The sequence below is a fragment of the Staurois parvus genome, unplaced genomic scaffold (assembly GCF_062004578.1).
Source record: "Staurois parvus isolate SC_StPar_1 unplaced genomic scaffold, SC_StPar_1.0 ptg000682l, whole genome shotgun sequence".
Lineage (NCBI taxonomy): Eukaryota > Metazoa > Chordata > Amphibia > Anura > Ranidae > Staurois > Staurois parvus.
The window spans coordinates 2,705,872-2,770,218 of NW_028318478.1; the positions used below are offsets into that span (position 1 = coordinate 2,705,872).

Consider the following 64,347-nt stretch of genomic DNA (forward strand, 5'->3'; position numbering starts at 1 on the left):
GTAGGTGGGTGATACGGGCGGAGACTGAAGGAATGAGGTGAGGGGTGGAGAGGTAAATTTGCGTGTCATCGGCGTAGAGGTGATAGTTGAAGCCATGGGAGTCTATCAGTTTGCTGAGGGAGGAGGTGTAAATGGAGAAAAGAAGGGGCCCGAGAACAGAGCCTTGGGGGACCCTAACAGAGAGGGGGAGAGAGGGGGAGGTGGTAGCGTTATAGGTAATGCTGAAGGAGTATTTGGATAGATAGGAGGAAAGCCAGGAGAGAGTGGAGTCTCTGATGCCAAGGGAGTGTAGTTTATTCAGGAGGAGGGGGTGGTCAACTGTGTTGAAGGCTGCGGAGAGGTCGAGGAGTAGGAGGACTGAGTAGTGGTCATTATCTTTGGCGGTCAGCAGGTCGTTAGTGATTTTGAGTAGGGCGGTTTCGGTGGAGTGTAGGGGACAGAAGCCAGACTGTAGAGGATCGAGAAGGTTGTTGTCAGTGAGGTGGGAGCTTAGGTGATTGTAGACTAAGTGCTCAAGGAGCTTGGATGTGCATGGCAGCAGGGAGATGGATCTAAGGTTGTTCAGGTCTGTGGGGTCCAGGGTTTTTTTTTTGAGTATGGGGGTGATGTGCGTGTGCTTTAGGGGGGAGGGGAATACGCCAGTAAAGAGGGAGAGATTGAAGATGTGGGTGAGGGAGCGTAGGATGGAGGAGGAGGGTGACCGGAGGAGTTGTGTGGGGACAGGGCCAAGGGGGCAAGTGGTGAGGCGGGCTTCTGAGAAGACCTCAGTGACCTCCTCAGTGGTAGCAGGGCTGAAGGAGCGGAGTGTTGGGGGGGTTATAGTTTGCGGGATGTTAGGTTTGGTGGGGGGCAGAGCGGTTGCGAGGTCAGAGGAGGGGAGAGTTGATGGGGTAATGGTGGGAGGGAGGCTAAGTGGGGAGGTAGATTGAGTATTGGCAATGTCTTTACAGATTGCATCAATCTTGTTTTGGAAGTGATTGGCAATCTCGTGGGCGGTGAGTGAGGTACTCGGTGGGGGTGGGAGGGGGAGAGAGTAGGGAGCTGAAAGTGGAGAAAAGCCGGCGAGGACACGAGGAGAGGGTTTTGGTTTTGCGCCATAATCGCTCCAGCGCACAACTGCGTCGTTTGAGATTTTTAGTGTGGTCCTTCTGCCAGGGTTGAAGCGGTCGAGGTCTAATGCTACGTGTGGTTAGGGGTGCTAAGGAGTCTAGGGCAGCTGACAGCGAGTCGTTGTACGCAGTAGTGGCCAGGTTAGGGCATGACAGTGGAAGGATACTGTCGTACAGACAGTCAGCTGTCGAGTGGAGAGGGGCTGGGTTCAGGTTGCGGAGGTTGCGGCTGGTGATGGTTTGACGTTTTGGGGGGGGTAGTTAGAGGATGGGGAGATGGAGAACGTAATGAGGTTGTGGTCAGAGAGAGGGAAAGGGGTGTTAGTGAAGTTGTGGAGGGTGCAGAAATGAGAGAAAACAAAGTCCAGGGTGTTCCCGACAGTGTGGGTGGAGGACTGTGTGCACTGTGTGAGTGCGAAAGAAGAGGTTAAGTGGAGGAGTTGGGATGTAGCCGGGTTGTTGACGTTGATAGGGATATTGAAGTCACCAAGGATGATGGTGGGTAGCTCAGAGAAGAGGAAGAAGGGTAGCTTTACTTGAGTTGCATTCGGGGCAGCAGGTGTAACCACGCGGCACTCAGTAGTCAGTGTAACTCTGATACATCCCTCTCAGTAACAGATTGAAATCCTGCTGGACACATAGTCAGGGTCTCAAGCATATCCTATCTTAATTCTTCCAATTCCATACCATTTTGTTGGTGTGAAGGCCTCCGTAGCGATGGTCTGCTCCTGCTTGCCAGAGGATACCTCACCCAACCAATGTATCACGCCTCGACTTGTTGCTTGTGACTTACAGTGTGAACTTGGTTACCATTAGTCATGGCCTTGTTCTTCCTTAATGTGCTTGCTTGATGCTATAATGTCTTGTACTTCATACTTTTCAAGTGCTTAAGCAGGTCCAGGTTCTTTGCATACGCCAGCCCTTTATGTACCCCTTTGAATAACTTTAAACCCGGCTTAAGGAAAAGTTCAGTACTCTTTATTAGCATTCTTCAGTGCAACTATGACAGCAGGAAATAGTGCAAACAGTTCCTTACATTGCCCAGACAATTTTATGGCCCAGGCATACATTGAGAGCATCAGGTCAACATGTTAAAGACCATAGCTGATGGCATGGTCTATATCTGGTGGCATCCCAGGATGCTTGTGACTAGTGGTCCTTCTCTGAATACAGATACAGCAGCAACACAGAAGCTCACGGAACACATGGGAAACCCACTCCATGGCTTCCTCTGGGGTTCTCGGACCTCAGCCTTCCCCCAATTTATACCAAAGATGAGCCAGCTGAAACTCAGAAATCTAGAGAACCGTTGCAAAGACTTTTAATCCTTAATTAACCTAGCCTTGGTGGGTACCTAACTAGCTAAGCAGTTTTCAACATGCTTACAATACTTTAGGCAACTTCCTTCAATTATTCTAATTTTTGCAGAATTCACATAGTCTGGTGACAAGGCAACAAAACAGCTATGATTCTGCTATTGACAGTGTCACCACTAAGGAAGTCATTCAGTGCAAAGCTGTATGAAAAGCTTGCATGTGTCTATATATGTACAAAGAAATGTTTCTGCTAGCTGCAAAGTAGAAGGCAGAGACTTGAAACACTAGATCCCTGTCTTCAACCCCGAATCAGGACTGCTGTATACGCAAGCAATGAGGTATAAGACATTGAGTAACTTGGATTTCATGAATTGTTTTGAGGCACTTTCTCAAAATAATGTAATATTATGGGAGGTTTCTCTACCCAACCCTGTGAGCCCCCATACACACCCTAGTGTTTTGTAGAATGTTTCCCTATGGGCTACAGCCAATATACGGAATCCCATTGTATTTCTTGTTCCTGTTCACATGTCATTGCTCAGTCATTTGTACACTGTATGCTATTTTTTAAGCTTATCCGGCATTTTTGACCCCAAGGACTTCAATAGAAGCATCAAAATTATATAAGTGCAGCGCTGTGATATATATATATATATATATATATATATATCAATCCATTTATAACATCAATTACTCAGTGTATCACATACATCCAGATATTGTGTAGGTAAGCGCTAGGTATTATGAAGTATATAAATTAGAATAGTCAAATTAATGCTCTGAAAATAGTTGTTAGCAATCTGGATGATCTCAAACTCAACTTCAAAGGTATAAGTGCAGTGTTATAAATGCATGTAACATAAATACCATATAATAATAAAGTGCAGAGAAGTGCATCAAAAGTGCAACTAAGTGCAACAATATGCGTCCGTGACAACTGTAACAATAATTCAACTGGCAATAAAACCTAATAATGTCCTTTATGGAAAGATAATTATTCCAAGTGCCAAAGTGCAAACATGTAGTTACTCATGACGTGCAGATGTGTAGAAATTCATGAATTCATTAACGTTTCACTGACCATGTCTAGAATATTCATTACTGGTTTTCAGACTCTGGGTATAAAACAATTATTCCTAAATACAAGTTGAACTGTGAGTGTGCCTGGGTTATGGGAGCACCCAATATACAACCCAACTATGTTTACACAATAATATTGATCACATGGATTGGAAAGTTAGCATGACTGAACTGCGCTGCGTTACACAACTCTATCTATTGTTATTTGAAACAGTAAAAGAGTCCCTTTAAATTATAAACATATTGGAAAAATAATCTCTTTATGTGGAAATGTATCTTCTGCATGCTGGGTTGGTGATACTGAGTGGAGCACTGAGCAAAGATCTTGACATGTTAGCAGAAAAAGCAATGCAAATGACGGAGCAACCTTCAAACACTTTCATTTTGCATATTTTATTTATTTGTATCTACAATTTGCAACAATTCGAAAACAACGTTAATGAATAAGACTGAACATATTAATATGATAAGCAGTAGAGAAATAACACGTAAGCCAGTATTTGTAAGGCCTTTCATGTTGCAATAAAGGACTCTGGGCTCTGGACAAATCTTCAGTGGAGGACACCAAGCCACCACTAGACAAAGTCCACTGAGGTCGCCATTGAGTCGATACCACACATGTTAACATTGCGCTGTATCTTTCCATAACCTTTTTCTCCCCAAACTTCTGCCCAGCTAGAAAAGACAAAAAAAGAGAAAAATTTATCTTTTAACTTAAAGTAATAGTTAAGCTATAAAGCTATATGTCTATACTTACCTGCTCTGTGCAATGGTTTTGCCATGAAAAGCCCCAATCCTCTTTTTGGGTTCTCCACTGGTGTTTCAGGCCCCTCCTCTTTGAAGAGTGCCCCATGGAAAGCCTCTTTCAATGGGGGCACCCCTGTGAGATTGCTCCTGAGCTGCCCTATCTGCGCCTATTGACACAGAGCAGGTGACTTGGCCCTGCCCCCTGCTCCCTTGTCACAGAATTTGATTGACAGCAGCCTGTGCCAATGGCTCCTACTGCTAGCAATCTTCCCAATCTTCCCAATGAGAAGACAGACAGCAGTGAGGACCTCTGTTCTTGTGCACATCGCTGGATCAGTTTGGACTCAGGTAAGAGAAAGGGCTAGGGCTGGGGGATCCTGCAGCACAGAAGGTTTTTAACCTTCATGCATAGAATGCGTGAAGGTAATAACCTTAATGTGGTTGTGAAGGAGAAAGGTTTCTTTCCTTCATGCATTCTATGTGCAGCATCCCCCCCAACCCCCTCAATACTCACCTGAGTCTCATCGCAATCCAATTATGTGAATGACAGTCTTGGCTGTCCCGGGTCTCCGCCTCTTCATTGTCTGAGAGAGCAAGCAGAAGCTATTGGCTCCTGCTGCTGTCAATCACAGCCAGTCAGCCAATGATGAGAGAGGAGGCAGGGCCAAGCTGCAGCTCCGTGTGTGAATGGACACACAGAGCAGCGGGTACCCCCATAGCAAACTGATTGCTGTGGGGGCACCAAACAGAAAGGGGGAGCCAGAAGAGCCTGTGGGGGAACCAAGAAGAGGAGGATCTAGGCTGATCTGTGCAAAACCACTGCACACAGCAGGTAATAATGTTTGTTTTTTTTTGCTTTGTTTTGTAAAATAAAAGAATTAGAATTGCTTTAAGGCTTTAGAAGCACTTTAACTTACAGACTAAACAAAATTAGACACTGAAGGACATACAGTAGGTGTGTATTCCTACGTCAGTATGTAATAATGTGGGCGATTAGCTAATACATAAGGCTGGCCATATACTATACAATTTTCTGTCCAATTTCTCCACAATTTCCTTTAGATTTATCTTAAACTATTTAGTGCAAGGGCCTGCCTAATTTGATACAATTGAAAGTGTTGTTTAGGTTTGACCTCATATTATATGGTTTTGGTAAATCTAAAGCATATTTCTAAAGACAATTGTATAATGTATGGCCAGCCTAAGTCTAGGTTCCTTACAAATGTAACATTGTAAACTAGAAGAGTAGTAATAATTATATCCTTTGAAATATTCATTATGTTGAATGGAAAGTGTTGAAGCTATACTTTACCCACATGGTATGTTTATGAACGCCATGGTGAACAAGTGGTTACATTGAGTTCAGAGTTGCTGCTGCAGTTGTGAGCTTGACACTGGCTTTAGGAGCCAGCAAGAGGCTTTCTGGTAAAAGTGATTGGGCAGTTCCAGGGTGCAATGTGTATAATATTGTGTCTGTTTGCAGTAAAATGTATTTTAGTGCACCATTTTATAAAAATGGCCCCAGTAGACAAGTGGTTAAAGAGTGGGTCCAACCAAACAGCTCTTTTGGCCATACCTCCCCTGTGGGCCATAGGAGTGCACTTAGTTCTGCACTCCTGTGACCCAGATTCAGCCAATAGTGGGCTAAAGTCTGAAAGTTATTTTTGATAATCCAGTATAACCCTGGTTGAAAATTTTCCTTCCTGTCTGCTGGTCGTCTCTTTCCACAACTTCCTGAATTCCCTACATGCTTTGCAGCTTCTCCTCTGCTATTTACTTTCAACTTCTAAGAACTACACATTCCATGGTACCTTGATGCCTGCAGTAGTGATTCATGGACTGACTCTGGCTCCTGAAACTCTTCCTCTTAGCGCCTCTGTAGTACAGAATGCAGGCTCTGTGAAATGTGTGACCCAGCAGTGCCTACCCACAGGGCATAAAGGACACATGTCACAGAATTCAAGGAAGTAAATATGTGGATTTCTTCACTAACCACTTGCTCTCCTGGGGATGTACCCCCCTTCCTGACCAGGCCATTTTTTGCATTACGGCGCTCCGTTAATTTAACTGACAATTGCGCGGTCATGTAACGCTGCACCCAAATGACATTTATGTCCTTTTTTTCCCCACAAATTGAGCTTTCTTTTGGTGGTATTTGATCGTCTATGTGTTTTTTATTCTTTGTGCTATAAAAAGAGACTGACAAAAACAATATTTTTGACTTTTTGCTATTAAACATGTCCAGTAAAAAAATTTAAAAATCAAATTTTTTCATAAATTTACGCCAAAATGTATTCTGCGACATGTCTTTGCTAAAAAAAAATCCCAATATGTGTAAATTAATTGGTTTACGTGAAAGTTATAGTATTTCCAAATGGGATTTTTAAAAACATTTTTTACTAGTAATGGCGGCGATCAACAACTTATAGCGGGACTGTGGGACTGCGACGGACATTCTAACACTGGGGGGAATTGACATCAATACAGTGATCAATAATGGCACTGGGCAGGAAGGGGTTAACATGAGATGTGATCAAGGGATTAACTGTGTGCTGGGAGTGTTTTACTGGGGGGCGGTGTGTTGGTTTCACTGTAATCACTTTAATGCACAGCACAGCCATCCAGAGCAGTGTGCCCGAGCCAACAGGGAGGAGGACTGTTAGTAAACAAAACAGTCCTCCTCTCTATCAGTGACCATTGGAAATCACCGGGCACCGGCGAGTAATTACCAGCCGGGGCCGTGAATAGCAGCGCGGGTAGAGTGCCTGATTTTATATACCTGGTATATATATACGTGATTTTGCTCACCCGTGCCTCCCTGTAGCAGTATTTCTGCTATAGGGTGGCCGGGAAGCTGTTAAGTAAGTTTACAAACTTTATGATCATTCCGATTAGTAGAAGTAGGCTTGAAATAATTGAAATACAATGTGGAAATGAGTATATGATTTTGCATTTTGATACTCTTTAAGTGAGAAGGAGTATACTGATGTTCATAACATATTCATACATACAGTATAATAACATGATTAACATATTCTATCACCTACAAAGAAACAGATGCCAGAAGCTTTTTGCTTTTACTAGTATTTGGTCTCCCATGAATGGTAAAAATAGGCAGATCTGTGGGGCATTTACATACCTATTAGATTAAAAAAATCTGGTCATCGTGAACATTTAAAGCATGAATACACTGCATCTTTGCACCACAAAGCAAAAATGCTATTTAAGTCATTTTTATTATTCAAAGCAACCCCCCCATGCATCCATGTCTCCATGTTTTTTTTTTTGCTGAGAAGAAATCCCTTTGAAAAACATCCCCTAGCATTTCTGGCAGTGGCCATCTTGAGTAAGGTCAGATAATTCCTGTTTCCTTCACTTCCTGGAATCCATCTTCCCTTAGTTCAGGTACACAAGCAGGAGGGTATGCTTAGCTGAGAAAACCCCTCTTCACCCTCCAGAAGACTCCTGGAATGTATGACATTATTTGCCTGGGCAAGAAATCAGGGAGTAAGGCTCCGTTCACATATATGAACTTTGCGTTTTATGCTTTCTCCAGTGCTTTCTGCCGTTTGTTTTGCGTTTTTCACATGTGTTTTTGATGCATTTTTACCGCTTTTTTCAGCTTTTTTTTTTTTTATTTTTAAAGTGGAATTTGTTTTTGGTTGGCAGAATAAAAATGCAAAACGCAGCAAAAACACACTATAATGCATTTCAGCAGATTCTTCATTGAACTCTATTATAGCAAAAACTCTGCTTTTTTGCTTTTCCAAAAGTCCCTGACCCTTTCCAAAAACGCAGCAGCTCAAAAAAGCATAGATGTGAACATGTTCCATAGGAAACCATGTTAAATAGACTTCAGTGCGTTTCTGCAAAAAGCACTAAAAAACACATTGGTTTGAACGGGTCTTACTGGAGAAACAGAAAAGAAATAGTTTAAAATAAGTAAATATGTGATATGTTCCTATTTATTAATGCTAGCAGCATAAGGATTGAAAATAGTCAGTGTTGATTGAAAGAGTGAAGCTCTGCTTAAAGTTAGGAAACATACCTGTTTTTTATTATCCAGTAGTCTAAGTCCTCACCCGACTTTTCATCATATTCTGTGCCATATCCTACTATAATGACTGCATGAGATGGAGTTTCAGTACAGCTTCCAGTAAAAATACCTGATATAAATGTAAGGAGTAAGAGAAAAATCAGTGATTCCACTCTATTCTTAATTAAAGCATTCTTAAAACAACAGAACAAAGGCAGGCATTGGGTTCTAGCTTTATTCCTACAGAAGTGTTCTGTGCAATGACATGTACACCAAGTGCTCAGCACAAGTCTCTTCAAGGCTCTGCAGGACTATTCTTTACTAAAGCATGAATAGACTTTAACCACTTGCCCTCCTGAGGATTCCCCCCCCCGTTCCTGACCTGGCTATTTTTTGTGTTATGGCACTGCATTACTTTAACTGACAATTGCACAGTCATGCAATGCTGCACCCAAATGAAATGTATGTCTTTTTTTCCCACGCATTGAGCTTTCTTTCGGTGGTATTTGATCGCCTATTTGCGCTATAAAAAAAAAGACCGACAATTTTAAGAAAAAAACAATAATTTTTACTTCTTGCTATTAACCTCTTGCCGCCCGGGCCAATGGCCATTTGGCGGCTTGCAAAATCCCTCCGCCCATATGGCGTCCTCCCGGGCATGCGCAGTTTGCGCGCCTGCAGAGCCGCGCAGCGGTGCAATCTGTCACCGGCTGTGTACCTCGGTCATGGCCGATGACAGATCTGAGTACCGGCCCTGTTGCCGGTACCATGTGACCTGCTGTGACCAATCACAGCAGGTAACATGACAGTTGTATACAATGGATGGCTTTATTCACGCCATCCAATGTATACTAGTGTGTCTAGCTGTGAATGGTCACAGCGATCACATGCATAAGCTGGGCCAATCACAGCCCAGCTGTGTCATGTGATTAGCCGTGGCCAAATCACAGCTAAGCACAAAAAAAAAAAACCCTGAATGAATCAATGTCATTCAGGTAAATGCTTGCTTATAGCAAAGTAATTCTTTGCTATCTCCTAGATTGTAAGCTCGAAAGAGCGGGGCCCTTGAACCCCTCGTGTATCACATTGTATTGGTATTGTTCTGTCACATGTTCTGTCCCCTTTGTAATGTACAGCGCTGAGCGAACTATTGGCGCTTTATAAATACTGTATAATAATAATAATAAGCAATTTGTGTGCCCAAGCCAACAGGGAGGAGGACTATTAGAAAACAAAACAGTTTGGTAAAAAAAAAGCACTGACACTGTCCAATGGCACTGGGCAGGAAAAGGTTAACATGAGGGTCTATAAAAGGGTTAACTGTGTGCTGGGAGTGTTTTACTATGGGGTGGTGTCCGTGCGCTTCACTGTAAGCACACTGCTTTGGATAGCTGTGCTGTGCACAGCCATTAAGCAGTGTGCATGAGCCGACAGGGAGGAGAACTGTATTGTTTACATACAGTTCTCCCTGTAAGAGATTCTCAGCAATCACCAGGCGCCGGTGAGTGATCATCAGCTGGGACCTGGTGATTGACAGCCGCGGGCGCAAAAGGCTGTATGGGTAGGGTACAGTGGATATAAAAAGTCTACACACCCCTGTTAAAATGTCAGGTTTCTGTGATGTAAAAAAATGAGACAAAGATAAATAATTTAAGAACGTTTTCCACTTCTAATGTGACCTATAAACTGTGCAACTCAATTGAAAAACAAACTGAAATCTTTGGGGGGGGGGACAAATAAACATAAAAAACTAAAATAATGTGGTTGGGTTTGAGTTAGAGGGGTCAAATTTATGTCATATTTATGTCAGGGTTGAGGTCAGTTCCCTGAAATCTGCTCTAGAAACTTGGAGAAGGTTCTAGAAGTAGTGGGTGGGGGTGAGGAGGGGCTGGCCTGCACACTTAGAGGACTCTGGCCAATCCCCAAGCAGGAGGCTTGGCGTGGGGCCAGGGCATCCTTTAAGTGTGGGACAGCCTGCTCAGCAGCAGGATAGTTTAGGTGGACGATGGACTGAGAGGCTGAGATGCAGGAGCCTAGGAGGGGGCCCAGTGGGAAGAGGCCTACCTTCAGAATGCTGTTGTCAGGAACGATCTCTGAAGGAGGAACTGCAGGACTGCTGGGGGCCTTAATCTTAAGAGAGACCGCCAATAATCTGAATGATGCCACAGATCAAGCGAGTGAGTCCCATACTCAAGCCATTCAAGTTGTCACTGACATTCCTCAACCCAGCCATTCTCTATCTAGGTACAGATACTGTTCACAAGTCTATCCATTAAATACATGTGCCTCTACTATGGGGGCTTTTAAAATTTGTAGAGATAGGAACTACAGAATACTGGGGTGCCATGACGAGGCACTGTGGCTTACATATGTATTTGCAAATGTGTACTAACTAAACTCCCGTTTTTAACGCATACTGCTAGACAGGTAATTTGGTTTGTTTGCTGGCTGACAAGTGTGAACTGGAAATTCTTCTTTTTGTTTTTGTTTTTTGTTGTTTGACATGTGTCACCCATCCACGTGCTCCTTGCTGTGAAGGCCAGTTATAGACTGGGGCAGTGGCCGTGTTTTGTACTGACACTGTTCACAAGTTGCACAGGTTGAGGCCTATTAGTAAACACATCATCAGCATAATCCAGTCACAAGAGCCTGCTGCAGTGTCCGCCTTCTGCAGGCCAAGCCACTCCGCTGTTTCCCTTGCAATAGGCCCACATTCATAAAGGGACACTTTTCACTGTTGCCATTTGCTACTGTGGCCTAAAGAGGAATTAACCCTGACTACCAAGTGCTTCTGCCTACCCCTTGAATCCCCAGTTTAAAATCTGCATCTCATCTTGTATGTTAAAGGGGTGCTGGACAAATGGAATACCACTTAAAGTGTTACTAACCCACAACAGTAAAACCAGTCTGTATATGCAGTAAAGCATGCTTGTTATACTTGCTGCGGGACCTAAGGGGTTACTCCTCTATATTGTGTAAAAAGGCCATTTGATCCTGTTTTCTCTGCCTCTCCTCTTGTTCAGATGTCCACCTGATAAGACACACTGAACCCGTAACCACATGCACATGCTCAGTTTAGTGTGTATTGCTAGAGAGGGTTTTTTTTGCTTGGGAGAGTGCATGTGATCAGCATAGGGCCAATCAGCACTGTCCAGACAGAGGGTCAGGGGTTTCACATTCTCCTAGAGCAGAAAGAAAACCCCTCCTACAAGCTTTAACCAGTGCTCAGCTGAAGTCACAAGACTGCTCTAACTGCTGATGAGAAAAGGTATTTAGCAGTTTATATTTACTTATTTATGTTTTGTGTACTGTGGGAGACCAGATATAGTGAATGCAGGGTCCTGGGTTTAGAAACACTTTAAGTTTTTTTAAATATTGTCAATTATGAATAGTACTTTAGCAAATATATCCATTGTATTTTAAAAATGATTATCCACCCTTTCACATTACCAAACTAAAACATGTCCTTGTACAATGTACCCAATCAGATAACTTTATTATAATTCTAGTTGTGACAGCGCCTCTTGTAGATCACTGACCATTTCCTTTTTACGGTGATGCTATCATAACCATATCATTGCACGCAGTTCTATGAGAAACTGCCAAAAGGGCTGATTGTGCTGGATGGTATGAAGCATTACTCAAAGATAATCTTACAATATTATCAGTTTTGCTCTATCTCATGAAGGTTTCTGATTCTTTATAATGCAATGGCCGTTACTATGTATTTCTCATGGTAAACTATTTTTCTTTCTTATGAACAACCATTGGTAATGCGGTTCAATGCAGGGTCCTGGGTTTGGTAACACTTTAAAGGGGTAGTCCCTGTTCTTTGCATCAATCCTTTAACCACTTCAAGTCTGGACACTTTCACCCCTTCCAGTCCAGGCCAATTTTCAGTTTTCAGCACTATTACAATTTGAGTGACAATTATTCAGTCATGCAACACTGTACCCATATGAAATTTTTATCCTTTTTTTGAGACAGATAGAGCTTTCTTTTCATGATATTGGATCAACACTGGGTTTTTTAATTTTTTGCTATATAAATAAAAATATACAAATAATATATACATTTTTTAATAAAAATCATTTTTGCTTAGTTTTTGTTATAAAATTTAGCAAATAGACAATTTTTCTTCATAAATTTAGGCCAAAATGTATTCTGCTACATTTTTGGGGTAAAAATAAAAAAAAAACAGTTTATAATATTTAGTTTGTGTGAAAGCTATAAAGTCTACAAACTATGGGATATATATTTGAAAATTGATCAGTTGAGATCCTAAAATGTCGGACGCTGGTATGGCATATGACAGTGTTCAGGACGCTGGTATGGGGTATGGCAGTGATCAGGACGCTGGTATGGGGTATGGCAGTGATCAGGACATTAGCGTGAGGTATGGTGGTGATCAGAACGCTGGTATGGTAGGAGCCAGGACGCCGTTATGGGGTATGGAGTTGATCATGGAGTTGGCCCAGCATCAGTGAGAATAAACACTACCTCGGTGTTGGTGGTCAGTAGGAGAAGGAGTAGTGTCCTATCATTAATGTAAGTGGCAGGAATTATGCCTCACTGTTGGTGTTGGTGTCTGTGAGAGGAATAGTGCCTCATATCATTAGGAGGAATAGTGCCCCAAGGGCTGGGTAAAGACTAGCAAAATGCTGCATCCGGCCCTTGGGCCACAGTTTAGGGACCACTTCTAAAAATAGAACAAATTAAAGAGAAGTTCCAGCTCCCCCTCCCAAAAATTAAAATTCAGCAGCTACAAATACTGTAGCTGCAGACTTTTAATTTTAGGGCACTTACCTGTCCATGGATCCAGTATGAATTCTTCAATTTGCTGTCAGGTACTGGCACCGCCATCTTGACTAAGGGAAACTGGCATTGAAGCCTTGCGGCTTCACAGCTGGTTTCCTACTGCTCGTGCATGAATTGTGCTGCACTTTTTGAGTGGGCAGCAGTCTTCTGAGACCTGTGAAATGTCCCAGAGGACTGTGGGGGGAAGGAGGGGGCTGAACTTCTGGCTCAGTTCTCCATGGCGAACTGAGTCGGTAGTGACTGCGGATACCTGTCAAAACCAGGTACCCACTCCCTTCTCCCCCGCAAAAGATGCCAAATGTGGGGGAGGCAGATAAGCAGAGGTTCCACTTTTCGGTGGATTCCGCTTTAACAATCATGACCCAAGTTCCTACATTCATGCACATAGGTATGCATTATTACTATTATTATACAGGATTTATATAGCGCCAACAGTTTGCGCAGTGCTTTACAAAATGAAGGTAGACATCACAGTTACAATACAATTTGGTACAAGAGGAAACAGAGGGCATGGATGCATTCACATCTGTGATAAATAGAATGCATGTGCTTAGTGACAAACTGTTGGCAGCCATAGTGGGTTTGAGTAGGACCTAAAATTTGTATAGTATCTACCAAGGTGTAATTATGCCTGTCTTCCATAAAAATCTTCCATAAACATGCATGATTTAGTCAACTAATGCAGTTATGTTTGTGCTAACGGAAGAAAATGAAGGCATAGAACAAGGACTTCTCTGGGCTTAGCTCATGTATAACAATAGTGATCAGCCAGAAAACTCCATCCTGTCTCACTGCTTTAGCCAGAGGGTGTCTGCAGAGGTTGTAAACATATATATATATATATATATATACAATATTCAATCATAAGTCCTCATGCACACTTGACGTTTTTACAGCGGCTGTTTTTTGGGTTTTGACGCTTTATTCTACAGCTAGTAAACTCCCCAGCATGTTATCCTATGTGTCCATGCACACATACACTGTAATCAATGTTTTAATGATGAAAAACCAGGCAAAACGCGGTAAGACGTTAGACTTTTTTGTGCCAAAAAAATATTTTTTCCGGTGAAAAAAATGCAAAAAAAACGCTAAAAACCACAAATGCGGAAAAACGCGGGAAAATGCTGCTAAACGTGAATGCAAAAACGCTAAAAAAACAAAAACGTTAGCTGTGTAACATGACTTTACACAGCTAACGTCACCAGCGTTATAAAAATGTGCAGTGTTCATGAGGAATAAGAGACCAGATCAGATCATATTCCTTTTATGTTTTTGACCTTGCTGTGTAGAGAGGATTACACATTCTGTTCTGAAGTATATTCTTTATTTTTGTGAATTGTGGCTTACCGGTTTTGTATAGCATAAAATCTTCACTTGCATCAATTCCAACTGAGATAGGGCCATCTAGTGCCAAAGATGAAGCCATGTTTTTTTCTTCAAGCAGAGTATAGAATTTGCTCACGTTAAATTGGATTGCATTGTCATCTTTTAACATGCAGGCGGATTGCTAAATTGGATGACATGGAAAATATAGGAAACAAAGTCATAATGTTTTGTGATCTCATTCCAAACATTTACAGGAAGAAAAAGTTTTTAACCTTGGAATGAATCCCACTTCCCTATGTCACAATGTACCTTTGTAAAGTCCTTTTACCAAAATACTTTTTTATTTCCACTCTGCCCTCTCTGTGTTTTGTGAATTTCCACATCAACTTCTTAAATGAAATTATACACAACACTGGTGGTTTGAAGGGCAACCAATGTTTTGCAGACCATAGCTGGATTCTTACTGCTGCATTCCTGGTTTCATTTCACAGAATGTGGTACTAATAACCAGACATATTAGTACCATAGAGACAAAAGTAAATAACCCCCTCCAAATCAAAATGCAAACTCAGCAAACTCTGCACTCCTGCGCTGGGGATGGACTCAGCAGAGGCTATGGTAACAATTCAGATATCCTGGAATATGCACTCCTTGCTGCCCTCAACGGACCGGGGTAGTCCAAAGTCACTGGACACAAAAGAAAACAAAAAGAGGGCTCACCGGCCTAGTGCATTATCGTAAAAAATATTTATTAAAAGTATAAAAAGTAGGTATCATACTCACAATGGACATATAAAACAAAGGCACATCACAATAAACAGCGGTGTCCAATCCATACTGCATCTAAGTCCAAAACAATGGAACCCTGGACTTCCAACCGGCTAACGCGTTTCGAGGACTCAACCTCTTCCTCAGAGCCAACCTCTTCTAAGGAAGAGGCTGAGTCTTCAAAACGCGTTAGCCAGTTGGAAGTCTAGGGTTCCCTTGTTTTGGACTTAGATGCTGTAGATTGGACACCTCTGTTTATTGTGATGTGCCTTTGTTTTATATGTCCATTGTGAGTATGATACTTACTTTTTATCCTTTTAATAAATATTTTATACGATAATACACTAGGCCGGTGCGCCCTCTTTTTGTTTTCTTTTGTATCCACCAACTCCCTCCAAATGCCTCTCCTGCCTGCAATATCAGATGTGACCAATAGATGGAGCCATTAATAATTTTTTAATTTTACAGAAACTAGAGACTGTTTAGATAAGAGTTAATAATAATTCCCATGATTCTGAGAGAAAGAGATGCATCTTAAAAGCTCAGACTTCATCTTAGAAACTGGGCAGGAGCCAGTTATCAGAGCACATGTTGGCCTTAAACTCGCATCCATTTGTGTCCCCTAAAGGCAGCATTGCTGGTGAGAATCAATTATTGCCATCTATAGCCTAACTATTCATTGTGTTTTCTGTATATTCTTACATTGATTGTATGTGTTTGTCATCGTTTTTTTCCTAAGTTTCAATCACCCTGTTTTGTTAATAAAGCTTCAAGATTACATTCAGTCAGGCTTATTGCAGATTAGGAGGGTTTAACTATATGTTGAGTTACACAAAGGGAAACGTAGTGAGGACAGAACACCTAGAACCCACCATATCTATTCATGAGATTTAAAATACAGCCTGCTTGTGAAGTGTTTAGTCATACAAGACACAACTTTGGGGCAAAAACAATCATATTAACATCTTGACACTGATGTCACACAAATATGAGGCCTCACAGAACTGGGCTTTTTTTGTGGGGTATTTGCATACCTGTCTTTGTGCTGGGAGCATGCAACACAGCGCGCTTCCAGCGCAAAGACTTGGGGTGTCACTGAGAGCCCCAGGTCATGTTCTAACTTCTGAGTCCGGGTCACATGATCGCTGTGATATCCTCTGATTGGCTATTACAGTGATCAGTCACTGTGAAGCCCGCCCCCAGTGTTTTTTTTTTCTCTGAATAGAGGAGAGAGATACATTGCACCTCTCCCTCTCCTTGCAGAGGAAAAATAAATAAATATTAAAAAATAAAATAAAAAATACCTAGATCAAGGTTTGATCTAGTTCAGTGCCAGGTTTTGTGTTTGGATCAAGGTCAGGGTCAAAGGTTAGTATCAAAGGTCAGGATTTTTTTTTAATTGGTATCAGTGTCAGTGTGTTTTAGGTAAAAAAAATAAAATGCAAAATGCGCACTATTGTTTCTGGGCTGTAGTACAGGTGCAAACAACAAATACCATACACATATATGGTATCGCTGCGATCGTTAAAGTTTATTTTGGGCTGTTCTTTGGTGGTAGGTTATGGTAGTAACAAGAAACACACAGCTAAATTAAAAAAAAATATTTTTTGTACTATTTTGGGCCAGTTTTTCTTTGATAATGAAAAAAACCAGGAGATATTCATTACTATTTACCACCAAATAAAAGTCCAATTTGCCCTGAAAAAAAGGCGGTATAATTCACCTGGATGTACAAAGTAGTTGTGATGATATGTACGGTTTGTACAAGTTGTAAAATTTTACTTAGGCTTTAAGATTTGTTTTACCCTGAAGGGGTTAAAGGCTCCTACCTTTTCACGATATTCATAGTCTTTAGCCCTCATGAGACCATGATGTGTAATATAGTCCAAGGCCTTGGCTGGAATTCCTCCACAGCAACCTTCATTTGATGAGTCACAGTCCACAAACTGCTGCTCACTTAGTTCAACAAGCTCTCCTGATTTCAGACAGTTTTGGGTCTCAAGCATACCCACCTATACCCACACAATAGGAAATGATAATATTAAAAGTTACTTTTGAAACTGTTCCTTTACAATAATGAACTTTAAGAAAAGTACAAAGGCAGAACAAAATTTACACAGTTAGTTGCTTTCTTACATACTATAGGCATAATTTGCTATTGTGACATAAACAGGATTGCTTATCAAAATATAATGACACAAGGACACATCACCAAGCTGCAACTCAATACCCACATCCCTATGTAGACCTATAACAAGAGGGAAATATAGAAGTTGGGACTAAAAAAGATGACTACTTGTAAAATCTGTATGCAAAAAAACGTTTGTATAAAATCATAATTTTTATTACACAACATCACAGCCATAAGGTATATTGCTTATGGGAACACACAATGGTACACCTCCAGGACTCAACCCCACAGTCTCCTTTGCTCAGAAACATGTTCAAAACTGATTCTTGAACTTGCAATAATTCTTCTATCTGTATTAGTAAGGTCTGGTACAGGGGCGGACTAACTATTTGGAAACTCGGGCACTGCCCGAGGGCCCGGGGTCAGTAGGGGGCCCCATGAGATGCCCCTGGTACCTTTTTCATAGGCTTTTTTGAGTTTGGGCAAGGACACAAGGGCCCCATGATCCTCTATTGCCCGGGGGCCCCATGAGTTGTCAGTCCGCCCCTGGTCCGGTAGGGAGGCTGTAACTCTACATGGATCTTGGATCAAACTAATTTCTATAGGAAAAAGGAAGTGTATCTATACATTGTATATTATGTATAATAAATAATTAAGAGGCAATAACAATTTTACAGCATCAATCACCCAGCTGAAACATCTAGTACCTGGATGTTTTCAAATCACAAATTAAAGTGGAACTTTAGCCAGAAAATTAGAACTTCATGCTGACCCCTTTTGCAGGTATAGCTATGTAAAACATTAAAAATAAGTGCCTATACTGTTTAAAATCCAGTTATACACTGTCTCACCCTGTTCTACACATGCTCAGTTGCTCTTTTTTTCAGCACTGTGTCAATAATGTAGAGGCCTATCTGCTGACAGCTTCAAGATTTACTGCTGCTCAGGGGCTCTGGGCTTCATCAAAATGGCGACCTCTGAAAAGAAGAAGCAGGAACAACACTGGAGGCAATTTACAGCACACACAAATTTTGGTAGCATAATTATTAATGTGAAATGTATGTTCCTTGCTAAAGAACATTTTGATCTGGTTGTTATGGCTAAAGTGTTAAATGTGGGTAACTCAGGGATATACTCTCACTTTCAACATGGTATTATAGTAGGAATTAGAAGTTGTCTCTGTTTAGGTTTGGCCATTAGCAGTAGGTGCTCCATCTTTGGTACCCTGTGTCTCCCTTTCTTCCCATGGGCTCCACTCAGCAGGGTATTTATGGTTTAATGTCCAAGACTATATCCAGTTCATATGCACAGTGTTATTTATATGTAAGTGTTACCAGAGATTCTGGATGTTTCTGACTGGTGATGGCTTGTCACCAGGGGCGGACTGACAACTGATGGGGCCCCGGGCAATAGTGGATCATGGGGCCCCTGGGTCCTTGCCCAAACTCAAAAAAGCCTATGAAAAAGGTACCAGGGGCATCTTATGGGGCCCCCTACTGACCCCGGGCCCTCGGGCAGTGCCCGAGTTTCCAAATGGTCAGTCCGCCCCTGCTTGTCACTTTATTATGGGTAAAGTATTTCAATCAGTGATATATTATATATTACATACAGTTCATAAATACACCTCTTTTTTCTCAGCAAATGGACTTTGATCTAAGAAATGTGTAGAGTGCTATCTTCTTCAATATATCCCCTATGTGCTCTCCTCAATCGCTGCCTGAGTTGCCCTTTGATGGTTCCATGTGCCCTTTTTCCACCTATAGTCATTCTCCAAGTTGCTAGTGTGCTTACGCTGATATGCTATGGAAGTGCTTACGAGATCATCATTTACTCATATGATTTCAATTTTTACTATATCACTGGTGGATGTCTATAATTGCTGTACTGGATACTGGTGCTGTTGCATCACTATGCATCGTTTTGTGCTGTCTCACTGTTTTTTGTAGCTACTGTTTTGTGTACATTGAAAAGCAATAAGCCTGGGTTCACACTGATGCGGTGCGGAATTCGCAGAGCAAAAATTAGGAGTGCAGCACTAATTAGTATCTAATGGAACCGTAATACAATATATACTCAATCCCCAAAATAAATCCAAGATACTCAATACATATACAGTGTCATGCATGTATTCCCTTATGGGGAATATCTCGTGCAAAAACGTGAAAATAAAGTAATATATACTATAATAACATATATACTAATAATAAACAGTGCCACACAAAAAGTGCACAAAGGAATGAACGATAATTCGAATACGAGAAAAGTCCAAAGTTAATAATAATAATACTGATGATGCTGTGCTTAATGATGAACTTCACACTCCACTCTTCATGCAAAATAATGTGCAGTGTACGTGATTCACACGTGACAATCCTTAACAGCCAAAATGCCCCCTTAAGGATGTTAAGGATTGTCACGTGTGAATCACGTACACTGCACATTATTTTGCATGAAGAGTGGAGTGTGAAGTTCATCATTAAGCACAGCATCATCAGTATTATTATTATTAACTTTGGACTTTTCTCGTATTTGAATTATCGTTCATTCCTTTGTGCACTTTTTGTGTGGCACTGTTTATTATTAGTATATATGTTATTATAGTATATATTACTTTATTTTCACGTTTTTGCACGAGATATTCCCCATAAGGGAATACATGCATGGCACTGTATATGTATTGAGTATCTTGGATTTATTTTGGGGATTGAGTATATATTGTATTACGGTTCCATTAGATACTAATTAGCGCTGCACTCCTAATTTTTGCTCTGTTTATTCACCTATTTTGGGTATAAGCTTAGTGTCAGCAGCTTATGGTTATAGGGTAGGAGTCCTTGTGAGCGCAGGAGGTTTTTTGTAATTAGCAGAATTCGCTGAGTTTTCAGTGTGAATTCCGCACCGCACCAAAATTGCACCCCGTTCATGCAAACCACTGTGGGTTTGTATGTTAAGTAAACAACACCCTGAAAGCGGTCTGCAAAATGCAGTGCGATTTGCAGAATCGGATCACATAGGTGTGAATACCTATGCGATCCGATTCTAGTGCGGACCCAAAAAAGGGTCCTGTACGTTTTTGGTTCGGGTGCAGTGTGAATAGAGCCATAAAAAATTGCATGTGATTTGTACAGGAATGTGGTTCGGTTCCTGTGTGAATCACATGCGATATACCGCACCGCACATATGTGAACCCAGGCTTAAACAGAAGTTACAGCCTTCCCTGTTGGACCATTGGACCTTAGTAATATAGATAGATGGACTATTGCACATTAAGGCCCCTTGCACATGGAGTATCTAGCCCCTGTGAATGCAATCCTGGCATTTTTTGCATACCCCATTATCTGCAGCCTGCCCAAGTCAACTGCATGTATTCTGCGTTCTGGCTTTCGTCTTTTAATGCATAGGTCCCTAAAGTGTTTTTCCGTAAGGATGTTGCCAGTATTTATCTTGTCTACCATTAAAGCCACAATTTCTATATTTCTTTCTTGTTATAAACGTTACAGTTGATGTTGCTGAACTTACTTTCTGAAAATGTTAATTGACCTGCTGACCTATGGCTTCAATACTTTTAATGAGTCATTAATCCAGAACAAGTATACAGATCAATTTTCAACAAATCAGGAGTTTTTTTCTGCATACTGTTCTGGTTTGGACACTCAAAATTATGAAGAGTGAGAAAAAAATCTAGGCAGTCAGCATTTTCAAAAAGTCAGCAGTAGCAGATTCTATATTTTTCACATGACATATTTATTTGACAGACGTAAAGCGATACTAAGCGTTAATTTTCTTTTTTTAATGTTTTTTTTTTTAAATAAACTTATCTATACTTACCTGCTCTGTGTAGTGGTTTTGCACAGAGCAACCTGTATCCTCCTCTTCTTGGGTCCCCCGCAGACTCTCCTGGCTCCTTCTTTCTGTCGGGTGCCCCCACAGCAAGCAGCTTGCTATGGGGGCACCCGCTGCTCCATGTGTTCATTCACACATGGAGCCGCAGCTTGGCCCCACCCCTCTCTCTCTCCCCATTGGCTGACTGGCTGTGATTGACAACAGCGGGAGCCAATGGCTCCCACTTTGTATAATAAAAACCTCCTGCGCTCAAAAGTGAATGTAGCTCGTAAAGGATAAAGCTGCTAACACCTGCACCTTATTACCTGGAAGTGAAAATTCTAAATATATACAGAGACATGGTGTAGCGCTCTAATTACCAAATATATAAATATAATAGAATAATAATAATAAATAGTGATCACATCCCCTATGGGGTATCCAAGTGAAAAACAAACAAATAACACAGTGAATATATAATATAAACCAATGGTCTCAAAATAGACCTTTTGTGATCCAACTATACACAATAAAGTGCTGAATGTCCCAAATCTCAATTGAGATTAGTGATAAAAGACTTGATAATAAAAAAAATAAATAAATAGTGACACACACATGTGATCCCAGCACTGAGGGATAGGTATATCAATATTGGTGAAAAAAGTGCTCAGTGCTAAAAAACACTCCAAACAACGTATACAAATACAATACTGCTAATAAACTCACATCCAAAGCCCAATAATAATGTAATAGAAAATGATCATATAAATCCCCTATATAAAATATTGCAATACAAGTTGTTCAAAACCAAAGTCCAACATATGTGACACCAGTGTTCCGCAAAGGTTAAAACATGCAGGTGATCCTGTGCATCGCACCCTTTGGTGATGCATCCACATATAACTAAATTGGCTCCTCACCTCCTTACCATGACCCTAGAAGGACCTACTAGCTTTTGGGATCACTCCTGGACCCTCCAAGAACGGATTCCTCTTAATGGTATCCTCCAATGCAGACAAAACCTCACATCAGATACATGCCAATAAGCCTTCCAGGTCAGGATCAGCTCCAAAATCCCCTTCGGCTCTAATTAGTATAACCAGCTCCCACAGGATCCATCTTGGCTCGCTGTCAAATCACAGGCTGCTTTCGGTTTTGTTTTGGAATTTTGGATCAGTATATAACAGACTGCTTCACCTGCATGCTTTCACTTATGAGCATCATCCCTGCTGACCACTCACCAGCTTGCTGGTGAGTTGGATCTGGTGAGAATAGGTCTATTTTGAGACCATTGGTTTATATTATAATGGCTCCCACTTGCAGTCTCAACCAATGAGGAGGCAGAGACCCGGGACAGCCAAGGCTGTCGTGCAGATCGCTGGATCTTGATGGGACTCAGGTAAGTATTGAGGGGGCTGGGGGCACTGCTGCACATAGAAGGTTTTTTACCTTCAAGCATAGAATGCATGAAGGTAAAAAACTTTGAGCCGTTACAACCACTTTAAGAGTAAAACATACACAAGCTGACTGACAAACGGCACGAAATCCAGTTCTAAATGCCTCTAAGTTTAGGTCTACTGAGCATGACAGAAAACTCAATGGTAGCTGCAGGCACTGACTTTAAGGATAAGTGCACTTTCAAAGTTCTTTTGCTCCCCCTCCCTGACCTTAATGCCGCTCCTCTCTCCCCAAATGCATTCTTACAATAATCGTAACCAGAGAGTAATTTTTGTAACTTGAATGTTCACTAGTTCGCCCCAATAATGCCTTAGCAGGCTTAAAGTGGTTGTAAACTTCACACATGAAATATGAACAAAGCATATCCCTCTATAGTGTGTAGGTGTCTCAATCCAGAGCACTAAGTGCCATTTCTGTCTGCTGCTTTGTTCCTCTGCTATAAGCATGAGTCACTTCTGATAAGTTTTCCTGACACCAAAAGAAAAAAGGTGACAGAGGAGGGATCTCCAGCAGATTAACAGGCCTCTGTGTGCTGTGTAAAGGGGGTGTGTCTCTACCCCTCCAATCAGCTCTCAGAGCTCAACTCGCTGAGTAACTTCAGCTTTCTGCCCCCTGCTTTTCAGAGCTGAGAGATCCTGTGTAAATTCTGCACTTTCAATGGATGTAGAGGAGAGATGGCTCTCCTCTACATCCATTGAAAGTGCAGAATTTACACAGGATCTCTCAGCTCTGAAAAGCAGGGGGCAGAAAGCTGAAGTTACACTCAGCGAGTTCTAAGCTTCTAATTTCAGCTTGCTCAATTAAAGAAAAAGCTGGAAGCCGATTGGTTTATATGCAGAGCTGCACCAGATTTTGCATTCTCCAGTTTTAGTAAATCAACCCCTAAGCCCTGATTCACACTGATGTGGTGCGGAATTTACAGCGTTTTCTGTGCAAATTCTGCACCGCTTCAGAATTGCACCCTATTCATGTGAACTGATGCGGGTGTGTATGTTAAGTTAACAACACCCAGAAAGCGGTCCGCAAAATGCAGTGTGATGTGAAGAATCGGATCGCATAGGTTTGAATACCTATGTGATCCGATGCTAGTGTGGACCCAAAAAAGGATCCTGCATGTATGGCTCCAATTGCACTGCAAACAAATCGCATGTGATTTGTACAGGAATGTGGTGCGGTTCCTGTGCGAATCAAATGCTGTATATGGAGCCGCACATATGTGAACCCAGGCAAAATGTCATTTCTCTCTGCTGACTAATTCCTCTATTATCATGTGTCACTTCGTTACACCAAGACGTAAAAAAGTGACAGGGGATGGTGCTCCAGGACACAGCCTGTGATTGACAGCCTCAGTTCTGTTCCTGCATGTTGTGTGAGGGAGTTTGGTGTTCCTTTCCTCCAATCAGCTATCAGAGCTCTTGTACAGTCTGTAACTGCAGCTCCACACCCCCTACATTTTGAGCCTATGAAAAATCCTTTTACAAGGATGTACAGGACAAACGCTACAGATAAACAGGTACAACGTATGTAGGAGGATTTGTTTCATCCCTGCATATCATCTGAGGCCAGTCACTTCACTGGCTAAAGGTAAGGGTTTACAATCACTTTAACAGATCAGCACAACACTTTTCACAGTTTTGCATTTTTCTAACGCTAACTTTCTTTGCATTCAGTTTTATAACATCTCAGGGCCACAAAGGAAGTTAGTAATGGAGTAAAGTAATGGCAAGCCTGAAGAGGGATCAAAAAGCTTTATAACATCTAGCAGTTGTAACTGGCTGCAGCTCCCACTCATAGGCCAAAAAATGTAACATATACGTGTGAGAACCGATTCTGAACACAGAGGAGATTTTACTAAAACTGGAGAGTGTAAAATCGGGTGCAACTTTGCATTGAAGCCAATCAGCTTCCAGGTTTTATTGCCAAAGCTAAATTAAACAAGCTGAAGTTGGAAGCTGATTGGCTTCCGTGCACAGCTGCACCAGATTCTGCATTCACCAGTTTTAGTAAATGTCCCCCAGACTGTACGTGTGTATCTGTTCATTGGGTTGCTGTAAGGCCTACAGTAGTAGGAAATTATTTCATTACCGTAGCAAATGCCCAGCAGGATCCACATAATCCTTGATTTTTTACTCGGGTAACACATTTTGAGTCTCTCCAGTCAACCGTTGATGGCAGATCTCCGTTTTCTGAATAAGTCTTCAAAGGAATATCTGACTTCAAGCTGCTTATTTTTTTATTAGAAATACAGCTTCGGGTGCTCCGCTCCTCTGTTGTCTAAAGAGAAACAATAAAAGAATTTTAGATCCACAACTGGTGTTTAACCACTTCCAGTCCGGACACTTTTACCCCCTTCCTGAACAGGGCAATTTTCAGCTTTCAGCGCTATCACACTTTGAATGACAATTGCACAGTCATGCAACACTGTACCCAAATTAATTTTTTACCATTTTTTTGAGACAGATAAAGCTTTATTTTGGTGGTATTTATTCACCGCTGGGATTTTTATTTTTTTTGCTATGTGAATGAAAAAGTCCAAAAATTTTGAACAAAAGTGTTTTTTTAATAAAATTTTGCAAATAAATAATATTTCATCATAAATCTTTGCCAAAATTTATTCCGTTGTCTTTTTAGTAAAAAAAAAAAAAATTAGTTTATAACCAAAAATTATAATTTTTAAACTTTTCTTTTTACATTTTTATTTTATTTTTTTATATTATTATTATTTTTTTATTTTTTATTTTTTTACATACTGTCACCCTAGCAGTACAGTGTCACCATGGTGACACTGTACTACTTGTGGGGGGTGATGAAGATTTTTTTTTTTTTTTTTACACTGATTGCTTTTACACCCATATAGGATGTAAAAGCAATCATTTCTCTTTCTCTCTGTATGCATTCCTGCACTCATTGAGAAGTATTGAGTGAGCTGTGATTTGTCACAGCTTGTCACATGGTACAAGGCTGTTGTGAATAGCCTTGTACCATGTGACCTCTGTGATCATTCACAGATTTCACACGTAGTAAGCAGTGATGTCAGAAGTGACATCTTGCTTACTACTTTGCATGTGATCACTGATTGGCCAATCAGTGATCACATGATCGGGACCTCGTACAGAGGTCCCATCCGACGATCGGTGTTTCACTGTGTCCGGAGGACACAGCGGGCACCGGATCGCGGTGCTGCGCGCTCCCAGGGAGCGCGCACAAGCAGGGTGCGGGGAGGCCGTTCATAAACGGCCACCCGACCCTGCAGTGCCACCGTCCGGCCGTTTACATACAACGGCCGGTCGGGAAGTGGTTAAAGCGCTAATAAACCCAAAACCAAAAATGTAATATATTGCAGCTAACCAATCATTGGATGTGATGGCTGCATTTGTTTTCTTTTAGGTTTTCCCCCCTCTATTTTCACCTGGTGATCTGGCCATTAACATACTTCCTGCGTTAGAGTGCCTCCACTCAGGATGAAGAACCCTGCACAATGAGAGAGAGCAGCAGTGGCTGGTCTTTATTACAGGAAGCTCCTGCACAGAGGCAAATGAGTAGGATCTTGCTGGACAGATCCATAAGAAATACACAAAATCCACCATGATTCATGTGACAACACGCAGAATCCTAAGTCTTGTTAATTAGGAATTTGTTGTCTAAAATGTAGCTTTTCTCCTAAGACTTTCATTGGGGTGTATTCATTTTTGCAACATGGTCTTCATTGAATTTGATGGAAAAATACTTTTTTGTGTGTGCAAATGAACAAATCTTGTTTGCAATCAATGGCCTAGACTTGTGGGAGTATTTTGTAGTATAGTGTCCCATAGAAAATGTTGATTCTGAAAGAAAAGTAAAGGTTTTCTGACAAATCTGTTGGGGTGTAGTCACTTATGCCGAGCACTGTATATACAAATATATAACACTCCCAATAGTCAATTTACCAGAATCAGAAGGAACTATGATTTAGATTCAGATTTTTTGATCAGACCAATATTTTTGTGGACAGATTTTTGGAGAAAGGATATAAGAAAGATTTGCTAGACCAGGGCTTAAAATTTCAAGTCCTGAGCTACTAGCCAGGCCTTATGCAGGCCATAGACAGGTCATTTATCGGCCGCATTTTCGTCCGCACGAAAAATCGGCCGATATTCACGCCGTTAGTAGGGCCGGCCCGTTGGCTGTTTTTCGCGGATCTTCTTGTTTATTTTTATTGGTCATGCTGGAAAATCCACGAAAAACGGCCATTTTTCGTGGACATGGGTGGCAGCATCGGCAATGATCGATTTTTTGTTTATTGGCCAACAATTCGGCCGATAAACGGCCCGTCAATGGCCTGCATTAGAGTTACTCGCCAACAACAAACACACACAAACAGACACCTGTACACACACACAGACATGTACATACACACACACAGAAACATGTACAAACACGCACAGAGACACATGTACACACACACATACAGACACATGTATACACACACAGGCACGTACAGACATGCATACACACAGATACATGTACATACACAGAAATACACACACACAGACACATGTACATACACACAGACACAGGTACATACATACACAGACACATGTACATACATACACAGACACATGTACGTACATACACACAAACACACACATGTACATGCACACACACAGACACATGTACATACACACAGACACATGTACACACACACATACATGTACATACACGCAGACACATGTACAGATACACACATGTACATACACACAGACATATGTAGAATTGTACAGGCACACACAAACACACACATGTACACGTACACACACACCCCCCCCCCCCATAGAACGTTGCAGTACTTCGTTGTTCACTCACAGATCTGGGTACTGCATTCTAGGGGGAGGCAGAGAGCACAGCACACACTCCTTGCTTTGCTTTCACTGCGCTCAGCTATTGAGCATTCTGACGGCTCCCATTGCCAATAATCTGGCCTGAGCTCTGAGCCTGCTCAGCAAGACGGCCCTGGGGGACACACTCGCCCCCACCATAATTTCCACTCGCCATTGGCGAGCAGGCGAGTGGAAATTTCCAGCCCTGTCCCAGACAATGCAAGGAAGAAGGATTTTGAGAATGATAGAAATCAACTTTTAAAGAGAAATAAAAGTGAGAATAATTTGGGTTGTAATTTCATAACAGATTTTAATACATCGTTTAAAGAAAAAGAAGGCATTATCTAATGACGGAGCCTAAACGTGGAAGTGTAACATAGTGGATGGTGGATATCAAACACAGAAAGGACATCAATTTTTTTGCATGGGACACTTAACTGAAGAAATTGAAATATTGATGATTTGAATGACTTTTTATGCTTATAACACTGGACACAATTTGCACTTTATATAGTGATATTTTGAAGTTCACATTACACTGCATATATGTATTCTAATTTTAATCGGTTTGGGTTATATAGTAACACAACTTGTGATAGTGCTGTTGGAATAATGTTTTTCAATATTTTGCATTTATGTTTGCCAAGATGTAGTAGAAGTTTATTCTTACCATATCTGCAAAATGATTCATCTCCATGCTGTATTTTACCAGGCCTTGATCATACTTTTGATTGTGGTTCTGCACCTTATGCCATGTTGCCTCCCAGGCCTGCCTCCGAAATGTTTCATCATATAAAGTTGGATAATTCTTTCCTAAAAGAATGTAATTAAAGAGCACTAATCAATTTAGGATTTCAACCATTTTAAAGCAAAACTATTGAATATAGTGTACTGTGCGCTTGTTGAATGACTCACTGTTTAAAGGGCAACTTCTTACTCGTTCTGCTGTTCAGACTTACAATCTTTGCTTTGCTGAAGAGCAACACTGGCTGAAAAATAAAGAATATTCTGCATCCAGTATGCTTTCTGCAATTTTGGATGCCTGGTCCTGCACTGCATGCTATGGTTCCATCCACCAACCCATGTGTCATTACTGTATCCTGTGCAGTGACATAGGGGCTGTGAGATTGGAACAACAGTTTGCAGAGGTAGAATAGGTATCTGACACTCTTGGTTGGATCCTAAAGATTTTTCAGCTGCCATAGTTCTGAAACAGAGCAAAGATCAGCGGCACAGGACATTTAAAAGTAATTCTAAATTAACGTTTTTTATAATAACAAACATGTTATACTTACCTGCTCGGTGCAATGGTTTTGCATATATAGTAAAAAAAATTTAAAAATCTAATTTCAGCATAAATTTAGGCCAAAATGTATTCTGCTACATGTCTTTGCTAAAAAGAATCCCAATACGTGTAAATTAATTATTTACATGAAAGTTATAGTGTTTACAAATGGCGGTATATATACTGGGATTTTTTTTTCACTAGTAATGGAGGCGATCAGCGACTTATAGTGGGACTGTGGTGGGCATTCTGACACTGGGGGGACTGACTTGGTGTCACTGACACCAATAGAGTGATCAGTGCTAATAAAAAGCACCCTTTGCTTCCTGACTCAAAGACATAACAGGCAGTGAGGGGAAATCCCCCATAGACAGTTTTTGGAAGAACAAGGATCTTTGGACCATTTGGACTTGTTTCAGTGACAACTGTAACATTTTGGCTTTCCAATGAGTTCCTGTCTTGATGGCACTGGTCGTCAGGACTAAAAGAGAGGGTGAAGGCCACCATTAGGGACACAGGAAGCAAACCTAACAGAGGTTCCAACCCTTCCCCACTATCCAAAATATCAACTAGATATAACTACGTTTCAAATTACCCTTCACAGACCTCCGACACTTTGTAAGTGTTCAGCCCTGGGAAGAGTTCTCTGCAGGTTTCAGGTAGCAGTTTTCATTATGCAGTGATGAGACCTATTAGACATAGCACTGCAGGCACTGACAGCTCGGGATTGTTGTATAAGAAGCTGTCCAAGTCCCACCTACATTGTCCAGTACTTAGCTGTGTTGTGTGGTGTATTCCACTACACTCTGAAAAAGCCAAGCACATGTGCACACATTGTGGACCCCTAGTTTGTAAGGTTCAATCAACTCCATAAGCAAGGCGAGGCGGCTACAGACTGGCTTTAGATGGAATCTTCCACAGCCATCAACAAAGGACCTTTAAAGTGATTGCAAAGGGAGACTTAAAAAAAAAAGGTTAACATGTGCAATGGTTTTGCACAGAGAAGCCCCGATGCTCCTCTTCTCAGGTACCCCACTGGTGCTTCTGACTCCTATCCCCTACTGAGTGCCCCCATAGCAAGTGGTTTGCTATGGGGGCACTCATGTGGGCTCGATCTCAAACCGTGCTCTGTGTCCATTGATACAGAGAGCGCAGTTCCACCCCACCCCTGCTTTCTCCTCATTGGCTGTGGAGCCAATGCAATGGCCCCCACTGCTGCCTCCATGGCGAGTGGGGAGAGAGAGAAAGTGGAAGACATGTGGCTCTTGGGCACAGTGCTGGATCGACATCAGGCTCCGGTAAGTATAAGGGGGGGGGGGTTGTACACAGGCTTTTTACCTTAATCCACAGATCACATTAGGGTAAAAAGCCTTCTGCCTTTAGAACCATTCTAAAGCTAAAAAAAAAAAAAATATTGGCTTAGGGCCAGTTCACACCACGTACAGCCCAGTGCATTTTTTCAGCATCAAAAACTCATGGATAGTAAGTTCTTTGTATCTAATGGCATAGTTCACATGAGTGCAGTCAGTCCCAGAGTGTTCCAGTTCCGGGAAAAATAAAGTAGAACATGCTGAATTTTTTCTGCACTGAACTGTACTGGAATGCAGTAAAACACATAAAAAAAGCACTGGAACGCACCCAAGTGCACTAATAATACAGAGAAATGCACATTATATCCTTATTTAAGGTGAAGAATAAAAGGGGGGAAATACCGGAACGCATCAAAAATGCATCAAAAACACCCCCCGGAAAAAACATGGCAAAAATGCGCATGCAGAAGCACATTGGGAACACATCTGGACTGTATTCCTATGGTGTAAACCGGCCCTTAAAGTGGTTCTAAAGCTATAACCTTTTTTACCTTACCGTTCCCTGCAATAAGGTAAAAAATGTTCTACCACTATCTATGCACTCCCCCCCCCCCTTCCCTAAATACTTAGCTTTATTGTCCTTTATTGATCCAGCACTGTGACTGACTGCACGAGTTCTCTCCTGTCTCCCAATCTTGGCTGAGAGCAGTTGGAGCTATTGAGTCTACTATTACAATTGACTGCTACTGTCAGTCAAATCCTGTGAGGCGAGAGTGGGAGGAGGGTTCGAGCCAAGATGCATGTGTTTATGGATGCACACAGCCCAGCTCAGGGCACCCCCCATAGGAAGCAGCTTCCTGTTGTGGCGCATCAAGAAGAGGAGCTGAGAGCGCTGGCAGGGGACCCCAGAAGAGGAGGATCGGGGCTGCTTTGTGCAACACCATTGCACAGAGCAGGTAAGTATAACATTGTTGTTATTTTAAGAAAAAAAAAGACTTTACAACCTCTTTAATGCAGGAGAAATGCGTATTTTCTCATGAATCATGGTGGACTTTGGATATTTCTTATGGATCTGTGCAGCAATTCAGCAAGATCCTACACATTTTCCTCTGTGCAGGAGCTTCCTGTAATAAAGACCAGCCATTGCTGCTCTGTCATTGTGCAGGGTGACTGGTCTTGTCTCCACCCCACCCTCCCCTGTCATTTTCTGCAGGCAGGCTGTAGTAGGTGGAGCCTCTTGGGTCCCTCCCACAGCTCTGCTCTCTGCATAGGCTATGTGCAGCACAAGGATGATATCACTGCTGCTTTTACAAGATAACATCTGGGTTTGTGAATGTATTTGGTGCACACAAATTGCATTTACATTTTTTGTCTATTAAAGAATATATTTCAATGAAAATGTTGGTACCTGCATTCCGCTTTAAACTGTCTGCACATAGTAAGTAGTCTTGTTCATATTAACCCTGTTCAGTACATTCATTATACATTAGAAACTAGCACTAATATAACTTGACTTAGAGTTTGTATTAAACAAGTTTTTATATATTTTATATACTGTACCATATGTGCCTTTCCAGGCATTCCATTCTTGGTCAAGGAAGCGTGAAGAAGACACACAAATGATGACAGCGGACAAAACCAGGAGGTACTTATCCAAATGCATCCTAAATGTAAAATGTTTACAGGCAAATTACAATCAAAATGACAGTTGCATTTTCAAAGAGAGTGGGCACTTTAACATATTCAAACTCTACATATATGTCAATATTTTCTTATTGGATGGAACTAATATTTGAATATACTTTATGGTTGATGAACCCCATCCGTGCTCCAGTTCCTGTGTATTGTGGCAGAGCAAATATCATGCTATAGTTTGCATAACTTAATGAAGGACCCTATCAATCACTATTTGTATGTAAAATGGCAACAAAACATAATATAATGCATTTAACCACTTGCCCTCCAGAGGATTTACCCCCTTCATGACCATTTTGTGCGTTACGACGCTGTGTTATTTGAACTGATAATTGCGCGGTCATGCAGTGCTGCACCCAGATTACATTTATGTCCTTGTTTTCCAACAAATGGAGCTTTCTTTTGGTGGTATTTGATTGCATGTGCGTTTTTATTTTTTGCGCTATAACCAAAAAAAGATCAACAATTTTGATTGAATTTTGAAAAAAAACAAACAATATTTTTTACTTTTTGCTCAAAAACATATCCAGTAAAAAAGTTTAAAAAATCAAATTTCAGCATAAATTCAGGCCAAGATGTATTCTGCCACGTCTTTGCTAAAAAAAATCCCAATAAGTGTAAATTAATTGGTTTACATGAAAGTTATAGCGTCTACAGATGGTGGCGTATATACTGGAATTATTTTTTTTTTTAATACTATTGAGGCGGTGATCAGATACTTATAGCAGGACTGCGGGACAGCGGTGGGCATTCTGACACTGGGGGGGAACTGACTAACTGCCACTGACATCCTCAGTGACACTAATACAGTGATCAGTGCCAATAAAAAGCACTGACACTGGGCAGGAAGGGTTAACATCTGGGGCGATCAAAGGGTTACCTGTGTGCTGTGTGTGTTTCACATTATGTGCTGTGTGCTGTTTTGCTATGTAAACATGCTGCTTTGTATTGCTCTGCTATGCAGAGCAATACAAAGCAGCATGCTGGTGCTGACAGGTGAGAGATCCTTATTGTTTAAATACAGACCTCTCCCCTGTCAGTGTTCCTTGGCAATTGCCGGGTGCCAGTGAGGAATCTCCAGCCGAGACCCAATGATCGACAGCTGTAGACGCCGATTGTAGCGCAGAAAATACATAATTACGTATATATATATATATGTGTGTGTGATTTTGCACATTGGATCATTGCCGGTATTGGAATGAATGAGTGCTCAATCACTAAACGCCTGTTGCATTTAAGTGCAAAACACTTTTAAGAACGTTTAGACGCATTTATGCACATTTAGGCACGCCAAGCATTTTTTCCCCCCAAAAGCTCCTCTTCTGAATGCACCAGTGATGGGTATTTTTCCTCCCTGTAAACATTCTATGTGTCTGCATGAAACATAGGGTAGCATAGAGGTGCATTTAGAGGCAGTAAAAGTGGCCTTTTTAAAAGGCCCGGAGTGCATGAGCACTTAAAGCAGAGTTCCACCTAAAAAAAAAAATAAATGTCAGCAGCTACAAAAACTGTAACTGCTGACTTTTAAAATACAGCCACTTACCTGTCCCTCGGTCCAGCGATGTCCTCACCACTGCTGGTTTCACCAGCCATCTTCTCTCCCTGGTGCCAGCATCTTCAGTGTGGGCACCTGGCTGTGACAGCTTGCGGCTTCACAGCCGGGTGCCCACTGCGCAAGAAGTGCTGAGCTTTGTGAATGGCCCCATAGTCTTCTGGGACCTGTCGCGTGTCCCAGAACACTATGGGGAGGGAGGACAACGTCCACTTTCGATTGCCTAGGCGATTGCAGCGGAAGTGGAAGCGAGTACCTGTCAAATTCGGGTACCCGCTCCCCCCGCTCCCCAAAGATGCCAATCCTTAATGGGGAGCGGGGGACAAAGGCTTAAAGTGGAACTTCCCCTTTTGGGTGGAACTCCGCTTTAACTATGCCAAGTTTAGGCTTTGGGGTTGATTTACTAAAGGCATATCGGCTGTTCACTTTGCAAGGAAAGTTACATTTTGCGAGGGAATTTATTCCAAGAGCTAAGTGAATGTGCAAAGAATACCCAATCATGTGCAAGGAAAATGAAAAAAAAACAGTATATTTGCTTGCAAATGATTAGATGATGGAAGTCAGCAGAGCTTCATATCATTCACTAAACTCTGGAGAAAGTTCCACTGCAGCATTCATCTTCCCTTGAAAAGTTAATGGTCTACTTGCCTTTAGTAAATCAACCTCTTGTTAGAAGTGGAAACTTCTCTAACAGAGCCTTGGATGGCAGTAAAAAAATATTGGGCTTACACCTAAAATTACAGACTTTAAAAAACAATTTGGGTAATGATTTATATTTCACAAAAGCAAAGCAATATGATATAGGCACATTTACATCTGCACCAAATATGGACCTTAACATTTGCATTAATGGATAAACATTATTGTCAATTTGATTTAATAAAGGCAAATGGGCTGTTCAGTTTGCAGTGAAAGCTTCATGAATGTGGTGAAGTTTGACTTTGTACAGAATACCTGATCACATGCAAGGAAAAAAACAAACAAAAACAAAACAGCATTTAGCTTGTACTTCATTGAATGATGGAAGTCATCTGAGCCTCTCCTCATTCCCTAAGCTCAGGAGCAAATTTCCTTGCAAAATGCAAAGTGAACCACTTATTTGGATTTAGACAATCATTTAGTAAACCAATCCCACAGTGCCTAAGCTCTGGGGAAAATTCCCTTGCCAAGTGCAACATCCCTTGAACAGCCTATTTGCATTCAGACTCTTGCCTGAGTGCTGATGTTGAAAATGAATTGGGGTTGCCTCATGTACTTTGGTACATCCATACATTGGGAGTTATTTACTAAAACTGGAGGGTGCAAAATCTGGTATAACTCTGCATAGAAACCAATCAGCTTCCAGGTTTTATTGCCAAAGCCTATTTGAACAAGCTGTCGTTAGAAGCTGATTGGCTACCATGCACAGCTGCACCAGATTCTGAGTTTATCAGTTTTAGTAAATCTCCCCCATTGTAAATTTGATCTGAATAAATAAATGGCATTATTTTTTGCCATTGAAAACTGACATATAAGTAACAAATGGATGTCTGTGAACTAACATTTTGCTTCAGGTAACTTTTGAGAACTCAAAAAGAGAGGTGACCTTCAAGAGATATGGGTCTGCATCCCCTTATTGTAGATCCTATAAAGTAAAAATCCAACTGATAGAGTGAAATGTCATGGGCTGAGGTCACATTTAGCCTGGGTTCACATTAATGCGGTGCGGAATTTGCTGCGTTTTCTGTGCGAATTCCGCACTGCATCAAAATCGCACCCCGTTCATGCGAACCAATGTGGATGTGTATGTTAATTTGACAACACCTCAGAATCACTCTGCAATGTGCAGAATCAGATCGCATCGATATGAATACCCATACGATCCGATTCTAGTGCGGACCCAAAAAAGGGTCCTGCACCTTTTTGCATGTATGGCTCCGATCACTCCACACACAAATTGCATGTGATTTGCATAGGGATGTGGTGCGGTTCCTGTGCCAATCACATGCGATGTACCACACCACATTAGTGTGAACTTTATTAAGCAATTGATCCCTAGCTGAAAAGTAGAAATTGAGAGCTGAAGTAGTTAAAGCCAAACTCCAGTCAATAACTGTTCAATTGTGGATGGAATGTGGAAGGATTCAAACTTTGTATTCCTATCTGTGACTCCATTTGGGGCATTTCTATTTACTTCCTTTTTGACAGATGTCAGACAGAACAGGAAATTAAATACATTGTCTAGTAGAATGTGCGAGGTTTGGAAACTCAGGCAAACGTTTATTGCTGTGTGTGTCCCTATAACGGAGAGTTCCCCTCACTTCCTGTCCAGGTAACAGGTATCAGGCAGAAAAAGAAGAAAAGAAAAATCTCCTTTCTGGGGACACAAACATCATTAAAATCTGACAAAAAAAAAATCACCTAATTGCAGAAGCAGAATTTAAATCGAACCGTCCATCACTACTATATATTAAAAAAAAAAAGTTTTGTCTGGAGATGAGCTGTAAGGTTCAATGAATAGAGCTGATATTGTTTACACTTCTGCTAGAAATCACTTAAAGTGTTACTATACCCACAACAGTAAAATCAGTCTATATGCAGTAAAGCAGGGGTCTCCAAACTATGGCCTTCCAGGTGTTGAGGAACTGCAAGTCCCATGAGGCCTTGCAAGAAGCTGACAGCCACAGACAAGACTCCCAGAGGCAGAGGCATGATGGGACTTGTAGTACTTCAACAGCTGGAGGGCCATAGTTTGGAGACCCCTGCAGTAAAGCATGCTTGTTATACTCACTATGGAACCTAAGGGGTTAATCCTCTGCACTATGTAAAAAGGATTTTTGATCCTTTCTTCTCTGCCCCTCTTGTTAAAATGACCACTTGATACAGACTAAACCCGTAGTCACATGCACATGCTCAGTTTGGTGTGTCTAGCTAGAAAGGGTTTTTTTTTTTCTTGGGAGGGTGCATGTGATCAGCACAGGGCCAATCAGCACTGTCCAGACAGAGGGTCAAAGGTTTCACATCCTCCTACAGCAGAAAGAACACTCCTCCTACAAGCTTTAACCAGTTCTCTGCTGAAGTCACAAGACTGCTCTAACTGCTGATGAGGAAAGGTATTTAGCAGTTTATATTTACTAAAATAATTTCATTTCCACATTGTGTGTACTGTGGGAGACCAGATATAGTGAATGCAGGGTCCTGGGTTTAGTAACACTTTAAGCTGACCATAGATGGGTTATTTTTCTTTTCATTCACCCTCCAGGCTGAACAAAAAAGAACGAACAGATTCCCTTTATCCAGACAAGCGAGGTGGATGGAAGAAACCTCCTGCTGAGACATTGGGGATGATTTACAAAAACTGGGGCACTCAGAATCTGGTGCAGCTGTGCACGGTAGCCAATCAGCTAACTTCAGTTTGTTCAATTAAGCTTTGACAAAAAAAACCTGGAAGCTGATTGGATTCTATACAGAGCTGCACCAGATTTTGTACTCTCCAGTTTTAGTAAATCCCCCCGTTGTATTCTGAGAGCAGGGACTTTGCGCTGTCAGAATACACTCACAGATTGGCTACAGCTGCTGATCAACAAAAGTGTTCCAACATTCCCATTCCAGAGAAGTTAATTGTTAGATTAACTTCTGTCAAACATGGATGACCACTCATGGAACAAAATTTGGCCAGTTCCAGCTGAATCCATCTATGGCCATCTTTAGATTGCCAAAAACAATCTTTTACAAGGATCAAAGAAGACTAAGACTCCATGTACACTGACTTAAAAAAAACACTGCTCCTAGAGGAGTTTAGCATTTTGCCCGTAGAAGCAACTAATGTTATCCTATGTGTTCATGCACATTAGGCTAGTCTAGAGGCAGTTTTTAAGCTCAGCGTTTAGAGACAGAAACAAAAATCCTTCTGTTTTGCATTTTTGAGAGCGTTTTTTTCTGGCAGAAAAAATTACTAAAGGCTCTTAAATGCTAGTACAAAAATGCTCAAAATTAGTGTTTTTTGTCTGCCAATAGCACTGGCTTTTTTTTAAGCCAGTGTGCATGGAGCCTAAATGAGATTATTTTGTATTTTTCTAACTGAGTTGTATACAGAAAGGAATTTTCTGTAATAACTCAGAATTCCATTATTTTCAATGAACTCAAAACTTTATTCTGTTTCATTTAGCATTGTGGTCAGCAATTGCAAACTTCTACTTTAAAAAGATGGTTTTATACTATAATTTGATCTCTCATCTTATAACAACACATAATAAAACTGTTCAGCTTTAAAGCATTTCTAAATCCTAAAACATGTAGCTAACCAGTTAGAGGTCAAACATATCTGCCTTTGTTCATCTTCATTACATTGTGGTAGGTGTTAGTAGTTTACAGAAGAAAAATAAAATGTTTGTTTTTTCTTTACACCTCACAGTAGGTGACAAGGACATTGCATTTCTGGCAAGACTGACGGGTATTTTCAGAAAATGTTCTTAGCCTAAAAAATTAAAAGTAATGCTGCCACTAAATCTAAGCTGCAATATTTAAAAATTTGTTTTTACATTTAGATACGTTTTAAGGGTCAGCAAGCGCTGAAATGTAATTATTTTGTGTTATAGACTTAATTTTTGGGTCCTCTGGCACCCTAGATTACGATGACAAAGGATGTCTAAGCGCTTTAATTTGGTGCAAAGAATGACAAAGAAAGGGAATAGCAAAGTTGTAACAAATAACAAGCATTAACTTTTTGAACTACAAATTTTAGGATAACAGTAACCAGGGTTAACTGCAAATTTTGTTACGTGAATAATTTTTCTGGTGTAAGGCATTTTTTATAATTTGACACTATAAACAAAAAGGAATGCAAATGTAAAATGTTTACATACAAACAACTAAATAAACAAGCAAAAAAATACTAATTAGGAAATGAAGTTAAAAAAAAGTTATTGTTCACTGAGCTACGCATGATATTGTTTTAAAACAAATGTTTTTTTTTTCACTTAAACATAAAAGCGATTCTTGAATGAAAGCTACAGTAGTTTTCATTCATAAATGAATGCAAAGCAGAAACCAAATGAAACTGAAAGCTCAGTCCTGTAGCTCTCCTTCTGTGATCATCGGAGCTTCATGACAGATTAGGAACATGGAACAATTACAAATTGGTTAAACGGTTTGTCCAGCATGATGTACTATTTATGCAACCGATGCAATGGGCATTTCTGGCAGCTAAAATGTATGTATTGGTAGAATTTTAATTCCTGATAATTTCTACCTGTTTGGTAGTGAATAATGAAAAAACTTAAATAGAAAAAAAAGAAAAAGAAAAATCACAGTTGGCATCTAATTATTTGCTGTGGAACGTTTCTTCAAGCCATTGTATACAATGTATATACATCATATTATAATGTATTTATGTATACAGTTTTACATTATATTCAAGGTACTTCATAATAATTATTGATTAAAATGTATCTATTGCCAAAACTTTTTTTTTATATATTTTAGTTTTGGATAAGGTAGGGAATAGTTACTACCCTTGTCAATTTTGGCTTTGCTCTTTGTGTCCTGTTGGAGAGATTTTCCTTCACTTCCTGTCCTGGAGACACAGCAGGACACAAGTTGATATTTCTACAAAGTGAGAACAAACCCCCTCTTAGACAATATTCTCTGGAATTTTTGATTTCCCATCACTTTTTCTCTTAGTGGCAATGGTCACCAGGGTAGATAGTGAAGGTAACTCTCCCCAGCAGCAACACAGACCCCACAAAAAAAACATTTGGCTAGGCATACATTTTAAGATTATTTTTCTTATAATAGTATTCAAATTATTTTGGTCTGGCTCTACAGAATAAATTATGAATCTATTAAACATTTTTTGATTACAGTTCATTTGACATAAGAGAGTACTTACCTGAATGATTTGTGTTAGAAAGTGAGCTCTGTTACAAGCTATGTACAACCTCGTCTATATATGAGCTATACATTTTCCAAAGGCATCATAATTATCGCTGCATCATCTTATAACGGTCCTCAGAAAAATCTGATAACTGCCAACAGTTGGATAGCTAATGTCTTGTGATATCAGATCACATATATCACTAACCAGGATAAAGAAAAACAGTCACAATACAAGAGGGTGTGTGTTTTTATTACTTATCTATAATAATTGTACATAGCTAAAAAGAGATGTAAAAGAAATTGTCATAGAAATTGTCATAAAACAAAAAAAAAAAGTTAGCTATTGAAGCAGTTTTTATAGATATTGAAGCTTTCAAAAATCACATTGGAATGTATTGGGAATTCTTGTGTGGGTACTGGAAATATTGAAAATGGGTTACAAAAGAATATATAGTTGTATAGTAGGATATAAGCCATTTACAAGTAGATTAGGCTAAAGGTGTTCATAGAAGCAAGAAGACAGTTGAAAAGTGCTATTACCAATAGCAAGCATAATTGCATTGATCCTGGAAATGCCTTCTATTGGTTAAATGTGGAAAGTCAAAGATAAATGACAAGAGTAGAAAGTGAGAGTCTGGTACCAAGGCATCTTAAGATGAAATTTTTAACTTTATTGAAGATCCATCAAGACATAAAAATAATGAGTTCCTACAGGGAAAATGTACATGTTTCAGCCACATAGACCTTATGACTAAGGCCTATACAGCTGAAATGCGCCAATTTGTTTCTGTAGGAACTAATTCTATTTATGCCTTGTTGGATCTTTATAAAGTTCAAGATTTTATCTTAAGATGCTTTGGTGTCACAATTTCACTTTCTGTAGTTTCATGGACGGTATGTACAACCTATGTCTGGGCACAAGCATCTGATTTCCATCTTCTCAAGCATAGAATAGGGAAAGAAGCACAGCAATATATTTTTGTCTTTGGATGTATACAATTGACTGAGTGTATCTACCAACAAGGCATGAGAATCCCCAAAAGTTACTCTTGGTTGGCTACTATCAGGATGTGTTCTACTAATAGTATACATCGCACACTTTCGCACACACTATTTTGGATCCAGCTAAAGCATGTGTAGGAGTGAATGAGATGCTTAACAAACAAAATATAAACTTGCAAGCAAAAATGTGTAAGCTAATGACCCTATAGAGAATCTTTGCATGTGGAATCAAATGGAATTTGGAAAGGTACTTTTACCAGAAAGAAACAAGAGGGAGAACATAATCTTCTAATCTTCTACCACTACAACTTCTGGGGACTGTATGACCCCCCTCAAATGTGTCTATTGGCCAGTGGCTCCATAAACATGAACATGTGACTGAATGTGCATGTTAATGTTATTGAGGAAAAAATAAGATCTCGGCATTATTTATAGCAATCACCTTTGAGATTTCTTGGCCAAGGGTGTCTAGCACTGCTCATAGACATTTTCATCATTACCCATTCTAGGCAACACTGACAAACCTGATGGGCTACAATAATGCTCAAATTTCATTGATGAGTAAGCTAACATTACCTGTCAAGCACCAAAACAAACATTTAGGCATTTTTGCATTTTATGTAGAGTGGAGCCAATCTATTAGGACTAGACTTTTTTCATGTACTGGGATTTAAAGTTTTGGATTGAACAGATGCTGAAATATGACTGACTGACAGTGTGTGGAAAGAAAGGTCGTTACTGGACTAGGTCGCATTTCCAAATTTTCTCATAATTCAGCGCTGAACCCTCATATATCTTCAGTGATGCAATCCCTGCACAGGACCCCCTTAGGAGTTAAGGATGCAGTTGAGAAAGAGCTGAAAAAACTCTCACAAGAGGATATTATAAAACCTATTGACTCCTCCCCATGAGTTTCCAACCTAGTCATAACCAGCAAGAAAGGAGGGCAAATTCACTTATGTGTTGACCTTTGCCTGTTAACAGTGCAATAATACCGGACTTTTTCCCAATTCCTACTAGAGAGGTTTTCATTTCCCAATGCCATAGGTCAAAAATCTTCACTAAACTAGACCTCTGTAAAGGCTATTTACAAATTCCATTTGCATTTCAGGCCAGTAACCTAACAGCTTTCATTAGGCATCTGGGATTTTTCTGCTTTAAATGCATCCCTTTTGGACTGCGCTTGGCTCAGAGTAGTTTCCAAAAAATATTGGTCACTTTTTGCAGGTACTCCAGGTTTAACAATTTACTTGGATTATATCCTAATCTGTGAGCCCCCTCTCTGTGTTTTTCCACAAATGTGCCTAATTTCCCGGATTTACAGTGCATTTAAGGTTTTTAGCCGACTATGCTGAAATTACAACACCATTGTGTGTTTTAATTAAAAAGCATGCCGAATGGCAATGGACATAATCCTGCTCCAATGCTTGAAAAAAAATTATATTTTGAAGGAATTAGGGACCATGTGTCTCTAATTAAGAATCACAAACTGGAAACTCCTATTAGCTGACACGTTGGCCTCAACCACACTTTTGATCTTGGAAAGATCAGATTTATGGCATTAAAACATGTTCCCCCACATGTACATGGGGGAAATGTTGATCAAAAACTATTACAACTTGAGATACGTTGGATATATAAACTATAAGCTACCCTTTACGCAGGTCTGAATGAAACTATGAGTTTTAAGTCTTTTCTATAATGGGATCATTTCCTGCCTTAAAATGCCTACCCTATATTTTTCCTACCATTGTTTAGTGCTTTGTAGTGAAATGATTATATTTACATGTATATTTAATTTTCAAATTGTTTGTGATCTATGTGACAGAATTTTTGTGACCTTTCCTGTATGTATATCTTGTGCAAATATTCAGAATGATGGCCCCCTGCCACTCTATCCTGTATTTATGGATATTCGTAATAGGTTTTGTTTTTCCCGTGTTTTGGACCCACGTCAGTTTTTGTGTGGTCATATGGATGCCCGGGGCGCAGTTTGCAGATTAGTTTGTAGGCTGCGCTGTTATTGTGTCTACTGTCTAGTGGGTCCTGTCAATCACTGATTCCCTGTTTTTTCAACTGTTTTATGCTGGGCTTCCACCATCCACAGGTCGCCATCAATGTACACAAATATGTGTATTATTTGGTACCATTTACCACCTCTAAATGGTGTGTCATCCCTTGGCTCACAGCTTCCACCAATGTTTTGGCCTAAGGTTGTGCTAGTCCTATTTAGAACCCAGTATGTATTCACGGCCTCTTGTTGGCTGTGATGAGGAATCCATACTGGCTGTATCCGGCGCATGCGCAGTGACACTCCAGGCGTCTGGCTGATGATGTCACACTGGCCGAGCGGAAGGCACATAAAAGGCCAATGCACACAGCCATATTGCCTCAGCCACGTGGGTGACCTCTCAGCGTTTATGCACATCCAATGATGACAACTGTGATACCTTCCAACTGCCAGTCTTACGCACCATGAACAGAATGCCTGGTAATTGTACTATTAGTTTGTTGTTTTTGTTACGACCTACTGGTTAAATGCCATCCCCATAGAGATATATACAGCAAATTTATTTTTTTGGCCAATTTATTCTTCCTCTTATAAAATGAATCACATTTGTTAATGTAGACTTGCTTTCTATATCTGAAAATTGATGATAGTCGATGAGGTTTAAATTTGCAGTGTTTCCATGAATGATGTGGATGACCTTATATGTTTATGAGCTAATGTTCTACGGCCATTTCCATTCACTCCAAGACCAACAACATTCTTCATACAAGTATTCAAGGAACTTTTATAGCCTGACAGAGCACCAGCACTAAGTTCTGGCTATATTATACTTTAAAATAAAGTTATGGGCCTTTTTTCAGACTAGTCCTAGTGTGTGTATTGGTCTGTATAATTGGAGAAGGAACAGCATATAATAAGTTCCTTCACAGGAACAGAGGTACGGTGTCTACTGTATATGCTGTGCAGAATTTGTTGACTATATACACACTAATATGAATAGAAAATAAATTCATTAACCATCAAACAATGAGCTTAAACTGTTACTAAACCCAGGACCTTGCATTCACTATATCTGGTCTCCCACAGTACACAGAACATGGAAATGCAATTACCGTATTTGCCGGCGTATAAGACGACTGGGCGTATAAGACGACCCCCTACTTTTCCTGTTAAAATATAGGGTTTGAGCTATACTCGCCGTATAAGACTACCCCTCTTCCAACGCACACCAAATAAAAATGAAAAAACATCAGATTTGATTTCAATATGGTATGGTATTTCAGTATGGTATTCCAATGATGGGGTGCTATTCCTCCCACTGATACCAATGATGAGGCACTACTCCTCCCACTGACACTAATGGTGCCCCATCAGTAGTGTCAGTGTGTGAGGAATAGTGTCCCATCATTAGTGTCAGTGGGAGGAATAGTGTCCCATCATTAGTGTCAGTGGGAGGAATAGTGTCCCATCATTAGTGTCAGTGGGAGGAATAGTGCCCCATCATTGGTGTCAGTGGATGAAATAGTGCCCCATCATTAGTGTCAGCGGGAGGAATAGTGCCCCATCATTGGTGTCAGTGGGAGGAATAGCACCCCATCATTGGTATCAGTGGGAGGAATAGTGCCCCATCATTGGTATCAGTGGGAGGAATAGTGCCCCATTATTGGTGTCAGTGGGAGGAATAGTGCCCCATCATTGGTATCAGTGGGAGGAATAGTGCCCCATCGTTGGTGTCAGTGGGGAGGAGGAATAGTACCCCATCGTTGGTGTCAGTGGGGAGGAGGAATAGTGCCCCATCGTTGGTGTCAGTGGGGAGGAGGAATAGTGCCCCATGGTTGGTGTCAGTGGGGAGGAGGAATAGTGCCCCATCATTGGTGTCAGTGGGGGAGGAATAGTGCCCCATCGTTGGTGTCAGTGGGGGAGGAATAGTGCCCCATCGTTGGTGTCAGTGGGGGAGGAATAGTGCCCCATCGTTGGTGTCAGTGGGGGAGGAATAGTGCCCCATAGTTGGTGTCAGTGTGGAGGAGGAATAGTGCCCCATCGTTAGTGTCAGTGGGGGAGAGGAGCAGCTGCTCCTTCTTTCAGTTCGGCAGCTTGATTTTTGCGGGGCCGTTCGGCTCCGCCTCCTCGCCGGTGATTGGTCGCCTGTGTGCGCTGGCACCCAATCACCGGTGAGGAGGCGGAGCCGAGCGGCCATGCGACCATCGAGCGGCCGAACTGAAAGAAGGAGCAGTCGGACCGGATCATCGTGGGACCGGGACCGGAGCCAGGTAAGGTACAGCAGCCCCTCTGCCCACCCCTGTACTTAGTGTCCGTTGGAGGACACCGCCCCTGGAAAAAGTGCCGCCCTGACACACCGGCTCGCCGTATACCGGCTTATAAGACGACCCCCGACTTTTCAGAAGATTTTCAGGGGTTGAAAAGTCGTCTTATACGCCGGCAAATACGGTACTTTAGTAAATGAAAAATTACTAAACACCTTTTCTCATCAGCAGTTAGAGCAGTCTTTTGACTTTTATCAGTGTCCAGCAGAGCACTGGTTAAAGCTTATAGGAGGAGTGTTCATTCTCCTTTGATTGTCTTTTGAGCCTGCATAACCTCTGTCCCTCTGTCTGGACAGTGCTGATTGGCCCTGTGCTGATCACATGCACTCTCCCAAGAAAAAAAAAAGATCTAGCAATACACACCAAACTGAGCATGTGCAGCTTGCCCCCAAGGCTCTGTGCTATCAGTAGATGGATTGGGGACAGTAGAAGAAGTGGAGGATCAGAGAAGACAGGATCAAACAACCTTTTTACATAATGTGAACAATTAACCTCTTAGGATCCACAGTGAGCATAACAAGCATGCTTTACTGCATATACAGACTGATTTTACTGTTGTGGATTTAGTACCACTTTTAATCATTGTTGAGATGCATTACAGAAAACTACTAATGTAAGGGCGGGGGTCAAAGAATCGTACCATTCCAACATAAGGAATCAGCAATTTTGATGAGATTAAGGCTGTATTAAACCCAAACACATACATTTATTATATTGCAGCTTACCAATTGTTAGGATTGGTGGCTGCATTCATTTTCTTTTTTTAGAGATTTCACTTTATTTTGGGATATCTTCCTTGTCTCTGCCCCCATCTTGTCTTCGTAGTCGGCAGCAGAGAGGAGGACAGAACTTCTCTGCCAGATCCTGCACCTCTCTGTGCAGCCGCAGCACCCCCTTTTCTCCACCATCCCTGGGCTCAGCATTCAGCAGACTTCAGTAGCTTCCTCCAGCCCTCTTCTGGTCCTCTTCCAAATGCTGCACTTTCTGCTTTCCAGCTCTGCCCCCAGCTTCTTCCAGACAGCAGCACAAGAGGGGGTGCACTGTAATGGAAGAGAGGGTGGGGGATTTCTAATGTAAGGAGGGGGGTGCTCTGGACATTTGCCTATAATTATTGAGAATAATATGAGAATAATACAATTCTATGCCAGCTAAAAATAAGGGTCACACACTGCTAGTGTCATCCAGAACCATATTCTGTTTGAGCAGTCTCCAATAAAGTTTCTTGTGGATGATGCCTCCGGTGTACAACCCTCCTTTTCAGACTTGCAAACTCTGCTACAGGATTGTAAGTGCACTCTGTGTCAGTCTGTACCTGCCCTTCACAGCTTAAAGTGGTATTCAACCCAAGACCAAATTGTTGCAGCTTACCAGTTATTAGATGTGATGGCTGCATCAGTTTTCTTTTTTTAGTTTTTTTTACATCTGTATTTACCTGGTGATGTGGCCAGTATTAGTGGGACACCACTCTGGAGGAATGCACACAGGACTCAGCAGACAGCAGCATTGTCAGTCTGGGGGAGATGTTAGTGGTAAATGTATTAGCAAATTTAAATACAATAACAAAATGAAGGTAAACTTCAACTCACAATTCATAATCAGTTACAGCAAACATTTTTTTCCCCTTTTGGGATAAAGGTTTTACGTAAACAAATAAAAGCTGATTATTTTAATCACCCCTGCCAGTGGTACAGTGGGGAAAATAATTATTTGATCCCCTGCAGATTTTGTACGTTTCCCCACTTACAAAGAAACAAAGAGTCTATAATTTTTATTATAGGTGCATTTTTAAATGATAGAGACAGAATATCCACCAAATATCCACAAAAAACACATGATACAAATGTTATAAATTGAGTTGCAGTTCAGTGAGTAAAATAAGTATTTGATCCTCCAACCAACAATAATTCTGGCTCCCACAGACTGGCAATGTAGTCATGTGCTACACAGATTAGTCATGTGAATTTAAGAAGGTGCTGTAGCTGGCCAGCTAAGACCAGTCCTAGGTTGCTAATACGGTTCACATATATGTGTATACCAAACCTGCCAATAACCTCAGTACAGTGTATATGTGCACATGTTAAAGCCAAAAGCAGAATCATTGCTGTAATTTATGTCTTTGAATGTTATATAACATTTATACATTCATTGTGTTAGCAGAAGCAGAAAAGGAAAATATGCCTTTAAGAGTCAGTATAGAACTGAGCCAATCACAGACAGCCTCACACTGTATAGAGCAGTGATGGCGAACCCATGGCACGCGTGCCACAGCCGGCACGCCGAGCCTTATCTGTGGTCACGCCAGGAGAATACCGTATTTTTCACTCCATAAGACGCACTTTTTTCCCCCCAAAAAAGGGGGGAAAATGTCAGTGCGTCTTATGGAGCGAATATAGAGCGGCCGGTCCGGTATTTCCACCGCCGCCGTGTCAGAATACCGGGCCGGCCACTCAGCTCTGCAGTGGGACCGTACCTGTCCCTCTATCCAGCGGCGCGCTGTCTTCCCGGCTTCTGTAGTGTGCATGACAGCCGGGTCCCAAGTGCGCATGCGCAAGAAGCAGTGCTCTTTGTGAATGGTAAGGCGGTACCTGGGACACATGACAGATCCCAGAAGCCGCCGGACCAATCACAAAGCGCAGCGCTTCTCGCGCATGCGCACTGGGCATCCGGCTGTCCGACGAGCGCCCACACTACAGAAGCCGGGAAGACAGCGCGCGGCTGGATAGAGGAACAGGTAAGATAAAAAAAAAACTCTGCGGAAGTAAGAGCGGGTATCTGTCAAATTCAGGTACCCGCTCCCCACCTCCCCAAAGGTCAGCAGTCATCTGTACTGTCCGCAGTCTCTGGTCATCCCTGTGCTGTCCGCAGTCTCTGGTCATCTCCTGTACTGTCCGCAGTCTCTGGTCATCTCCTGTACTGTCCGCAGTCTCTGGTCATCTCCTGTACTGTGTCCGCAGTCTCTTGGTCATCTCCTGTACTATGTCCGCAGTCTCTTGGTCATCTCCTGTACTGTGTCCGCAGTCTCTTGGTCATCTCCTGTACTATGTCCGCAGTCTCTTGGTCATCTCCTGTACTGTATCCGCAGTCTCTTGGTCATCTCCTGTACTGTGTCCGCAGTCTCTGGTCATCTCCTGTACTGTCCGCAGTCTCTGGTCATCTCCTGTACTGTGTCCGCAGTCTCTTGGTCATCTCTGTACTGTCCGCAGTCTCTGGTCATCTCCTGTACTGTGTCCGCAGTCTCTGGTCATCTCCTGTACTGTGTCCGCAGTCTCTGGTCATCTCCTGTACTGTGTCCGCAGTCTCTGGTCATCTCCTGTACTGTGTCCGCAGTCTCTTGGTCATCCCTGTACTGTGTCCGCAGTCTCTGGTCATCTCCTGTACTGTGTCCGCAGTCTCTGGTCATCCCTGTACTGTGTCCGCAGTCTCTTGGTCATCCCTGTACTGTGTCCGCAGTCTCTTGGTCATCCCTGTACTGTGTCCGCAGTCTCTGGTCATCTCCTGTACTGTGTCCGCAGTCTCTTGGTCATCCCTGTACTGTCCGCAGTCTCTGGTCATCCCTCTACTGTCCGCAGTCTCTTGGTCATCCCTGTACTGTGTCCACAGTCTCTTGGTCATCCCTGTACTGTCCGCAGTCTCTGGTCATCCCTGTACTGTCCGCAGTCTCTGGTCATCCCTGTACTGTGTCCGCAGTCTCTGGTCATCTCCTGTACTGTGTCCGCAGTCTCTGGTCATCCCTGTACTGTCCGCAGTCTCTGGTCATCTCCTGTACTGTCCGCAGTCTCTGGTCATCTCCTGTACTGTCCGCAGTCTCTGGTCATCCCTGTACTGTGTCCGCAGTCTCTGGTCATCCCTGTACTGTGTCCGCAGTCTCTGGTCATCTCCTGTACTGTGTCCGCAGTCTCTGGTCATCTCCTGTACTGTGTCCGCAGTCTCTGGTCATCCCTGTACTGTGTCCGCAGTCTCTTGGTCATCCCTGTACTGTGTCCGCAGTCTCTTGGTCATCCCTGTACTGTGTCCGCAGTCTCTTGGTCATCCATGTACTGTGTCCGCAGTCTCTGGTCATCTCCTGTACTGTGTCCGCAGTCTCTTGGTCATCCCTGTACTGTGTCCGCAGTCTCTTGGTCATCCCTGTACTGTGTCCGCAGTCTCTTGGTCATCCCTGTACTGTCCGCAGTCTCTGGTCATCCCTGTACTGTGTCCGCAGTCTCTTGGTCATCCCTGTACTGTGTCCGCAGTCTCTTGGTCATCCCTGTACTGTGTCCGCAGTCTCTTGGTCATCCCTGTACTGTCCGCAGTCTCTGGTCATCCCTGTACTGTCCGCAGTCTCTTGGTCATCCGTGTACTGTGTCCGCAGTCTCTTGGTCATCCCTGTACTGTGTCCGCAGTCTCTGGTCATCTCCTGTACTGTGTCCGCAGTCTCTTGGTCATCTCCTGTACTGTGTACGCAGCCTCTGGTCATCTCCTGTACTGTGTCCGCAATCTCTGGTCATCTCCTGTACTGTGTCCGCAGTCTCTTGGTCATCCCTGTACTGTGTCCGCAGTCTCTGGTCATCTCCTGTACTGTGTCCGCAGTCTCTGGTCATCCCTGTACTGTGTCCGCAGTCTCTTGGTCATCCCTGTACTGTGTCCGCAGTCTCTTGGTCATCCCTGTACTGTGTCCGCAGTCTCTGGTCATCTCCTGTACTGTGTCTGCAGTCTCTTGGTCATCCCTGTACTGTCCGCAGTCTCTGGTCATCCCTGTACTGTCCGCAGTCTCTTGGTCATCCCTGTACTGTGTCCGCAGTCTCTTGGTCATCCCTGTACTGTCCGCAGTCTCTGGTCATCCCTGTACTGTCCGCAGTCTCTGGTCATCCCTGTACTGTGTCCGCAGTCTCTGGTCATCTCCTGTACTGTGTCCGCAGTCTCTGGTCATCCCTGTACTGTCCGCAGTCTCTGGTCATCTCCTGTACTGTCCGCAGTCTCTGGTCATCTCCTGTACTGTCCGCAGTCTCTGGTCATCCCTGTACTGTGTCCGCAGTCTCTGGTCATCCCTGTACTGTGTCCGCAGTCTCTGGTCATCTCCTGTACTGTGTCCGCAGTCTCTGGTCATCTCCTGTACTGTGTCCGCAGTCTCTGGTCATCTCCTGTACTGTCCGCAGTCTCTGGTCATCTCCTGTACTGTGTCCGCAGTCTCTGGTCATCTCCTGTACTGTGTCCGCAGTCTCTGGTCATCTCCTGTACTGTGTCCGCAGTCTCTGGTCATCTCCTGTACTGTGTCCGCAGTCTCTGGTCATCTCCTGTACTGTGTCTGCAGTCTCTGGTCATCTCCTGTACTGTGTCTGCAGTCTCTGGTCATCTCCTGTACTGTGTCCGCAGTCTCTGGTCATCTCCTGTACTGTATCCGCAGTCTCTGGTCATCTCCTGTACTATGTCCGCAGTCTCTGGTCATCTCCTGTACTGTGTCCGCAGTCTCTGGTCATCTCCTGTATAATTGAAAGCTCTGTTATTGTGTTTTTCTTTTAAGACAAAAGCCGGTAATTAGTTTGCACTACTGTACGAGTTGTTTTTTCTAAACCAAAAGCTCGATATTCAGGTTTCATTGCAGTGTTGGCACTTTGAAAGAAATAAGTTGGTTTTGGGTTGCAGTTTGGGCACTCGGGCTCAAAAAGGTTCGCCATCACTGGTATAGAGCCTTAACCAATCATAGCCAGTTTCACATTTATGCCTGTGTAAAACTCCCTGCTAGATTGTTCTAGAGACACTTGCTCATCAGACAGAAGAGGAAACAGACAAAGTTCCAGTCAGAGAAGCTCCATGGAAGCAGAGAAGGCCAAATAGGTATTTAATGCACTTGTGTGTTCCTCTATTGTTTAACAGTGCAGGTAGATCTGTGTGTAAAATCTGTTGTATGTGTTTACTTGTAGTTCCTCCGAATTTACAAACCTATCGAATTTACGAATTTAACAAATTTAACGAAATAATCTAACGACATAAGCTAACGAATCTATCGAAATATACAGAACTAATCTATCGAGATAAGCTATCGAATCAACCACTGTAATACGGATTAAACCATTGTAATATGAAAGAAATAAGTCACTGTAAGATAAACAAAACAAGCCATTGTAAGCAGTTATATGAAGAAGATTGAAGTTATTAAAGAAGTTAACTAAAGTATTCGGTGTGCTCTTTAAACCTACTGCATCCATAGAGCGGCATTGGAGGAATTACAGAGTAAAGTCAGTCTAATCAAACAAAGAAACAGCAATTGCATAATTTTTCTAATGCCACAGCGCACAAGGCACCAAAGGGTGCTGCGCCTGCCACAGTGGAACTATTACCCTCAGAGGTCAAGCAACAGCGCTCCTCAACTTGCACAGTAAAGAGTACACTAGAGAAACAGAGCGCCAGCATATACCGCCATGCGGAGACACCTCAGCGGAACAACAGTACAGGCCATAGCACGTGCGCATTAGTCAGGCTACAGCCGTCTCTTAAAGTGGCATAACGGCAAAGGCAAGACAGTCAGAGAAAGAGCTCCAAACCTCCTGCACCCCTAGAGAGAGAAAGAGATGCATGGGGAGAGGGCCAGAGTCCAGAGCTAGAGTGCCCGCACCACTATCCATCAAGAGACCACGTGTTGCATCCAGAGAGTTCACGATACTAGTCGCAAGTCACCGCAGAGCATCGCAAAGTCACCGCAGAGCATCGCAAGTCACCGCAGAGCATCGCAAAGTCACCGCAGAGCATCGCAAGTCACCGCAGAGCATCGCAAAGTCACCGCAGAGCATCGCAAAGTCACCGCAGAGCATCGCAAGTCACCGCAGAGCATCGCAAAGTCACCGCAGAGCATCGCAAGTCACCGCAGAGCATCGCAAAGTCACCGCAGAGCATCGCAAGTCACCGCAGAGCATCGCAAAGTCACCGCAGAGCATCGCAAAGTCACCGCAGAGCATCGCAAGTCACCGCAGAGCATCGCAAAGTCACCGCAGAGCATCGCAAAGTCACCGCAGAGCATCGCAAGTCACTGCATCAAGAAAAGAAAAGTCTCCTTTAAGACTGACATTTGTTTCTGTAACCCTCAGATTACGGTATCCTGCTTTTCAATTAAGGTCAGAGCTTTCCTTTATTACTCACTTATGCACATAGGTTTCTGCAAGAGACATTTTTGTGCTCAAGAGAATACAGACTTTTAATAAAAAGAGACAGTTATAGTATATGAGTCTGATGTATTTAAAGTGAAAGTCATTTATTGCCTGCGTTTTGGTGCTATTACATGTAAAGTGAAAGTCATTTATTCTTGCATTTGGTAGTATTGCATTTAAAGTGACAGGTCCTTATTATTCATATTAATTGTTATAGCATTCAGAAATGGCTGAGCCTAGCATTGCCACCCCACTGTTAGCGGATGCAATGATAGATATGGTAGAAGGTGAAAAGCAAGAGAACCCGTCTGAATCTGAAAGGTGCAATGAAACGGTAATCTCGCCCCAAACAAATATAGCTGAAACAGGTGAACTAAGACGTTCATCACGGGACAGAAAACCGACCCAAAAGGTGCTAGAAAATTTGGAGCAAGAGGCAGCACTGAAAGAAAAAAGGTTTGCCCGAATGTATGAGAGGTGGAAAGTATACATTATAGACATTCGAAAGCTAAAACAAGAAAGCATAAAGGAGAATTTGAGTGAAATGATAGAGACAGTAGAAGATTCTGAGTCAGAGCTTATGACAACATATGTCAACTTGCGGTCGTCCTTGACACCCTCCCAGGATATTGTAAGGAACATGGATACATGTACCGCAGTCACTAGGGATTTAGTGAAGCTTATGAGAGAACTATCATCTGCAGCAAATTATGATGAAGTCAAGGCACGAAAGAAAATGAATGAGCTCTTCATGAAAGACTATGCTAGGTCTTTAGGAGGAACCACAATCTCAAGTCTGACTTCCATCACTAGCAGAAGCGCCAGCCACATAACAGAGTTCTCAAGTACGTCAGCCAAAAGAAAGGAATTAGCTGAACAACTCGCTGCCAAAAGAGCAGAAGTTGAGATGGAATCTGCCATTGAGGCTCAGCGGCAGAAAATGGAAGCTCAGCACCATAAAATGGAGGCACAACACCATAAAATGGAAGCCGAAATGAAGGCCCAGCGTCATAAAATGGAAGCTCAGCACCATAAAATGGAAGCTGAAATGAAAAGTCTGGAAAGACAGAAGGAAGTTAAGATTATAGAAGCCAGACTCAGAGTGCACAAAGAGGATACGAATCAGGGTAGTCATAGATCCAAATCAGTACTAAGTGGAGAAGCTGACTCCTATGTTTTTCCTTACGCCCAGGAAAATGGAAGGAAATCTCCAGCATGTAGTGATGAAATAAGTCATAGTCCTTCCATCCCTGCTCAGAGAGAAAAGATGAGAGACTCACCTGATTCAGGACAAAGTGGAAAAAGAGAACCAGATAATTCAACTCCCATATGTCATGGCAGTGGTCACGAGGATGTTGCAACTGTTGACTCGGCGAAACCTCAGAGAATATTTCTCACTAGACTTCCTGTTCCGGAACCTACTGTATTCTCTGGAGATGTACTGAAGTTTATAGAGTGGAAGGCAAGTTTTGAAATGATCATTGAACATAATTGCTCCCGTCCAGTGGACAAGTTATTCTACCTCCAGCGGTATACTGGCGGAGAAGCAAAAAAGGTTCTTGAAGGTAACTTCTATAGGAAAGATGAAGAAGCCTACAAGCAAGCTTGGGAAAAATTAAATGCAAGATATGGTCATCCCTTCTTAGTGCAAAGAGCTTTCAGAGAGAAGTTGATAAACTGGCCTAAAATAGGTCCTAAAGAACACTTCAAGTTCCAAGAGTATGGCAACTTCGTGCAAGCAAGCAGCAATGCTATCCCACATGTTCAAGGACTAGACATATTGAACGACTATCTAGAAAACCACAGGATGCTAGCCAAGCTACCAGAACAAGTGGCTTCTGGATGGAATCGCTATGTGACTGAACAGTTAGATCATGGCAAAAATTTCCCAAGTTTCAAAGAGTTCTCTAAATTTGTCAATAAGGAAGCGCGAATAGCGTGTAATCCAGTAACAGCATCTTATGTCTTAAAACCCTTAGAAGAAAGGCCTGCAAGAGAGATAAGACACGCAAGAGCAACTAGCTTTGCAACCAACACAGCTACTAAAGGTCCAGATGCCCATGAGAGCAAGTTCAACGTCATTACTGGGATCAGTAAAGAGTTTGTACCGACAAGTCTTCAGACTACCTTCAAGTGTATGTTCTGTGAAGAGAATCACTCCATAGATAAGTGCCAACGATTGAAGGAAAGGTCTCCAGATGAAAAGAAGAAATTTGTGTTTGATAATCAGCTGTGTTTTGGATGTTTAAGAAAAGGCCATATTACTAAAGAATGCAAGAAAAAGGCCACTTGCAGCGTTTGTAAAGGACGCCATCCTACACCACTACCTGAAGAACGTCCAAAGAAAGAGAAATCCTTAATGCCCAAGGACACTGAGGAAGAAAATAAAGCGACAGTATTCTCTTGCAGAGTGAGAGAAAGAGAAATCAATGGCACGTCAATGGTTGTACCAGTGTGTATTTCAAATCCTAAAAGGAAGAACAAGAAGATATACGCCTATGCACTACTGGATGCCCAGAGTGACGTCACCTTCATTGATCAAGAAATCTGCAAGAAATTACAAGTGGCCACAGAACCAGTGAAACTCAAACTCACCACAATGACAGGAAGAGACACATTGGTGAACAGTCAAAGAGTCAAAGGACTGAGAGTTAGAGGACTCCACTCAAACTGCATATTAGATCTACCTCCAGCTTATACAAAAGACGACATACCTCTGGATCGAGATCGCATACCTACCTGTGAAACAGCCAACAAATGGGAACACCTATCTGTCATATCTCATGAAATGTCCCCGCTGAAGGAATTTGGTGTTGGACTGTTGATAGGCTACGACTGTCCCGAGGCATTGGTGCCACAAAAGATAATTGCAGGAGGAAAGGGTGAACCCTACGCAGTCCAAACTGATCTAGGATGGGGTGTTGTTGGAGGAAAACGACAAATTGCAGTTTCAGGACATGTGACAGGATTGTGTCATAGAATATCTGTCCAAGAGTTACCAGCTATAAGTCCAGCGAAAGTACTCAAAATCCTAGAATCCGACTTTGCATATGTAAGTTCTAATGAAAAGAGTGTATCCCAAGATGACATAAAGTTTGTACAAGTTCTAGAAGATAATATTCAGCAAAATCAACGCGGTTATCTTGAAATGCCCCTACCTTTTAGAGAACGACCTCATCTGCCAAATAACAGAGATCTTGCCCTGGCAAGATTGAAAAGCTTAAAGAAAAGGATGGGAAGAGATCCCAAACTCAAAGACGATTATTTGAAATTCATGAAAGAAATCCTCAAAGAAGGGCACGCAGAGCAAGTTGATGGTCAGCCTAAAAATGGAGAAGTGTGGTACATCCCACATCAAGGTGTCTATCACCCAAAGAAACCGGATAAGATCAGAGTAGTTTTTGATTGCTCAGCAAGGTACACTGATGTTGCATTGAACGATCATCTACTAAAGGGACCAGATCTTACAAACACTGTACCTGGAGTACTCTGTAGATTTAGAAAGTATCCCATAGCAGTCATGTGCGACGTTGAAAAGATGTTCCACCAATTTTATGTGAAGGAAGAAGATAGAGACTTCCTGAGGTTCCTATGGTGGGAAGACGGAGATACAGATACAGAGCCAGCAGAATACAGGATGAAAGTACACTTATTTGGAGCAGCATCATCCCCAGGTTGTGCTAATTATGGTATGAAGTATCTGGCCAATCAGAATGAAAATGATTGTCCATCAGCAGCAAATTTTTTGAAGAAAAACTTTTATGTAGATGATGGTCTTATAAGCCTAGAATCCTCAAAATCGACAATTCGGTTGGTGAGAGAGAGCCAAGAGTTATGCGCAAAGGCAAACCTGCATCTTCACAAATTCATCTCAAACAACAGAGAGGTACTAGAATCCATCAGTGACTCCGAACGTGCATCAACAATGAAGAGTGTGGATCTTAACTATGATCCTCTTCCAGTTCAGAATGTACTCGGATTGGGATGGAATGTAGAAAATTACAATTTTTTCTTTGAAATATCCATGGAAGAGAAAGTTCCAACTAGACGTACCATTCTTTCCGCAGTAGCCTCAATATATGATCCGTTGGGATTCTTGGCACCAGTAATCCTCAGAGCAAAAGAAATACTGCAAGAATTATGCAGACAGAAGTTGGGGTGGGACGAACGCATACCTGCAGGCTTGAGGCCAAGGTGGGAGAGTTGGATAAGAGACTTGCAAAATTTGAAAGAAATTCGGATACCCAGATGTTTTGTACCTCCTGATTTCGGAAAGTACAAGAAAATAGAACTTCATCACTTTTCAGATGCCAGTAGTCATGGTTATGATCAGTGCTCCTATATCAGAGCAATAGGAGAAGGAAAGATACACTGTGCCCTAGTTATGGGAAAGGCCAGAGTAAACAACAATATTCAGACAATACCAAGACTCGAACTAACGGCAGCCGTCGTTTCAGCATCAGTAAGTCAGTTTCTGAAAGAAGAATTGGAATTGAAAATAGATGAAGAGCATTTTTGGACAGACTCACAAGTTGTCCTAGGTTACATAAACAATGAAGCTCGAAGATTCCACACCTTTGTCGCTAACAGAGTTCAAAAAATTCGAAAGACAACGAATCCAGAACATTGGCACTATGTTGACACAAAGCACAACCCGGCAGATCATCCTTCAAGAGGCCTAAATGTAACAGAATTGAAGAATTCAAATTGGTTCACCGGTCCAGAGTTCCTTTGGGAAAGGGAAATAATACCTAGTGAAGGTTATACAGAACTGTTTATGGGTGATCCAGAAGTAAAGGTAGTTCAAACATTGAGCACTGCCGCCAAGTGTCAAGATGACATACTGGAACGACTAGCCAGATGTTCAAAGTGGAAAACAGTCATAAAGATAGTAGCTCAAATTCAACGCTTAGCGAAAGGAATCAGAAAGAAAGAATCGTTGAATGTAGAGGAAAGAGTGAAAGCTGAAGAAACGGTTATAAGACTCATTCATCAAAGATTCTACATTGAAGAGTTGAAGAGACTTAGTCAAGAACCTAAGAGACTTCCAAACAACCACCTATTGTACAAGCTTAATCTTATTCTGCAGGATGGTATACTGAAGGTGGGAGGGAGGCTGAAAAATGCATCGCTACCTAACAGAGTTAGGCATCCAGCAATTCTACCCAAAAATTCTACCTTCACAAGATTGATTATCAATCACTACCACAACAAATCCTTACATCATGGAAGAAGCTTTACTCAAAGCTGTTTGAGAGAAGGTGGTTACTGGATAGTGAAAGGAAGCAAAGTTATAGCGAAGTACATAAGTAAATGTGTAACTGTAGAAAGACACGTAGACCTACAGAAGAACAAAGAATGGCTGATCTACCAGCTGATCGTGTAAACCCATCACCACCATTTCTTTATAGCGGAATGGATTGCTTTGGTCCACTTATCACCAAACAAAACCGCAAGGAGTACAAGAGATATGGACTGATATTTACGTGTCTAAGCTCCAGAGCAATTCACCTGGAAACAACCACCCATTGTACAAGCTTAATCTTATTCTGCAGGATGGTATACTGAAGGTGGGAGGGAGGCTGGAAAATGCATCGCTACCTAACAGAGTTAAGCATCCAGCAATTCTACCCAAAAATTCTACCTTCACAAGATTGATTATCAATCACTACCACAACAAATCCTTACATCAAGGAAGAAGCTTTACTCAAAGCTGTTTGAGAGAAGGTGGTTACTGGATAGTGAAAGGAAGCAAAGTTATAGCGAAGTACATAAGTAAATGTGTAATCTGTAGAAAGGCACGTAGACCTACAGAGGAACAAAGAATGGCTGATCTACCAGCTGATCGTGTAAACCCATCACCACCATTTCTTTATAGCGGAATGGATTGCCTTGGTCCACTTATCACCAAACAAAACCGCAAGGAGTACAAGAGATATGGACTGATATTTACGTGTCTAAGCTCCAGAGCAATTCACCTGGAAATGTTGGAAGATATGTCAACCAATGCGTTTATCAACGCCTTATGATGTTTCATAGCCATTAGCGGTACTGTCAGAGAACTTAGATCTGACCAAGGATCTAATTTTGTTGGAGCAAAGAATGAATTGAAAAAGGCTCTAAAAGAGATTGATAAAGAAAAAGTAACTGAGTACTTGTTAGAGAAACAGTGTGATTTTCACATGAATGCTCCAAATGCAAGCCATACAGGCGGAGTCTGGGAGAGGCAAATCAGAACTGTAAGAAACGTAGTTCAGTGTGTTGAAAAAGAACACTGGAAGATTAGATGATGCTTCACTTAGGACACTATTCTATGAAGTAATGTCTATTGTTAACAGTCGTCCACTTACAGTCAACAACATCAACGACCCAACAAGCTTGGAACCTCTAACTCCCAACCATCTACTTCACCTTAAGTCTGATTACATACAGCCACCACCTGGCAACTTCACCAAAGAGGATTTATACGCAAGGAAAAGATGGCGAAGAGTTCAATATCTATCAGAGCAGTTTTGGAATAGATGGAGCAAGGAGTACTTAGCTCATCTCATACTAAGAAGTAAATGGCAAACGCCTAGAAGAAATGTTCATGTTGATGACATAGTGTTAGTAAAGGAAGACGACTTACCTAGAAGTCAATGGAAATTGGCCAAAGTCCTAGAAGCTCGAAAGGATGAAGAAGGACTAGTAAGAAGAGTTTTGTTACAAATGGGAGACTCAAAACTGGACAAAAAGGGAAAACGTCTTTACAACTCCACTCAAGTTGGAACGTCCAATACAAAAGATAGTTGTTCTGCTTGAGAGTAACAAAGACACTTGAGAGTTGAGAAACTGATGGAAAATTCCTCAAATTCATGTTCGAATCCTATTACTGAGAACATAGAATTATAGGTAATTTTGGTGGGAGTGTAGCTGGCCAGCTAAGACCAGTCCTAGGTTGCTAATATGGTTCACATATATTTGTATACCAAATCTGCCAATAACCTCAGTACAGTGTATATGTGCATATGTTAAAGCCAAAAGCAGAATCATTGCTGTAATTTATGTCTTTGAATGTTATATGACATTTATACATTCATGGTGTTAGCAGAAGCAGAAAAGGAAAATATGCCTTTAAGAGTCAGTATAGAGCTGAGCCAATCACAGACAGCCTCACACTGTACAGAGCCTTAACCAATCCCAGCCAGTTTCACATTTATGCCTGTGTAAAACTCCCTGCTAGATTGTTCTAGAGACACATGCTCACCAGACAGAAGAGGAAACAGACAACGTTCCAGTCAGAGAAGCTCCATGGAAGCAGAGAAGGCCAAATAGGTATTTAATGCACTTGTGTGTTCCTCTATTGTTTAACAGTGCAGGTAGATCTGTGTGTAAAATCTGTTTTATCTGTTTACTTGTAGTTCCACTGAATTTACGAACCTATCGAATTTACGAATTTAACGAAATAATCTAACGACATAAGCTAACGAATCTATCGAAATATACAGAACTAATCTATCGAGATAAGCTATCGAATCAACCACTGTAATACGGATTAAACCATTGTAATATGAAAGAAATAAGTCACTGTAAGATAAACAAAACAAGCCATTGTAAGCAGTGTTATATGAAGAAGATTGAAGTTATTAAAGAAGTTAACTAAAGTATTCGGTGTGCTCTTTAAACGTACTGCATCCATAGAGCGGCATTGGAGGAATTACAGAGTAAAGTCAGTCTAATCAAACAAAGAAACAGCAATTGCATAATTTTTCTAATGCCACAGCGCACAAGGCACCAAAGGGTGCTGTGCCTGCCACAGGTGCTCCTAATGACAACTCATCAGAACTACATGAAATTTGCCAATGAACATCTAAATGATTCAGAGAAGGATTGGGAGAAAGTACTGTGGTCAGATGGGACCAAAATTGAATTCTTTGGCATTAACTTGACTTGCCCTGTTTGGAGGAAGAAAAATGCTGACTAAGACCCTGAGAACACCATCCCTAGGTGGAAACATTATGCTTTGGGGCCGTTTTTCTGCTAAAGGTACAGGCCGACTTTGCTGCATTGAATGGCCAATCGACAGGGCCATGTATTGTAAAATCTTGGATGAGAACCTTCTTCACTCAGCCAGAACACTGAGAATTGTCCTAACATTTAGTGCTGACTTGCCAAATGGTCATCATGTTAAAACATGTGCATAAAGTCCTTTGGAAATACAAAACTATTTTAGGGTTGAGGTCATTTAATCAAAAAGTAAGATGTAATATTGGATGGTGACTCAACAGCTACAGGCTTTTTTTTCTGTGTTAACACAGCTCCCAGGAACCCTTAAAATAGTAGTTTAGTATATAATACACAAGAACAAAGATTGCAAGTGAACTCGTATAGCCCCTTAACTACTTGCCCTCCTGAGGATTTACCCCCCTTCCTGACCAGGCATTTTTTTGCTATTTGGCGCTGCACAATTTTTAATTATGTGGTCATGCAATGCTGTACCCAAACACAGATTTGTCATGACAATTTAAGAAGGTGCTCCTAATGACAAACATGCGAGGGGTTGGTATTGGCCTTTTTTCCTTGGCTTCTGCAGCAAACATGTAAGTCTGAATGAATATTGACCTCACGTTAACATTTGTCCCTGTTTTAAGCACATTAGGCTCATTACCAATAACATTCATTGAGGTCCCAGACATTAGGTTTTCATTTTCTGCATATTTTCCATTCTGACACATATGCTGCTCTGTACATTCTTCTTCTTCAGTTAATTTTACATAATTATGTCTTTGCCAAGTATTTTGTATGCAAAATTTTAGATTCAATTGGCATACATTTTTCATGTTTATGTGGCAAAGTACCTGGTATGTAAGTAGCTCCATAAAAATCCAACATAACCCATTATGCAAACCAGAAATGCAAATGTGTGATAGTCTACTTACTGTTCACAATTGTGTAATGAAATGTAATCACATATGTTATGCAAATAATGTAAAGAAATTCCCTGTATGTTAATCCTTGTTAGTTTAAGAATTTAATTGTAGAACTGACTCCATTCTGGAGATATTTGACCCAGTTTCTAAAGCAAATAAAAGTACCAAACTTGATTTTAAGGGTATAAAATGGCTTTTAACTACTGCTACAGGGTGGCTTGGGTGCGCAAGATCATGTATATATATGTGATTTGCACCTCAGCAGTTTTTGCAGGCTGGGGGGGCACACCCGACCCGCGGGTGCTGTGATTTGATCCCCAAGGATTCAATCATCCGATTTAGGCCAGTGATGGTCGGCCTAAGTCGGATAATTGATACCTGTCCTATCAGGGATCTTCCCATACCTGTGTTTACAGTTACACAGGTACAGGAAGTGATGATATCTTCTCTCTCTGGGCACATTCCATCCCAGAGAGAGAAGAATCAAGACACGTGAATAAAAGCAGCACACAATTACAGTTAGAACACTCTAGGACACATTTAACCCCTTGATGCCCCCCCCCCCCCAAGTTAACCCCTTCACTGTCCTGTCACCAGTGTCATTAGTACAGTGTACAGATTTTTTGCTGATCACTGTATTAGTGTTGCCAGCGACTTCAGATAGTGTTAGCGTCAGTTAGCATCAGCGCCCCTCCCAGATAGCGTCAAATTGCCCTTCAATGCAACAGTAATCACATTTAACCCCTTGATTGCCAGGAACACGCTTACATACATGATAAAACCTCCATTGCTAGTATAGTGTCTGAACGGATCAATATCTTTGATCAGATCAGCACTATACCAGCGTTCACATTAGTATAGCGTCCCCAAAAATGCAGCGTTAGCGGAATCAGACCCGGCACCTGCGTTTAGCCCCTATGCTTACCCCCCCCTCCCCCAGCAAGTGCAGTGTCAGTTGGTCACTGTCACTTGATACATTACACACAAAACCGCACTGTTTGCAGAATCAGGCCTGATCTCTGTTAACACTTGCCTGTAATTTTTTTTTAGCGGCTCAAGCAGTCCCTGACAGCCAGGTGCTCTTTTTCCCGTGAGTCACACTAAGTACCTATAAATTTAGTGGCCAAAATGTCAATGGAAAGGTACCCTAGTGAAGAGGCCTACAGGATTCTCAGCATGTCAGATGAGAGCGAAGGGGAAGATTCCCTGACACAATCAGCTTCAGAATACGAACCTGTAGACAGCAGCGGCACCCTGACAAATAGCTCAGACGACGAGGAAGAGGTCCCTGCTAAGATCAAGCATACCCGACCCCATTCCCAGGTTGCTGAGATGTTACAATTGCATGATGACTCTCATATGCAGTGGAGTGCCAGTACTAGTGTCGCTCTACCTTTTGGTGAACTGGCCGAGTACATTCTGGTCTTTCACATACCAGCACTGCAGTATCACTTGGTGACATGGCGAATCCCATAAGTGCAGTACAAGCTGGTGCGGTGGCGAGCACAAGTAGTGTCCCACAGCCACCAAGAATTTGCAGACAGGCCCGTACAGCCCTTAGTATCCTTCTGGATGTGCTTGCAAATCCCGATTGGCAGCCCAAAAATTCTGCACCACCCGTACTTCCCCCATTCACTGCCCAACCCGGAATTCAGGTGGAAACAGCAAATTTAAATACTCCTCTTGATTTTTTAAACTGTTTTTCACGGAAGATCTGTGAAAAACAAAGCAATCAATATACACATATTGGGATTTTTTTTAACCAAAAACATGTAGCAGAATACATGTTGGCCTAAGTTTATGACTGACTTTGAGTTTACTATATATTTTTATAGCTGAAAGTAAAAAATATAGGGATTTTTTTTCAAAATTTTTGTTTTTTTTTTGTTTATAGTGCAAAAAAAAAAAGCGCACAAGTGATCAAATACCACCAAAAGAAAGCTCTATTTGTGTGAAAAAAAGGATATACATTTTATTTGGGTACAGCATTGCATGACCACATAATTAAAAATAGTGCAGCGCCAAATAGCAAAAAATTGCCTGGTCAGGAAGGGGGGTAAATCCTCAGGAGGGCAAGTAGTTAAGGGGCTATATGAGTTCACTTACAATCTTTGTTCTTGTGTATTATATACTAAACTACTATATTAAGGGTTCCTGGGAGTTGTGTTAATACAGAAAAAAAAGCCTGTAGCTGTTGAGTCACCATCCAATATTACATCTTACTTTTTGATTAAATGACCTCAACCCTAAAATAGTTTTGTATTTCCAAAGGACCTTATGCACATGTTGTAACATGATGACCATTTGGCAAGTCAGCACTAAATGTTTGTTGTAGCCATCTCTGTAAAATGATTTTTATATTTCCAATGACTAATGACTTTTACATAGATGACGTTTCCTTAAAGCGATTGTAAACACTTCCATATACCCAGTGAAGTGACTGGCTTCAGGTGATGCACAGAGATAAAACAAATCCTCCTACATGAGTTGTACCTGTCTATCTGCAGCTGTAGAAAATTAATTCAGCATAAAACAGACATCTGTATTTTTTCATATCCCTGTCTCCTCTAAATGACAAGTAAAGTCACTGAGCTAGTACAATTTTAACTTTGCGTGTGTGTGAACGGCTTTGAAAAACAGGTGTTAAAGATGAACCATGGTATATTCATGTCTAAGAGGTCAGCAGGTCATAAGCTTATTTTAAGAATAGCAGTTGGAATGCAATAAGATATTGGTATGCAGTAAGAGCAAAGAAAGAATATGTCTTTTATAAAGAAAATCATGTCTAATCCATAATATAGTTAGTTGGATAATTATTTCATATAATTAATTTATTAGTTAGGAATAGTGTGTGATAAGTTTAGTATCAATTATTGTTGGTTATATTTATGCATTTATGTGATCATTGTCTTTTCTGAAGATATGTGAAGCTATTTTATGTGGAGATCACGTAACAGTATCATGTATTTCTGTCGTCTAAGAGGTTTGAAGATAACGTCACACTAAGAGTTATAAGTATAGAAGATTTACAAATATGGACACTAAGTTACAAGTATAGAAGATTTACAAAAAAGGTTTTTACATATTTAGCTCACATTGAATTAGGAAATAACTGTTTAGTGGGTTGGTCTGTTAAAACATACAGTGGGGATCGAAAGTTTGGGCACCCCAGCTAAAAATTTGTATTAATGTGCATAAAGAAGCCAAGGAAAGATGGAAAAATCTCCAAAAGGTATCAAATTACAGATTAGACATTCTTATAATATGTCAACAAAAGTTAGATTTTATTTCCATCATTTACACTTTAAAAATAACAGAAAACAAAAAAATGGCGTCTGCAAAAGTTTGGGCACCCTGCAGAATTTATAGCATGCACTGCCCCCTTTGCAAAGCTGAGACCTGCCAGTGTCATGGATTGTTCTCAATCATCGTCTGGGAAGACCAGGTGGTGTCAATCTCAAAGGTTTTAAATGCCCAGACTCATCTGACCTTGCCCCAACAATCAGCACCATGCGTTCTTCTAAGCAGTTGTCTAGAAAACTGAAACTGAAAATAATTGACGCTCACAAAGCTGGAGAAGGCTATAAGAAGATAGCAAAGCGTTTTCAGATGTCAATATCCTCTGTTCTGAATGTAATTAAGAAATGGCAGTCATCAGGAACAGTGGAAGTTAAAGCAAGATCTGGAAGACCAAGAAAAATATCAGACAGAACAGCTCGCAGGATTGTGAGAAAAACAATTCAAAACCCACGTTTGACTGCACGATCCCTCCAGAAAGATCTGGCAGACACTGGAGTTGTGGTACACTATTCCAC

General features: G+C 41.6%; 1 protein-coding gene across 1 annotated transcript; it reads right to left on the reverse strand.

Annotated features, from left to right (window-relative positions):
- Positions 1-3,882: 3,882 nt before the first annotated feature.
- Positions 3,883-39,226, reverse strand: LOC149447537 (cathepsin S-like). The gene is made up of 8 exons (XM_089652412.1): positions 39,179-39,226; positions 31,623-31,726; positions 28,138-28,280; positions 24,697-24,885; positions 17,030-17,212; positions 14,454-14,613; positions 8,301-8,418; positions 3,883-4,180 (listed from the first exon to the last, which is right to left on the reverse strand). Exons 2-8 carry the CDS (start codon positions 31,723-31,725, stop codon positions 4,081-4,083), a joined length of 996 nt encoding a protein of 331 aa, XP_089508538.1. The 5' UTR covers position 31,726; positions 39,179-39,226; the 3' UTR covers positions 3,883-4,080.
- Between the last annotated feature and the right edge of the window lie 25,121 nt (positions 39,227-64,347).

Coding starts and splice junctions, on each gene's coding strand:
- LOC149447537 (XM_089652412.1), bottom strand. CDS start 31,725: ATGCATTTGGATAAGTACCTCCTGGTTTTGTCCGCTGTCATCATTTGT. Junction 17,213..24,696: donor CCTGCTGGGCATTTGCTACG/GTAATGAAATAA, acceptor GTGTGGGTATAG/GTGGGTATGCTTGAGACCCA. Junction 4,181..8,300: donor TACTGGATAATAAAAAACAG/GTATGTTTCCTA, acceptor TGTCTTTTCTAG/CTGGGCAGAAGTTTGGGGAG.